Below are 72,089 nucleotides of genomic sequence, written 5' to 3'. Positions count from 1 at the left end.
CGTCTCGTCCGAGATTTAAGTCTGTCTCGACTCGTCTTGAAGAACTGTCCTGACTCGTGTCTCGACTGGAAAAGTGCCAAGGAGCTGTCCCCTTGGAACGCGACGTATTCGCACGCTCCCATCGTCATAATGAAGGAGGTGTCAGGATTCATCAGACAATGCAACGCTTTGCCATTGCGCCAGGGTCCAGTGACGATGGTCATGTGTTCATTTCAGTCGTAATTGTTGATGTCGTCTTGTTAATATTCGCACATGGATAGGCCGTCGGCTGAGAAGGCCATCGTTAGGAGTGTTCGGTGCACTGTGTGTTCAGGCACACTTGCACTTTCCCCAGCATAAAGTCTGATGTTAGTTCCACCACAGTTCGCTGCTCTTTCTGTTTTACCAGTCTGCCCAGCCTACGACGCCCAACATCTGCAATGAGGTGGGTAGCGCCCAACCCGTCGAAGTTTGGATGTCGCTTCCCCCTGGTTTCACCAATTGTCGAAGACTCACCACAGCACTCCTCGAACACCCGACAAGTCCTGCAGTTTCCGAAATTCTCGTGCCGAGTTTCCGGGCCACCCATTACAATCTGCCCTCGGTAAAACTCAGATAGTTTGCGCGCCTTCCCCATTCTACACATGGCCAGCACTTCACTAATTAACTTAACTGAGCTGAAAATTAAATGTTGATTTCATAAGTTTAACTTCAAGTTTATGCGTTCTGTACCTCTCTAAAATAATAAATGCTGGAATCGGTTTTAAGGCTGTTTCTGAGTGAATACTTTCTTCAAAATAATATTAAAAATTATAGAAAGATTTTCGAGACAGAGTCAAATCGAGAATTTTACGTGCCATCTCGACTCAGAAATTCGAGTCAAGAAATATGTTTGAAATGAAATGAAATGAAATTTTGAGTTTTACGTCCCATGGTTATGCCGGTTAGGCTAAAGGAGACGGTGATAATGAGTAATGAATGAAATGGTGGAATGAAGAAAGTGGGAGGAAACGGGAGAACCTCTAGAAAACCCACGCACACGGTGTTTGTCCACCACAAAGTTCACTTGGCGGGAGCAGGGTTTGAACCCGAGACCCCTAGCACCAGAGGTGAACGCTCTACCACTGAGCCACCGCGGCCCTTTTAAGAAATATGTTTGTAAATGAAATGAAATGAAATCTTTAAGTTGTACGTCCCACGGTTATGCCGGTTAGGCTAAAGGAGACGGTGATAATGAGAGATGAGTGAAATGGTGGAATGAAGAAAGTGGGAGGAAACGGGAGAACCCCGAGAAAACCCACGAGCACGGTATTTGTCCACCACAAAGTTCACTTGGCGGGAGCAGGGTTTGAACCCGAGACCCCTAGCACCAGAGGTGAACGCTCTACCACTGAGCCACCGCGGCCCTTTTAAGAAATATGTTTGTATCGACTCGTATCGAATTTTACAAAGTGTATCTCGAGTCGAGATCCGAGACATTTCTCGACTCATGCGCATCCCTATTTATATGAAATAGAATTCAACTAATAGTTTTGGAGCGATAAACTGTTTTAGATAATGATTTACTTTGGGGAAAAATCATTCAGAAAATAATTCCAGAAAATACATTCGGGGCAGAATAATGATATGGTCCAGTCATTTTCATCTAGCCGACTCGTGACGTAGAAGCACACACTTCCGATCAGGGAAAGACAGAGATAACAGTAAGACCAACGGACAGAAGAGGACAAGGAAGTGCAATGTATTAAACAAATGTCGGTAATGTGTGAGTAGAGTATCTGCAAAACCTCCGACTACGCCTTCGATGCTGTTGAGTGACTGCCACCCTGCTTGTATCAACTTTAGGTTTCTTGTATGCTCCTTCATTTCTTTGGGTAGTTTACTGAGACTTGGGGCAACAAACTGTGACATCACAGATCATGCAGTCGGAAGTACCTGATCTAGCCTTCTGAAAAAGGCTATTTATGGCTCTATGTGCCTTGCATATCTTTCTCATTCGAGTGACTGCTTTAGCCCATTAAATATCTCAATTTTTCAGCTTTATTATTTATGTCACATTCGGTAAGCTATATATATGTTATAACATACTGATACCAGGTTATCACAAAATAAGTATCGGTGTTCATAGAACTCTGGAGACGTAACCACTTGACAGGATGCAACCAAACTTGGTAGGAGCATATTTGGGCCCATGCAGAAGCGATTGGTGTAGAAAACAAAATTAGTTCCAATTTTCGCCACCAGAGGTAATTTTGGTGCTGTACAACGCCAAGTAAATGCAGTGTGATAAAAAAGACTAGTAATGCTAAACGATAAGAAAAACTATAATTACCTCTCCTGTGGGTCTCGTGGCATTGATTGCCAATGCTATTAATACTATGTGGTCAGTGGCGGATTTACGGGAAAGGTGGCTTTTGAGCTGAAGCGTTCCCTTAAAATTCTTGGATATCTTACAAAAATGAAGTTAAATGATTAGTCTTTCCTATGCTCATAAACTGCAAGCTCCCCACAAAATTCTAGGAAAAGCTTAGTGTCAAATCTCACTTCCAGACGCTATTGTGTTGCTGTTCAGTGTTAAGTTCGGTAGGCGCAGTATGGAAGACAAATGGTATTATTGATGTTGAATGAAAGAAAGGCGTAATTATGCCCCGTGTGCGACGCGTGGAATTGATTTGTACTCCTATTAATACCCCTGTGGTGTAGTGATGTGTTCGTGCGATGATGGTGATGTGGAATTCTGTCCGAAGGCAGGTCTTTGGCGTGAAGGTCCCTGGCAAGGAAAACACATGGGGACTAGTAACGTATGATATTATGATGATGTTCTAAGGACGGGACTTACAGGTTAACATGGGATTCGACTCATGCGTCTTTACCGGAATCGATCCCGAGACCCCTTGATCACAACGCAAAGAGTTGGGAAGAAACAAGAAGCAAACATCGGACATTAGCAAGGTCAGAACAGTTAACTTCTGGCACAATCACCACTGGTGGCGAAAATTGGAACTAATTTTGTTTTCTACACCAATCGCTTTTGCATGTTCCCAAGTATACTCCTGCCAAGTTTGGTTGCATTTTGTCAAGTGGTTACGTCTCCAGAGTTCTCTGAACAGCAATGCTTATTTTATGATAACCTGGTATTAGCTTCAAGGTTCCTGCACACTCGTAATCGTAAAAGTCCCAGGCTATTCGTGCAGGTAATCTGCAAGTAGTTTGAAGGTTACAAAACGAATGATCTTGTGTGTGAGATTCACAATCTAGGTTTGCAATGTCAGAAGAACGTCAACAAATGTTTATCATTGCAACGATATCGCTTATAAGCATGCTGCCAGAAGTCAGATTGTCATTCCGTAGTATTTCTCCTTGCTGGATTGTAAGATGCCAGAGGTATTAGGTGGCGCAAATGATGTGAGGTGGATGACTCGCAAAGTAGACGTGCTTACGGCACGCACTGTGAAGTGGTTGTACAGAATGGTTCTTCGGGCTATCTTAAATGACACGATGGCAATCACCAGTGCGACCAATGTTTGCACAAATACAAACATACGTTTGTTGGAGACAAGTCCATTGTTCCTTTTTCACGATTACTGCTGTTACCTGTTCATCACAGAGAACATCCTCGATGGTGTCGATAGAGACTGGAGTAGAGAGGCAAATAGAGGCTGCTGATATTCAGTGATGAGAGTCGCTTCTGTCCTGTACTAAATGATGGTCGTTAAGTCATCGTGTGTGCATATGTAAGAGTGAATATTCACCGTGCGTTAGTACTCACTATGTAGAAACCACACCTAGCATTCTAGTATGGGAACAATGGGCGATGAACTACATGATTTCACTCGTTTCTGTCTTAATTTAGAGCAATGTGGTTTCGTGACATCGTCAATTGAACCACTGATTGGAAAAAGGGAATAAGTACAATTTTTTGCGATTTTCACCTGAGATAGCAGATGTGTTCCTTTAAGATAGTTACATCGTTGAGTAGAAAATAGGAATGTTTGGGCAACTCTATATGACCAATGTAGAAGACAAAATCTCTCGCTGATTAGAAAAAGGGAATAACTACGTTTCTTATTTCCTTCTTCCAGTCACTATAGGATACCATCACAATTGTGAGATTGTGTGTATGTAGATAACCATTAGAGCCCTCTGCTGACTTACGATACTTCGCCTTGTCTTCGCATTGCACAATTTATAGAGAAATATTTGCCCCAATCACTTACAAATTTACGTGTTTTCAGTGATACAAGTGGTGATCATACAATACCAAAACTGCAATCATACAATGACATTAATGCTTTTCAGTCTGATCGTGTCATAACGGTTTACCACTGTACAACAATATTTGCCTGTCAGAGGACACAGTTTTTACCATGTGACCGAAATTTTGTTATAATCAAACGAAAACTGAAACGACACAATCGCATTTATTTACCAGCACAGTATAACCACATGATTACGAATGCAAGAAATACTGATACTCCTTTTCAGGTTTACGAAGTTGTCAATGAAGAAATCTTAGATTTTAAACATTGGTGGCAACCATTTACAAGAAAACTTCAGGTAGCATTGTGAACAAAACAGTGAAATTTCAAGTAAGTAAATAAATACACTGTTTATAAAGCAGAATCTCTAGGTTATGTGCAAGCTCATAAGTTTATCAATGAACTAAGAACTGATATTTTTCGATTACTCAAAAGTAATGTCACAAACGTTCCACTGCCAACGTCAAAGGCATACGATTGGCAAGTCCCGATCAATCAGAAAAAGATCAACGATTCATCACAAATCATCAAATGCATACCTGACCAATACAAAAAGTTTTATAGAATGATTTGTTCATGGAAAACCACTGACCAAGAAACTGTAGAAGACGAAGATCCAGACGGATAGAACCCTATATAAACCCATTCTACTGTAACAACGTATTTTGCTACGTATTTTGTTCAGTTGTCTATTATTGTATTACTTTTCTTGCTGTACGAATAACATGTGCTTTACAAAAAAAAAGTGACAATAAAAGTGTTAGAAGCCTAACATGCCTGATAGTTTGGGTACATATATCCAAGATTAACATACAACATTGTATTCAGCATGTATATTTTCATAGCTTTCTATCATAAACTGCACATTACATACCCTACATACAATTACAATTGCGTCCAACTCCAATTGATTGGAAAAAGGGAATATTTTTTCCATTTTTAAGCTTATCTAACCAATTGCAGTGCTGCAATACAAGATTCTTCTTCTTGTCTTAGTGTTTGTTAGTTCTTTTGCTACAAGTAATCAATTATACACTTTTTGCAACAAATACAAACAACGCCTGGGGAAGGTTTTTTAGCGTTTTTGAAAACTTAGGTCTGATGCACTTATTCCCTTTTTCCAATCAGTGATTCAATTTAGGTCTACGATAGTGTATGAACACTTTGTAGCACACAATCTTCAACAGAGTAGCACGCATTTTCATACAGTTAGGACAAGTCAGTGTGTTCTACTCACGTCTTTTAACTTGGGCTGCTATGTGTCCGAATTTAAATCCTATTGATCATGTATGTATCATGGCAGAAAGGAGTCTGCCAACCAGTCGGGTCCTTGTAATGACCATAACCCAACTTTTACAAGATTTTCAGCGAGCATCGGATACATATCTCAGGTAGATATTCGTCACCTGTTCGACCAGCTACCTAACCTGACAGTTGTTTGTGTGGTCGCTCGAGAGGGTTGAATATGCTATTACTGTGAGTCTTGTGTTTTTTTTCTGCCCATTGTATAATATGTGTTCGAAATATTCCATGGACACTATGGAACACTACCACCTACTATTGCCTTGTTCCTGCGTGTCAACTTCGAGCCAGATCTGTGAACATACGCGTATACGTTTTTATTTTCTTTCTTAAATGCATTTTCATTATTGCATAATGGTGCACAAATATTATTGAGCTGCTTTCATGTGAATAGTGCTTAAACTATCTTATTGACGTAGTAAAACATAACTGTAACTCACTTTTAAAAAATATGGTTCATTGACTAAGTTTTTTCGTTTTTTTAAAGATGCATGTGAGTAGGATCCTATATTTTACACTGAAAAATAATTTGGATACGCTCTCAACATTTTTTTTTAAATCCAGATGTCTCAATAAAACTTTCTTTATGATATCTGATGCTGAGGGGATAACCTACTTTTTTTTCTGAAGGTTGAATACTAAAGAACAATCGATTGCATAAAAAGAAGTTCAAACCAAACTTCAATGTCATTGGATACCTTACATAGAATATCGAGGACAAAGTCAAGTGTTTTGAAAAACTTGACCTTTAAAGAAATTGTAATTGAATTTAAAATACCGAAATGCATCCATTTTCAACTTTGTGTCAATGTAATTTGTTTAAATAGATGCTATCTAGATGCAGCTGCATAACATTTTGTGTAAAAAGAACACAAGATTTGGCTTTATTAAATAGGCCTTAATTATTCGCCACAAATTACTGTGTTCCATCCACTTCTATCAAATGCAGAATTTATTTACTAGCATTGTTATTTCGTGAAAACAGGAGATTTTTCAGAGACGTGGTGTGATTTGCATTTCCCGTTCAACTCCAAAAGTTTAAAAATGGCTAAATCAAGACAACAAATAACGGGAAAAAATATTTTTTACACATGGACATTGCTTACATATGAACAACAATTTAAACGCATTTCGGCTTTATTCTGCATATGTTCGTCAGTTTGGAAAAAAAAATCAAATAGGGATATGGCATTTTAATTGTTTACCTTAAAATGTGTGTAGGAGGTGTCCTTTTATGTACACTCTTGTCTAAAATTTGTGTCGCGTGTCTTTAGAAGAAAATTTCATATATATTCTTGTAAATGTGAAGAAGAGAACACACATTTCCAAAAATATGTTCGGAAAGCAATTAAGAAGTCTTCTTCCTGTTCACCTCAACCATAGGTTGGTGCGCTACATGAAAATTTTAAAACTTTTCTCTCACTTGGGAGAGCTGGTTTATACTTTGGTAAACCCTCTTCTTTGTAACTGCATCTAGATATTCTATCCTTGGTCTTCCTCTTCCTGGTTTTCCTTCTGCCTTTCCCTCTATCAGCTCAGTGATCCAATCGGAGTGTCGAATAAGATGGCCAAGCTTTCTTCTTTTTCCTATTATCTTCATAATCCGCCGTCCTTCATTAGCTTCCTTTAGTACGCCTTCGTTTCTTTTCGTTTCCGTCCATGATATGAGCAGCATTCTGCAGCAACACCACATTTCAAATGCTTCTAGCTTGGATATTTCAGATTATTTCAATGTCCACGTCTATGATCCGTACAGCTCCATGCTCCATACCAGTGTCTTAATAGATTGTTTACGAACGTCCGGCGACACATTTCTTGATGTTAGTAGTCCTCTATTCCTATTGAATGCTTGTTTAGCCTGTGCTATTCTGGAACTTAAGTCTTTTTTACTTTTTCCGCCCGGGGATATTAGACTTCCTAAATAGGGAAACGTCTTCGATTTCCTTTCCATCTAGCTATACATTTGCCCCTTCCTGTCCTGCTCTTGTGCACTTTGTCACTTTCGTTTTTTTTTTCTTTTTTATCTTCATTTTACATTTTTTTTCAGTTGGTCGTTCAAGTTTGAAAGTGCTTCCTGCATGTCCTCATCGTTCTCGTCTATTAATGCTATGTCATCAGTAAAGCTTATTGTGCTGAAAACCTGACCATTTACTTTTACGCCTTTCTCGGTTTTATCCAATAATTCTTTCATAGCCTCTTCTATATAGACGTTGAACAGAGGAGGTGAAAGTCCACATCCCTGCCTCACTCCTTTACTTATTCTTCCTATAACAGCTGTCTGGTTCCTATAAAGTTGGTATATTATTCTTCTGTCTCTGTAATCTACTCTCAGCTTCTTCAACGCTCTGAACATGATAGTCCAATCTACGTTGTCAAAAGCTTTCTCTATATCTATAAATGCTATCACAATTGGTTTGTTTATTCTGATGTGCTGTTCCATGATCAGCCGCAGACTCAGTATTGCTTCCCTTGTTCCTCTTTTCCTAAAGGACCCAAACTGGTCCTCCGATAACCGTTCTTCGATTTCCCCCTCTATTCGTTGTGCGATAATTTTGCACAGTATTTTTGATACATGGAAAAGCAAACATAACGTTCTGTGTTCCTCTCATTTCCTTGCGCCTTTCCTCTTCGGGATAGGTATCAATATGCTTTTCTCGAAGTCTCTTGGTATTTTTCCCGAGATGTACATTTCATTAATAAGACTAAATAGTTTCTTGTTCGTTGCTATTCCGAGATTCTTAATCACTTCCGTTGGTATTTGATCTATTCCTGGGGCTTTACTATGCTGCATTTTCTCCAAAGAATTGTCAAATTCGCACTGTAAAATTGATGTTCCTAATTCATTTTCATCGACGTCTTCTTCTTTCTCTATCTCTTCTTAGTTCATCCTGTCTCCTTTGTAGAGTTCTCCAATGTATACCTTCCATCTTCTTGTTATTTGCTCCTCTTATATTAGCGTTGTTCCGTCCTTGTCTATGATAATGTCTGTGCGTTTCTTTTTCTCACCGAACTGTTTTCTAACCTTTCTGTATTGCCTTTGACTACATTTTCCTCAATTTCTTTGCATAAATTGTTTATCCAGTTTTCTCTGACCTTATTTACTTCTCTGTTGATGTGATTTCTGTACTTTCTGTATTCATCTTGTTTGTTTGTTATCTTGAACTGTCTTCTTTGCTCCATCATTTCCAATATTTCTACTCTTATCCATCGTTTATATTGGGTTCTTGTTTCTCTTCCTATGTTCTCTTCGGCAGCTTTTGTAATCCCTGCTTTCATGGCTTCCCATTTCGATTCGATGTCATCACCTGCTAAAGCTACCTTAGGCGTCTCTTTGCCTGTCGTATTTGCAAATTCCCTTTTCATGTTTTAATCTCTCCTTTGCTTCATTGTGTTCCATCTTTTTTTGGAGCTATCACTCGTTCTTTCTTTAGTCGGGGTTCGCACTTCATCAAAACTAAATTTTGGTCTGAGTCAACGTCTGCTCCTGGTAACTCTTATTATTCTTCACTTGATTTATAAATGCTTGTCGGACCAGTATATAGTCTATTTGAAGTCTTTCTTTGTCTACTGGTCTTGTCCATGTGTATCTTCTTCTTAGTGGTTGTCCGAAGAGAGTGTTTGTTACAGTCAGATTATGGCTTTTGCAAAACTCAACTAGTAGGGCGTCTCTCGCATTCCTTTCTCCTAGGCCGAAATTCCAATTTACATTATCTTCTTTGCCTTCGCCGACTACTGAGTACCAGTCACCCATGATGATTAAATTAACTGGTCTTCAACTTTCATCAATACTTCTTCTATTTGCTCATAGGTTTATTCTGTTTCCTCATCTGTGTAGCTTGATGTAGGCATATATACTTGGATTATCGTCATATTTCTCGGCTCGGTTGCTATCTTCAACATTATTATCCTTTCATTGTATTTCCAACTGCCTATAACTTTCTGTATTATCTTCTCATTCAAGACAAAACCGACTCCTGCTGTACCGATTACAGTTCCTGAGTAAATCATTCTAAAGTCTCCGCTCCACATGTCTCCTCCATCAGGCCATCTAACTTCGCTGAATCAAAAGATATCTATCTCCATGCGTTCCATTTCTTTCTTTAGGTTTTCCAGTTTTTCACATTTAACAGCGATCACACATTCCAGGTTCCTATCCTGCAGATGTTTCATTTGTTGATCGAGGGGGACCTGCTGTGTTTCCCTCCACTGCCGGGGACGACTCTCTGTGTAACAGTAGTGTCGTATTCCCTAATATTACATTCTCTTATTTCTCTTTCCATGTTGTTTTCTAGGGACTGAGTAAAGTGGTGGTGTCCCAGGTCCTCCCACCTCGCAGTGAAACAGCCATAAAGGACATTCTGTTTCTGCCTGTTTTTGCACACATCTGAGCCTTGCCGATGTCAATCATCTTCAGCCTCAGTGTGGTAATAGTAGAGCTGCTGCCTACTAACATAATATATCTCTTCGTCTGACTCCTACCCCTAAAGGCCTGTCCGGCATGGGAAGCCCTCTGATAGCGAAGCTATCTCCGACATAGCTCTTTGGATAATTAGAGTACGCAAGCCCCCCCCCCACGGCAAGGTGGGGATATTGAGGGAGGGAATTAAAAAGTAAGCAAGTTATAATTAAAAAGAGAAGTCTCGGAAACTTTCATCACCAAATACTGATTCTCCTTTTCGGAAAGGTGGCAAACATACAGCGAAATTCACCAAGAGTGAGATAATTTTGTGCTTTATTATAAATACAACGCAAATCTCTCATAAAATTTGTTACTGTACATGCGACACAGTTGAAAAATAAGCTCGACCCAATTGCTATGCCCAGATGTAATTTCAGACAATTAGCCATTTTTCCGTGACGAGACTGGCAACGTCGATATCAGTTGTATATATTGAGAAAACAATTCTAGAACGTCATTGCATGTGTCCACTTGTTATAAAACATAGAATTCAAGAACGTTGTAGCATATGTCCAGTTATTATTAAGAGGAATTTATATACAAAACTTCATCGTCCTGACATTAGAGATATTCGATTTATTGGCATAAATTTGAACCTACTATCTCCCTCGATACACATTTTAATAAAACTATCATGTTAAAACTTCGGTTCGAGCTAAGTGCTATGTTCTAGAAATCATTTCAAAGTGTTAAGAAGATTCTTTCATGATGACCGGGTGGTATTTTATTCGAATGTGAAGAAAATCATTGTAGAAATGCCCCTTCCCCCTTAAAAGCAGCACGTCCCTAACTTAAAGATCTCGCGATATATTCTACTTTTCGGATAAATTTTGAACTATCTGTTTTTATGCACTTTAGTGAAAGTAACATGATAGAAGCTCTGCTAGAAGACAATGGTATTTATGTTCATCAATTAATTCCTAACGTTCCACAGTTTCCTATTATGATCAAACGCATAATGCTGATTTCAGCATAAATAAAACAATTGAATAAATTGCCTCCTTCCTTCATTAAAAGTGGAATTTCGGAAAACGCTAGGATATATGCCCATTTACTTTTAATGAAAATATGTATACCGAGTTTCATACCACTTATTTGAGGGGTTATGAGGTACTCTATTTTAAACATAAATTTGAACCTATTTCTCTACGCATCTAGTGAAAGCTAAAAACCCAGATCGAGGACAGTGTTCAAAAGTTCTTTTCATACGGCAAAGTTTTTTTTTTTTTTTTTTTGGTTATGATTATGCACACAAGGTCGATTTCATTTTTGTAATATACTAGTTGAAATGCTCGTTCTTGGCACAGGAAGATTTGATTTCTGGAAAAATTTTGAAAAGTGTATTTGAGCACGCTTCCTCCCCTTAGAACACATCTATGAATCAAAGTGAAATGAGGAAAACCCAATCGACTCAAGTCACAAATTCATTTTAAATGGTTATACCATTTTCTCACTTTGGTTGTTTTATGAACAGAAAATAAGAAATTAAAATATTGCAGAAATAGATATTTTTTTCTCTCCTCAAAATCGAAATTCTCGAAAGTGCTGGACTAGTGTTAACTTGCTCATGCACCGAGTTTGATCTGTCTAACTTCTGAGATTTATATTTTACACGTATATTTTGTTCCCTGCTCCCCTTTTAGGATACATATTTTAATGAAATCAAATGATACCAAACAGTTTCGTAACTACAACAGACTTGCAAACTATGAACCTGTTTCTCAGTGATTAGTACCTGTTCGTAGCAATGAACCAACATCTCTGCATGGCCGTCTGTTTTCAGATGCTCATGAACTTGAACAAGCTGTCTAAATATGGACGAGACGCCAAACAATTGGCTCCGGGAGGATCTTACGAAACCGGTACACCGCTAGCAAAAGTGCGTAAAGATAAAGGGAGACTGTATTGAGAAGACGGACTCATCAGTTGCTGTATAATCGGCATGAGTGTGTCTGAAAAATGGGTATAAATCATTATAGTACGTCCCTCGTATTATACAAATTGTCCTCCTCTTCCCAACATGAGACTATTCTGAAATACTCATTTTTGTCAAAACAACTTTTTCTTTTACTTTAGGATATAGATTTAAATTAAAGTAACGTGATAAGAATCCAGTTCGAGGACCGTGCTATTTATGCTCAAAACATGAATTTCAAATGGTTTAGCCGTTTCTCCGCGTATACCATATTACAGACAATATTAACTTCATATTTATAATGGAGCCGCGGTGGCTCTGTGGTACAGCATTCACCTCTAGTGCATGGGGTCCTTGGTTCGATTCCAGCTAGCACCAAGTGAACTTTGTGGTGTACAAACACCGAGTGCGTGGGTTTTCTCGTGGTTCTCCCGTTTCCTCCCACTTTCTTCATTCTATCACTTAATTCATTTCTCATCACCACCGTCTTTTTTAGCCTAACCGGCATAATCGTGGGACGTAAAATTGAAAGATTTTATTTTCATATTTTTTTTTCATATTTATAGTATACATGTACTGTAGTTATAGATATAAATTATTTCTGGTTTGCTTTAAATTGAAATTTTATTTGAATTCCTTTTGTCGATGGTATTTGACTACTTAGTGAAATGATAGAACAAATAACTTGAATATGGAATACGAAATTACAAGCTATTATTCATCACTAGCTTAATCAGCAAAATTATCCATCTTAGGGAACTAAACCAACAATTTGGACAGGTGTATAATATTGAATATATCCTTCCAGTATCTAACGTTATCGAATAAGCGTCGTTTTATATACATTTTGTGTTACTATATATGAGATATTATTATCATTGTTAATACTGTTGAAACGCACGAAAGGTAACTTCTTCTATTCGATGAGACGCTGATTTGCATGTGTGTGTGTGAATTTTCTCAACTAAACTCGTAAAGCTTATCAAACTTTGACAAAGCATTTCTAATGCTTCTGAGTCACATTTGTTTCTTGAAGTTGAAATAATGAAAAGTGCACCAACTAACAGGGATGATGGCACCTGCTCGTAGATGTAAAACCATACCACAATAACTTGATGATTGAGACGGTAAAATCATTGGAAATTATTAACTTATCTGAATATTCAATACTGTACTATATCCATATTCATTTACAACAGTTTATTTAGAATAAATAATTTCTAGCTGCTATCTTCATTTAACTGTATAACGCTTTGCAACAATATTTTATAACTTCAGTTTCACATTCAATTAGCTATCAAGTCACAGCGATTAAATTATACACAATATTATTTTATTTATTTATTTACTAAAATATTTCCGATGCAACAAAAAGGTCATTTGCACTGAAATATTAACAACAAAAGAATAAATTTTAAATAAAGTTTGTCAAAGCTTATATATAAAATGTATCCCAGCGTTACCTGGTGGTACTGTAAAATCAGCAGTCAGGATACTTGGTATCGTAATTCAAACATTATACTCCAAATTACGAAGCGTCAAGGCTAATCACTAACCTACATTCGCACGGTAAATGTTAACATATTACTTTTTATTGTTATTATTATTATTATTATTATTATTATTATTATTATTATTATTATTATTATTATTATTATTATTATTATTATTATTATTATTATTATTATTATGTGAAACATATTTTTTTTTAAGAAAAGGGTGAATTTTCTAATTGGGTTGAGAACTGCCCCTACTATACTTTTAATTGGTAACTAATAGTTTACGTTCATTGTTTCTGCCTTTTTTTTTTACTTATTACTTGTAGAGACTATTCGTAGTAAATGTTTTATTTTAGTAATATTTTATTAAAATTTAGTCATATGTTAGTCAACATTTCAAACATTTATAAGTTTCCCTTTCCAGTTATAACAATGATTAGAAACCAATTCTCCTCTTTCTGTAAAATTCTTAAAAAGTTTAACATTCTTAAATACATAATTCTGAATTGCAAATATTCAAATAAACTAGAATGAAGATAATAATATTAAGAAACATTATTAGAACAAAACATCGTTGTTTAACGAATTCACAAAATCAAGCTTTAAGAAACGGTGGGCAATGGGATTTGAACTGGGCATCGTGGAAAAAGTGAGTCACTAGCGAGCACACGCTAACTAACTACTCCATGAGGGTGAGTTAAAGTTTACCAACGCCTAATTGCTTCGCGTGTGTTGTGGTTTATTTCTATTTAGTTGTTTGTTTACGTGCAAAATGTTTAGTAAATATGATTATTAGAACTATATGCCGTACGTATCGGAACTAACATTATGAAAGATTTACCTTGTATTTCTAATAAAGGATTAAATTCTCACTCTCTTTATAAATTTCGCTGGGCGTTGGCCATGTTCAAGAAAAAAAAGGAACTGGGTTTGGCGGTGAAAGTTTCGGAAATTTGTTTTCTTAATTATATCTTGTTTATTTCTTAATTACTTTTTGGAAATACGTGTTTTCTTCTGCACATTTTCACGTAGATATATGCAATTTTCTGTCAGAAGAAATAAATAATGTTATTTCTATTTATATAATTTCTAAAGACACACGACACAAGTGTACGTACAAGTTAGGATGTATAATTTTTAACAGACCACGTAATACATTATTTCCAAGCTTAATTCTACAGAATTATTATTTGAAAAATTAACAATCATCCACCTGCTTGAAAGACTACATTCTTGTAACGATAGGAGATTTTTTTTTAATATTTTGTACTGAAAAAAAATCTCAATTGGTAAAATATGTTTCACAACTTATTTACTTTAATTTCACTTGTGAATAAAAATGCAAAGGTTTTAAAATACAGATGAGTAGGGACTTTTTTTAAAATTATACTGTACGTATAATACCCTTACAGTAAAAGAAAGACAAGCGTAGAATCAGAAAGCAGGGTATTTCTGTAGCAAGGTATACTATGAGTACTGACGTGTTAAAATGAAAAGAAACAACATTTTTAATTTCTCAAAAACATTTTCATTGCTCAATAATTTATTAAAATAAATATAACGTCAATTTACATCTTTTATATTCAACATTTGTACAAAACAAGGAAAAGGAAAAACATAGGGGAGAGTCTTTTACACGAGACTTATTTTGTATATTTTATATCCTGTTTGTGTTATACCTGGAAAAATTGTTTTCTGATTAATATATAGCTGAACACATGATATAATTGAAAGATAAAATAAAACGAATTGAACGGAAAGTCCTTTCTCTCTGTAAGACTACAATCCCCTATCACTTAAATACTGAAATATATATGTATTTTATACACAGAATGAACTGAGGTCGCTGTACATGCAGAAACTCACAGATCTAGTATACATTTCTTTTTAGTAATTGTAGCACCGAAACAAAAAGATAATGTACAAGATTGACTACTTGGTATGTAAAGTAGCAGTATTTTGTCAACTGGATAAAGCTGATCTTGGCAAAATATGGTTTTGTTTTCTTTCTTTTTTTTCAAAAGTGGGCTTGGTAAAACATATCAACACGAAGTTTAAGTTGTTCTAAATACACATATAATACTTTCAGGGTGGTAAAAATGCCTATTTAGCAATAAATTGTCACATCTACTTATACTAAATATGTTGCATCTCCAGTTTACATTAGGATATTATGTTGATAGACACATATGTCAATCTTTCTAAGAGCCAAACTTGTCTACATTAATTTAGCATACAGATGTTTCTTTAACTGTAGTGAGATAACAATAGACATTTAATTAACATGTAACAACATTCAACAACATATGTCTCTACACCAAAACATTATTGAGAATACTTCATGACCGTGTAACAATTTTGAACTACAATGGCTTACTTCTAATTATCACGTAAAAACATCGAAGATATACAGTTTTCCTTGAAAGTAAAATATGACCGACAATATTGCATATTCTGATTAATTTCTCAGCTGCCAGTATTGAGCATTCTGATGAATTTAAATTATGTTCGCACGTACAACATATACACTGTTCTGTTTTACTCAAACGAAAGGCTAATGAGAAATCTAGACAAGTTGAATAAAATTATCAAAAACAAAGACGTTCTCAGTACAAATGAAAAAATTATATAATTCTTTATTTTTCTATGGCATCAATAATTGTAATTTTAATTATTATATTCATTTAAATGTTGTATGACACTTGGAAATAGATAATATTATACTTGTGAACCAGAGATTATTTTTATATCGTCAGACAATTCCTGGAATGCAAGCTCAAACCCATTCATACACATACAACATTTATACAAACTTACACTAGTCATTGGCATATATATATATATATATATATATATATATATATATATATATATAAACACACACATAAACATACATACATAAGTTAATTGCTTTTGTATTTCGATTAGCTCACTTAAATATCCTTCGTTTAACTGAATTTGGAACAAACAAATGAATAATAGCAAAATAAACATTTGCATGGACGACTTCAATAATTGTGATAGTTGACAAACATCCCAAGTTCATCTACTTTCTCTTTTCTTTTCATTTTTTTTATTTTTGTGTAGATAAGACTTAATAAATGCAATACGTGAAATACTCCAAGTGTACAAAGACGTGTTCAGGTTACAGTTCATTTGATCTGAATATCGAAACGAGACAGAATGGATTGTTGAAGTACAAGTGTGTGTTATATTATTGGGGATGTCAGGAATGAAAAGTTTCTGTTCCACTGAGAAACTGAATTACAACTCAAATTTAAAATTTGGTATTTGGGAGTATAGGTATAGAAACTAATTATGAAATTCAATTATATTCAAAGCAGGTTCTTAGAAGCAGGAAGAAATCTCGGGATGTTTGTCCTCCAGTGTCACTGGTATTAACGTATTTCAATAACATTTTCGTAAGAATAAGTGTTAGCAAAGTTATAATAAAGTTTGCCTAAAGTTATTATGCTTAATGTTGATAATGAATTGAAAATTAAATGAATGCAATATTCTTGTTATTCATAAAAGAGAAATCTTTGTGGAAATTTATTGTCAAGCGTTTCCAGCTTCATGTTTCCTCTCGAATTTTGTGTAAGATGATATCTATTAAAAATCAAATCAATTACATTCATAAATATTACGTGATCACACTGATTAGCATTTGCATGCTCTAAACCTGGAGATAAATAGGTAATTTTCAAATATGCTAACTTAATAACTGCTATTTCTATTAAAACGCATTCTTGTTTCATGGGCAAAGTATCGTTTAATGGAATCAATCAAATAACAATAAATTTTCAAAGTGTACGTTACTTTCCTGCATTCGTTTGTGTGTATCGAATCGCTTCCTGTTCAGACTTCATTTACTAAACGTTTCATTAGTTGACTTAAAATTACTCATTAGAAACACACAGACAAATTCCTACGAAAATGTTATTTTGATCAAAAATGTTTTTTAAATGTTCACGAATACAGCATCGTTCATATGACATTTTTGTTCGGTAAGCAGTGATCTTTTGCTACAAGTTTAGAATATCTAATTCAAATCGTATTTGCACGATGCATTTTCAGATTAGATTTAGTTATTAGAGAAGTTATTTGCAATTATTCGAGCATTTATTTTGTCATGAATGAAATATGTGATTATGCTTTAGCAACGAACACTTACAAATTAAATCAATAGAAAAAATATGTGAACAAAATGTTTAATTGGTATGTACTTAAATTTACGCACTCGAATGAAACATTTACTCTGGTTCGTATATATTTAAATCAGTACTGTTCTTAATTTTCCATGTTTGTATCACCAGTTGTTCAGAGATTGGAAACAGTTTCAGTTAACGAAAGTCATGGTTGGCTCTATATTTTGTTTACTAAAGCTTTACAACATATCACAGTTACAAAAAATAAAAGTATTGAGCATTTGTGGCAATTAATAATTATTGGATTGCAGGCAGTCTATCCAGAGACTACCTGGACCCGTCTACTCTCGGAACTATGACTTACTGAAGAGGCAATAATAATAATAACAATAATTACAATAAATTAAAAAAAGCATGTGCTTATACACGTATTGATCCTGGTGGTTTCTTCAATGCGACTTGAAATAATCGCTGAAACCCGTAATTCCAATGGTTCTTATTCTTCTCCCCAAAACGTAAGGAACTGTTATAGCAATCATTGAAACGGCTTTATCAGATTCTTTGGTAGAGATCTATATTTGCACCCTGTATACATTAAGAAAATCACATTGTGATGGAGTGTTTGCCTTTGTTAAGCCATTCAAGCCTGGCTGTTGTTGACAAACTTGAATAAATATACAGCAAAACATGCTGTAGCGGTCTGCAATCCAGAGCCGCTTCGGAAACATCGACAGACAGTCATACGACCACAATCACCATGTAATTTTGGTGAGATCGAACACTGTGATCAGTTGATTGTCGGACAACTCAATCCACATGAGTGGAGCAGCACAAAATCGATGGTCAAACCAAGAACGCATCGATATTAGTTAAGAACCCACCAATTCAAAGTGGTTTGTCTAGGAACAAGCACAGGACTCTACCAGTACATCTGACCAGTTGCTTACTTTTAAAGAAGGCTTTCCATTACTGTTATCAGCATAATGAAGAATCTGTATACTTGCAAGTTTGCTGGGCGCACAACATGGTTTAGGAACACGTTTTCTGTTATGCTTAGACATGTAACCTTGCAAAAGTGCATGTGATGATGCTACATTATAAACAAGCGGACACCGACCTTTACAATATCCTACATCTATTGTTTTCGGTGCTACAATAAAGTCAAAACCTTGAAGTTCATCAAATGCCACTACTAAAGAATGTTTTGCACAGCAGTGCTTTTCACTACTTTTACAGTCTAGTCTCCTTTTGGTTGCGTTTGATCGATCCATTACCTCACGCAGTGAAAGTTCATCTGACGTGGAACGTTTGGATCTGGACGGCGAACGTACACTAGTCAAGATATTCAAAACTGGTCTTAATGTACTGTTGAAGTTGACACTATTTCCAGTTACCAGCTGGAAATTATATGACGCACACTCATCACACTCAATTTCTAGTCCTAAGTTGGTGTCGGGATGACGCACCCATGACTCAACAGCTCTCGTGACGTCAAATTCAGTCCATCTCGACGCATCGAGTTCAATTTCTTTATGGTCCACTAGCAGTCTCTCGATCACTTTGTCTTTGGATGTGGGATTTATTAACTGGTATACTCTCACAAATGCACTTTGAACTCTCTGAACTAAGGAATTGTGGAACGTTTCAGGCTCTGGATGAAACATATAGATTTTCAGCGTGGCATAATTTATATCAGCTACTTGGTTCTGTGATGCTTCTGGTATTTCGATGGGAAAGTAAACCCAAGCACTGTCTTCGGATGCACTTCTGCGTGGTCTTTGTTTCTTATCTCCTGTAAGACATAAGAAATAACGAAGTTAGAATAAATAAAACATAGTGTGTAATCCAGCAGAGTAAGTTCTACTATGTATATATGCAAATTATTTCTATAGTAACCAGAAAGTCGTGACGAGACATTGATATATATTTTTCTTATTATGTTAATTACATCTATACTTATATATTAAATAATGTGTGTGTGCGTGTTTGTGGACAGACTTTCGCATACAAAAGAGGTCAGCCACAGACACTGAATATTTCAGGTAGTGTTACATAAAAAGTGTAATAATAATATTAATAATAATAATAATAATAATAATAATAATAATAATAATAATAATAATAATAATAATAATAATAATAATGACATCCTTAGATAGAAAGAAAAACTACTCTCAACATTGAGAGGAGAAGCCTTTCTTACTAACAGAAATAATTCTACATATATTGTTATTACATATTGATCAACACACGAACAGAAATGTGAATGTAGCGTGTTTGAATGAAACGCACTCTCCACATTATACTCTTAAAAATTTCGGGAGTTTACATGAGAAATGAACAACAAAATTAAGCATTAAATTTCTGTTCTTAATAGTAAATATTACTTTAACATTGATAATATAGCAGCAGTATTTTTATAGCTAGGTGTGTATAATTCAGAAATTGTAATACTGTATATCAAATTCTCCTTACATAATATAAGCGGGCTTCAGTGGTACGTTAATCTAACTAAGCCGAAATATGCAAAATAATATTAGTGACACATAACTGTGAGTATAGTTTTTATTTGCTGTATTAACAGCTCTGTATGCAACGTACAATATGCAAATTTCAATAAACATTACAATATTTTATGATCTGATTATCTAGACCGCCTTCTAGAGACACACAGTTAGATACATTCATCATCATCTTATGTATTCTGCCATTATTAGCAGGCCATTTGCTTCAAACTGAAAGGATTCCATGCACTACGGTTCTCAGCTAACTTCTTCGTCTTGGCGCAGGAATTTTCTGGTCCATGAACTGCAGCTCTTTTCACCCCGCCACTGTTTTCCTTCTACCGTGCCTCTTAGCATGTTCTGCATGATACAGTTCCTTCTCAGCAAATATCACAATACGTTTTTCTTTCTCATATTAATCACATCTCAAAATGTTATTCTCTCCATCATTATTTTTAACATTTCGTTCATTTCCGATTCAACCTAGCATATTCTCTCTACTCTCCTCCACACCCATATCTCAAAAGCCTGCAGTCCTTTTCATCCCTTTTTGCGTAATGTCCATGTTACTGCCCGATAGAGTGCAATACTTCACACAGCACCTATAATTCTGTTCCTAACTTTATTTTATTCAAGAACCCACAAAATAGACTTTTCTTCCGCCTATATACAATAAATATGTAATCTTTCAGTTTAACGTCCCATGATTATGCCTGTTTAGCTAAGGGAGACGGATAAGGCAAGTGAATGATTACGGAATAATTGGTGGGATGATAATGTGGGGGAATGGGAGTGCCCCGAGGAAACCCACGGACACGATGTTGTCCACCACAGGCTTACTTGGCCGGGGATCGAACCAGAGAGCTCATGCAACAGATGTAAGCGCTCTACCACTGCATCACCGTGTCCCTTGCAATAAATATACATGTTTGGTCGTTAAAAAAAGGAAGTAAGCGTTACATATTTATACATTGTGAAATTTTCTTTTAAAAGAACATAATATTCTTACATCATATGGTATATTCAATAAGAAGAAGAAGAACTCGTGAGAACGTCTCTTGGGAAATATCAATGCATTATCATTATTCTAATTTTGAAGTCAAAGATCATATTTTGGAAATGTTTCTCAGAGTTGCTTCACTCATGTGACAATATTAATCATTTTAGAAACGTTGAAATCTTCAAGCTCTGAAAACTCTTTGAAGGTCGTTAAAATGTTCCCCTTCTCATTCTTTGGTGACCCCTGCCAGAGCACTGGACTTTTAGTCGGAGACGCCTGACGTCAAACATCTAATTTTCAGGGCAGTGTTATCAGTGATGTGACATCTACGGGTCACCTCTATCTTGTCGAGTTTCCATACGATCATAACACACCACTCTCAGAATATTGTTTGCTCAATACATTGAATATATGTACACAATGTTAACTATAAATGGTGAAGACTTATTCTCTTTTACTTTTGTTTTTAACGGTAATTAGTTAAAAATGTTATATGCATTTCATTTGAACTAAAGTTGGAATAGTCACTTGAAAATTTAGTAAAGTAACAGTCTTATAATTTTCATATTTCAAAGGTAGTTTTATTGTTGCTTACGTTATATATAAGAATATCTTGCTCTTAAACTTGAATTAGACTTTGTGACATTTATTTCCGTGTGCTTATCAGTCATTTATATCCGAACACACTAACGGATAATCTACGTAATACTAAATTAGAAAAAGAAGACACTATTCAGCACATTCTTTTCATTTGTTATCACCGTAAAAAATCACATGTTATTTATAACATACTGTATAGGTATTATTATTCCTTAAGGGACAAAACGTAACAGCTTAGCATCAGTTAATTAAGTCAAAAGTTTAAAAAAACGAGAGAAGTGATTATCGGAGCTGGAAGATTCGATTTTGTGCAAAATACCCGTTGTCACCATCTTTTAAAGTCCCTTGAATAAAATGAAGTTGGCTCGAAGTACTGCTACTGGAAGAATTTTAAATGGTATGATCGCCTAGATTTGACGAGTACAAATCCACAGTTACCTACTTCTAACCAGAGTATTTACTTTTTTCAGCATTTTTCTGTCTGCAGAGCGCGCAAAGGCTCAAAAAAGTTAAATCTTTAAGTTTTAGGTCCCATGGTTATGCCGGCTAGGCTAAAGCAGACGGTGATGATGAAAAATGAATGAAATGGTGAAATGAATAAAGTGGAGGAAACGGAAGGATCCCGAGAAAACCCACGCACACGGTGTTTGTCCGCCAGAAATTCATTTGACTCGAGCTGAGATCAAACCGAGGACCCCAACACAAAGACTCAGTTGCAGAGCTCTCATCGCTGGTGCGAAGTGTCCTTCGTTAGATAGCATTCCATGGAAATCGATGTCGGACAACGTTGAGTGACTTTTCTTGGAGTTTTCCTGTTTATTCTTATTCTGCTATTTCTTTCCATTATCACCAGTCTTCTTTAGCCTGTAAGGCATCACAATCGTAAAGTTAAGGATTTCAGTTTGCTTTCATTTCTCGATATGAGCTCATTTCATCAAACAAAGGTATTATTTGCATTGAGCCCTCACAAATACTAAGTAGTTTCCAAAAGTTCATTGGAAAAGTTTTCAATGTTTGCTTGGTAGTTATTAACAACGAATGTAATAAGCATTTGTCGAAATCATGTTCTTCTGTAATTTCTATATAAATATTCTGACAGTGAGACTCTCCTTATTTTACTTTCAAAACTAAATTTCCGACAAGAAACAAATATTTCTAGATCATTCGAGACATACATAAATTACAAAAGTCGATGTATAGATTGAGAGGACACGTAGAAGGAAAACTCACGCGAGTCTTATATGTGAAAAGAACACAAAATATTCCAATACTTGAGGAACAAAGACTTTAAGAAGAGTAATACGTGAAGATTTGAGCCAAGCAATAATTAACACATATCTGTGAAAACAACAAAGCCAACCTACGCAAAAGCTCGTCATCTTTGCAAAATCTCATGCTCTCAACAAGCGCCAAAATTAATTTTAGACTGGGGTCAGGAATGCCCTAAGGAATTCACACGTGTTTGTCGTCGATCATTATTTCATTCATCATAAAGGCCGACAACAAGGAGCCAGAAAGATGGGATGTTGTGGTAGAAAGAATAAATAGGCCTCCATGGAGTCTTAACTGTTTCTCCCTCTCAGGGATCCTTCCAATTCTTTCAGCTTCCTTTTGATTTCTTACCAAATTTAATTTGAGAAGATCAAATGGTTCAAGTTACGACTTTTACAATTTTCATGACATTACCGTAGCATGATCAAGGTGACAAATGGTGGAAATTCATACTAAAAAGAGCAACTGTCGACATTCAGGAAAATTTAAAATAATTGAACATAAATTTTAGGGTAAAATAAATAGCTACCTTTTTCAGATTTATATATCGTTAAAAAAAACATGAATAACATAACAAAATCTTTTGTGTTGTAACTCATTAAGTTTTTCTATTATTAACATTATCAGAATTTGATCAATTCGCCCAAACTGTAACTCGAGAGTTAGCGCCGCTAAGTATCATTTGTTATAATGGGATCAAATAAATTATAAAGCCTATGGAATTATCTATGATTATGCATCCATAATCATATCTTGGATACAAGCTATCCTGAAATTTAGATTAAGAAACTCAGATTAAATTTGTTCTTAACAACCCAAACAAAATTTAAAGTACATGTTTGCACTAGCATTAGTGATATTACTTTAAAAACACACTTTTGAGTGTTACATATTTACTTTTAAAAGTTATTTGACTGTTACATATGGTATGACTTCGCATTTATAAGTTTACTAGTTGCGTAATTTATTGTATAATGTCTATAGAAGCTCAAGCGTATAATAACAATAATAAAAAAGAAAGGGGGATGATTATTAATAGTTCACCTACACTGGAACGTAGCAATCCAATTGCATGAGTCAAAACTTTCCGGAAAGAAAATTGCTATCTGTAATCTATGAAATATTTCTCAACAGAAGATATGTATGTACCCACATTGTTGTTACATGAAAACAACAAAAGGTAACAAATTTGTATTGCAGGATCAACTTTACTATCCGTTACCACGGCCTTAGAATCAACCTTGAGAAACAACCAGACAAGGAGTTTAACTTGCCGTTGCTCGCATTATATGAAGAACGTCACGAAGCTACACGCACTAATGCACACCATCCGGATCTAGAAACCACAGATGAAGCTTCAATTGCTCCTAAAACAAAAGCCGTGGATTTAAAAGTTTGGAAAACCCATTGATTAAATGTGTTTCTGTCCGTGAGGAAGGCGAAAATAGTGCAGTCAGGCAACTGCCCTCCCAAGACCGCTTCCTTCTTCAGGAACAAGTAGACACCCAAGGATCATTCGGGTGGGTGGGTTGGTTGCTTTACTTGATTATGTTAGCTTAAGAAACAATTAAAACGTTACAGCACGTAATTTCCAGCTTGTTGTCTGTACAATCAATAAATTAATTGGTGGACTGAATGTAGCTTCATGAAGGTGGGTGAGACCTTTAAATACATACATTGGTAGACAACATGGTCATTTTCCAAACACTTACGTTGCGCCTTGTTTAAGACGATTTACATTATTAAAGTTGAACATCTGAACATTCTTGTTATGCCAAATGATTATTTCCCGCCTCACACTGATTTATTTATTTTTATGCTATCATTAGATGCGGGAAAGAATGAAGAGAGTTTCAGATTGGCTGTACTTAAAATATGATTTTTTTTAAAAAAGGGAGGGATAATGCCGTAAAGTAACGCCCTTCTTAAAATTTATTTTATTTTTTCTTTCTTTTTAGATGTTTCAAATATAGTTATCTGAGAAATTAGTAACCTGATTTGAGTAAATTTCACAATACTAGTCAAAGGATACTTGTGTCCTCTTAATTATAAATAAAAAACTACATAACACAAAGAAAGTAACAAGTAATGTAGCCAATAATATATATGCATTTGTTTATTTATTATTTTGTAATATAAATAGATTAACTAAATGAAATGAAATTTTGAGTTTTACGTCCCACGGTTATGCCGGTAGATTAACTAAGGTACGAAAAATAGGTTAAGCACATAGAAGACAATAGAGTTACTATACTTCCGTGTTCTTTAAATTGTTGTTCCAACGTACCTAAAGTAATGAAGCATTATGCGATGAACATTTCGTCAGCATGAACTTTAGCGTTTACAATGTCGATAATTTCAGAAATCTTCTTATCAATTTTATAATTCCTTTTTTATTTTATTTTTTTAAACTGGATGACGCTGCTCCAATAGACAATTTAGCAAAGAGGTGGTAAGAAGGAAACTAACATGTTATAACTTGCCTTCGCCAACTAAAAACCAAACAATGAGTTTTTTGCCTGTCATTTGTTTAATTTGCAGGACAGATAGGACGTTTCAGAGTTTGCAGAAATTTGTGCAGTACTTTAACAGTTTCTTGGGTATTCCAAAACGACAACAACATTTGGAAATATCTATTTCTGAGGATTAGATCATTGGCTTAAGTAGCTTTCAACTTTGACGCTTAATTGCTAGTTATTATTTATGTACTCGACACGTGATGTCACAGTCGGTTTCGTTGAGCAGATTTCCACTTGTCAAGTTTTGTCAGTTGAAGCTAGTATCGCAGCCCACGCCTTGTAGAACAATGTGAGTAAATGACGATAGCTAACTCACAGAATTTACAATCAGCTTCAGCTTACAGCTCATACGTAGGTGGTCTCAGAAGGCATATATAAGAATCAAAGATTTCTATTCAGATATGTGATCATCACCAGAAACAGCAGGCACAATATTTGACACGGCGTATAAGAGAACTCCCAGTTCAAGGTAAACGAAGCTCAACAAAGTTGCATAAGACACAAATAAATGTTTTCGAGATAACAAATCTACAGCCAAATCATTTATTATATTTCTGTTTACTTGTTTCATTTCACGTGTTCCGAAAAAAAAAATGTTTATTGCATTTTGGATCCGGGTATTCAATTTTCGGTTATATGTCTCTTCGAACTTATGTGTACAATGTTGTTAATACATGCTGTAAATGTATTCACTCTTATTGTGTATTTAGGTCTACTAATAGATCTACTTTTCTCTTCCTACGCTTCACATTAACACTTCAACCAAGCAATGTTAGTACTAAGCACACAAGCCTAGAACGGTATTCAAAACCAGGATCCTTTGAATAATCTTAATGTTTTTCCTACTTGAAAGATTTGCTTATATTGGATATCCTTGAGAATTGTCAATACATTTTACTTGATGAACATATTATTAATCTATTTAATTGAGGAAAGAGTATAATTACTGGTTGATGAACTTGAAAGATTCGCAGTCAAACTCTTTGTAGTCTTTATATTCGTAGTTTTTAAAGTAGGCACATAAAAGAAATAAAATGTTTTCGTTCTCAGTATTATCAAAACGTAGTAAAGCTAGAAAATTTTAGATTTAGAATAGCTACGAACAGTGGGAAACAATGAATGTGGTATTGCATCTAGTGTTCAACGTACGAAATAAAAAAAAATGTTTCCAGCAAAAGTATCAAAGTCTTATTAGTGTTTGATAAACTAGATATAGATAAAAAGAAATACAGAAGAGGAAGATTTAATCTATTAATTACTCCAATGATAATAGTTTCTAATTATTCATCATAACAAATACATAGTCAAACTTCAGAGAACGGAGATTTTTGTTTAAAGAAAAAGACAATAGGAACTACGTGTGTTCTTTTGAGCTAGTCTTATCTTATTTCAGTACAAACTACATCATTTTGAAAGTTTCCTATCGTAAAATTGTTATAAATCCTTGTCTGCGTATATTGTGTGCATCTAAATATTTTACACGTTTCCATTATTATTATTTTATGTAAACTACCTTTTAGAGCAGAAAAAAGTGAATCAAAAATATAATTTTTATTTGAAATTCCACCACCACTCTTCGCATGAATCCTTCGAAGTTAAATATTGGTTCTCCAGCTACGCAGCAGAAACGCCAAGCACTAACTTTGAGGTGAGTCAGTGCCTATTTTAAAGCCTTCTGAAACCTCAAAGAGCTAATCACTCGTAAATTTTCAACATTTATACCTTTTTGAATTTATTTTAGAAGCAAAGAAAGAAATAATAAAGGAAAATCATTCCAAACTACCGCGTGAAATGCAAGTATTAGTCTTCATTTAAATAAAAATATCTGGTTTCTGTTTCATCTAGAGTACGTATGTGACCTTCAGGATTTTCAAAGTGTACAAACGTTTTCATTATATTTATTGCTTTGATTTGCCCTACTTGAGATTCAATCTTATTATACAAGATTGTCACTCGAATTAAAGTAAAAGTTAGTATTGATCCTCAAAAGTGCATATATATATATGATTATAAAACGTAAACAATGTAAACATTTGTCTATGTGTGTTTCAAAATGCGATAGTAGTTCACAGAACAAGCAAAACTGAGTTTCACACATGTTTCAGGATTTTGTCAAAGTTATGCGTTTCACCACGAGTATTTGGTGTAGTGAAATATTCGTATTTATTTTAAAACAGGTTATTAAGTTAGGGTCTTTGAAACCAAAACATACACAATCCATTGCGGCTTGCACGATATCTGTCATGGCTATAGAACTTACAATCAAAGAAACACACACACACACACAAACACAAAGAAAATACTACTCTTGAATTGCCTGTAGAGTCCCATGTTTGCAGAAGTGTTGTGTACAAAGAAATATTTACATTTTTGTATACTTCAAGCAATATGTTACATTAACATCTGTTACACTATACTCAGTTAAGGACAAAAATTTAGGGGCGAAAAATGTACAGTTATTTGCAACTTATTGGGGAATTGTCGTTTACCGAAGAAACTAGGCAGAAGAATATTTTGACGTCTTGGGTATAGTTTACTATACATAAAAGATCGCGGAATTAGACATTTCAGGTAAAAATTGCTGTTTGTAGATTAATATGGCGTGATGAGTTTTCTTTTTCAAATTTTACTCACACAATTACACACAGGTTAAGGAAGATGGTGATAATGAGATGGTTGATAATGGTGCAATTAAGAAAGTGGGAGTAACACCATACACATGGTGTTTGTCCACTACAAAACCCGCTTGGCGAGATCTAGGATCAAACTAGGAATCCCAAACACCAGAGGTGAGCGCTCTACCAGTGAGTCCTCGCGGCCGTGAGAGATATTATGATAATCGTGAATAAAGTCATGGCATACGAGTATACTGTTGAACAATTTCTTAAAGATTTGACTTACTTTAATTTTATAGTGGGGTTTCTTTTATGTCTGATGAGTGGCACATCCACCAAAGGAATGGAGAAAAAAATAGTATAGGTCTAGATCCAGGTGTTTTTTTTTTTTTTTTTTTTTGATTAAGAATAATACAATATTTGCAACGTATACATTTATATAAGTTGAATATTTTTATTCTTTCAAACTTCTAGAGGTATTTCCCCATTAAATAATCCTGCCGAATTAGACATAGCATTATTCATTCAATTTAGGTACAAAAGAAGTAGGCTATTTTCTATTCTTATAATCTTGCCCTGACAAAAATCGAAGTTCTTTCTCTCCTATAAATTGCGTTGAGGCAATCTGAATTTCACGCTAAGTATGCCGTCAATAGAATAATAATTATCAATAACACACAATGGTAACGTTGCGTGAAAATGAAACGAGAGATAGCCATGCCGCTGGGAAGAAAATAATAATAAAAAGAAACTCTAGATCCGGGAAAATCAGGATATTAACATCTTGTGAATCGAGAAACATGCTTAAGGAAGATAGCAACTCAAGGTCGTTCCACCTGTACTACCGTCCACTTTTAGAGGCCGGATTATGCAAGTCCGTGTAAATTGAAATCAGGAAACTATTCACAAATATGTCACCATGAAAGTGGGCTAAGGATCGCAGGACAGGAGTTAGCACGTTGGCCTCAGGAACAGATGGTGCAGCGTTCCATTTCCGGTACTGACTCTTCTGGTTTCTTCACAGAGTTTCTCACCCGAGATGTTATGGTTCCTTAGATATGTAATGCACCTAATTCAGCTTGAGACTAAAGCCGAATTTTTTGTGCTTCAAGAACCAAGAAAATATAATGAAATATTGTAGAGTTGCTTAAATGTGTAGTACCAAGTTAAATTCATGGTGAAGATTACTTATTTTATATACCCCTGTTCTTAGGTATATATTTTCACAAGTTTTAATCTCAGCCTCACCCACTCCCGTGAACAGTACGAGACTGAGAGGTCCGGTTGAAAACTGTGAAGTAATGTGATTTTGATTTAATTTGATTTTCAGTTTAGCGTCCGTTTCAGCAGCGAGGTTATACGAGACGTGAATCAACAGCTTAACATTGGATCCGAACAGCATGAGGTCCCGCGACAATCGGACCCGGCTGTCCAATGGCGTGCATACTAACCGCTCAGCCACGAGGGAGCTCATTGAAGTAGAGTGAACTTAGGGTCGTATAAAGTTTTAGATTAACTGAGTTTCAGGAGTCAATTGATCGCATGAGATTGAGGTTGTGTGAGAATCGGATTAAGTCTCTCTATTCGCAGAAATTAAATAAATAATTGATTAGTTTGTTGTAATAAGGGCGTAAGCGAGTTTACGCCCTTTTTGCATCAAACGCATTTGTGGCTTTTGCCATGCTTGTTTAGCCTCCTGGTAACATTTCAATTCAATATCGGAATAAAATGCTGTATATCACATTGTTTTATGTAAGAAAAAACATTACTAAAATTTTCAACATCGTTTTTCTCCAATTGCATGTTTCAGATTTACGCCCTTATTGCATCAAACTCCTCAATTGACGGGAAGGATCACTTTGCTAAAGGGAATTCAAGGGAAATTTGCAACTATTTATCCTTTACTCTGTGAGTGGTAAATCCTCTTGCCTTATGTGTGGACAATGGCGGATTCTCAAGTAACAAATGAAAGTGATTAAATGTACTCACTCAATCGATTAATTGCTCTACTCTTTTAACAACAACATTGAGTTTTTCTTTTTCATTGTTACACTGTTTTGGTTTAAAGGCCGGCCTATTCTAAACATGGGTGCACCTTCCTCAGTAAACAACATTCACAAATGGTACTCAGAATGAAGTCATCGAACTGGCATTCACCTGGTACGTTTGAATATTTTTTTTTCAAAAGAAAAAAAAAAGATGTCATATGTCCTACTCTGGAAATCTCCGTTTAGATATGATTGAAATGCGTTATTAGTAGTCTAATATTAGCGTTAATCTTAATACGGTTCTTATTATGTAATAAGTCATAAACGACTAGAGAGTATACAAACAAACTGAAATATAAAAATGTTGGTAAGTGAAAATTCTCCCCTTTTCCGCTCGGATGAGCTGACTTTGAAGTAAATAGACATGGATGAGAGAACAAAGGCACCAGAAAAGAATTAATTGAGTGTGTTTCTTCTGCTGTTGTTATATACCCACTACTCTTTGTCAATGTTGTGAACGAGACGTTTAGCTGTGGTTGCTTCATACAATTAATGTTGAAGATCCGGCTCAACAAAAATTATTTTTTTAATGCTGTACCCGTGAAGTCTTTTACTACTATTGTTATTATGATTGTTATTATTTGAGTAGGGAAAAGGTCATGAATTCTCAGTAAGAATTTCTGATGTTTGCATCAACAAGGAAATACGATTAGGCTTTTTTCACGGCCAAAGCCACGAATATGTTGCTGGCGAGAAAGTTTATTATTATTATTATTATTATTTTAGGAGAAAATTGCAGCAATAATCTCTCTATGTTTCAGATCTCCCTCTTTCTCGTTCTAATCTTCGTACACCTCGTAGCATATAGCGTAAACTCAGGCAATCGTGACCTAACGCGGTCATTAATATTGTTCCTTCTAGGCAGATAAGAACCTCTTGATTACACAATGTTTCCAGTTTACACAAGAATCAAGTTTCTGAGTTTAAGGCATTCATCAGATACTTTAATTTATATTATCATGAAATTTTTCAATTATGTACTATTAGATAGGGACGAAGATTTTGTTTACATATTAAATGTCTGCTTAGTGTATTATAATAGTGGTTTTTACTTTCCTTAATTCCTTTATCGAAATAATAATAAAAAACTTCAAACATGAAGACCAACGTTCTCATTAACGAATTTTAGAAAACAAACCTCCATCTTTAATTATGAAGGGGATAACGATGTGTTTACTACAGTTATAAACGCAAACTGCTTCATAATCCTAAAGTTAACTTACAGCATGGAGGGACGATACCTCGTTTCGGATTATTTATGTATTAATGGCGTCTGATTTTCAAGTTAGTAAATCCTATATTAAAATATGTTCCGTCAAAAGTAATTACCTATCTAGCACCGTGATAAATTAGAGAAAAAGAGACAAAAAGTAGATATGTGAAGTAACTTAAATAGAAGAAACATAAAAAAAATGTGTTGCACTAACAGCTATTTGTGCACTTCCAGTCTTCAGAAGAGCTTGATCAAAAATATCTGTCCCATGCACAAAAGGTGATTAACATTTCGTAATAAGATTATCATAACTAACTAACTAACTAACTCTATGGCCTATGGAACCCGGAGGTTCAGTGCCGCGTTCACAAAAGCTCTCCACTGACTTCTATCCTTAGCTAATTGGATCCAGTTTCTACTTTGTATTCCTATCTCTGCGAGATCCATCTTAATATTATCCTCCCATCTGCGCCTAGGTCTTCCTAATGGTCGTTTTCCTATGGGTCTACCAGTCAAGACTTTGAAAGCGTTTCTACTTTCTTCCATTCTAGCTACATGACCTGCCCACCTAAGCCTCCTAGACTTGACGACCCTAACAATGTTGGGTAAACTGTATAAACTATGTAGTTCCTCGTTATGAAGCTTCCGCCATTCCCCATTCTCGTTCCTCTTGGGTCCGAATAAGATTATCATACTTCAAAGTAACTGCTATGTTTACTATATATAGGTTTACTATATCTTCCACAAGTTGGAAAAAGTGAATTGTATGATAAAAGTGTTCGGTCAGAGAAAGTTGAATGCTATTGTTTAATTTCTGTTACTATACAGTATTGAAAATTTACTGTAAAAGAAACAACATAAATTTTACATAATACAATAATAATAATAATAATAATAATAATAATAATAATAATAATAATAATAATAATAATAATAATAGAACAACATCTGATGCCCGTTCGCGTGTTGAATATATGTACACAGTGGCTGTGTTGGCTAGTGAGGTGCGTTTAAGTTGAGTTGAGTTGAGTTGATTTTGAGTTTAACGTCCCTTTCAACAGCGAGGCTATATGAGACTAGACCTACTGATTAACGTGGAATCAAAACCACATGAGCTTTCTTCGGGAATCGAACCCGGGTCTCCTAGGGCACGTTTACGTAACTCAATACTGTACAAATTAATATCTTAGAATTGTTGTATTTGCTATTACTACTATTATTAGAAAGTAGTACTTTGAAAAATAAACGTTCGTCTTCCTTTTCGTATCATTAAAAACGCTTAACTTAATAGACTAATTAATTGGGGAATTAACAGAGACGTCAGTGGAAAGGCTATTTGACCCATTAACAAAAATCTTTAATTCACAATAATTATATCTACATCATATTGAAGAGTTTAAATGCCCTCAACTGCTAACTAGGCAAGTGACAAGAGCTATTTTTTTTTAATACGCTTTGTTTTAACTTGTGTTTCTTTATTTCATCTATCAAACAATTGTTGTTTTATAATCCTCACCCCTGGTTGGTTCGGAGTTTAATGAACCTTTCCACCAAAAATGATATATGAGCCGTAAGCCTGCAGTTTACAGTGGTATATACATACACACATCAACTGAAAATCGAATTCGAGTCTTCAGCGTCGAAAGTGTGTATACTGACCATATACCCAACTCATGCATAGTCTTCTATCAAAAACAAGTGTGTATTATTTGCTCTTTTTAGGAATTTGTTAAAAGTATGGCTATCAATACTTATATTCTACATGGAAAATATGGGAAGATATTTTTAGCAAGAACATGTTTCAATAAGGAATTTCAACTTTTTCTAACATTTGGGAAAAAATGAAATGAGGCTAATATTTTGAAGTTACAATATCTACGATTATCAAAATCTAGCAACAAAAATCTAGTAACAAATTATTCGGTACAAAAATGCGTTATTCTTTAAATCACTGCACCTATTGTAGAAACATTAGATTCATAGCTTAGAGCTCTTATAAATTCATCATTATATATATATATATATATATATATATATGTGTGTGTGTGTGTGTGTGTGTGTGTTATCTGGAAAGTGTTTTCATATTCGCTCTAAAAATCGATATATATACAACATTTTGTCAATTACACGCAACACAGTAGATTGACTCAATTTAGTGTCAGTTCAGTAAAATATGCATTTTTCTAGAGTTCAATAGCAACTGTGGGGCAGCCCCATAGTTAACTAAGCGTAGTGTTAGACTGGGATTTCTTGCCATGCGATTTTACGGTGGCCGCCTCGCTGATAAAAAGTCGGGAAAACCCATGCAACGCTCACAACAGAGTGAAAACACAAGGAAGCGAAAATCAAAAGAATAGAATGAAAGAAAGAAAGATTGAAATAAACACACACACAAAAAATGAGAGAGAAGCATCCGGCACCGAATGATTCTTCAAAGGTCGGGTAGCTGACGTCATGCCATGGTCCATACCTCAACCACCTCCACAGATGATCCATTTGCAAATAAATACCTTCATCCCGGCAACCACCTACATGCAAACTTTCGTTAATTATTTAAGCACGAATATTATATTATGGAGAAATTAGGTGATGCTCTTGGCGTATCACAAGCTGATCGTTATCCAATTTTATTTATTTATTTTTTTAGTAATACACACCTACATAGAGACAATATGGATATATTTCAGATATAAACACCGCTACTTTAAGATACATAGCAGACAGGAAGAGCAGTTTATAGCAGATTATATATGGAGGAATACATAACCAATGATTGGGTCTATTATTATTATTATTATTATTATTATTATTATTATTATTATTATTATTATTATTATTATTATTATTAAATATAATACTAATAATATTTGTGTTTTATAACTGTTAAACAGAATAAATGGGACATGTTAAATCATTTTATTTAGCAAAATCTCAACTATGTTTAGTATAATTCACGACTCATAAATTATCGACGCAATCATAAATATTCAATTAAAAATAATCATAAAACGTATTTGTTTCATGTGTTCGTGCTTGAAGAAGTACAAACCGTGGTCTGAAAGTTCTTAAACCAAATGTGTTGCTATTGGTCATAACAATATCGGTGTACTGTTTCAACCGCTATCCTTTTTTACTGCTCTTAAGGGATCTGTATGGAGAGGGTTATCATTCATTGATAAAATAACACGTGTCTCTTATTCGTAAATATTTTTCAATGCTATTTCAACTTTTAAAAATTGTCACATTCAGACTCCTGAACGCAGAAAAATGAAAATATTTAAAATATTGGCCGACGTTGTATTAACAAATACCGATTCGATTCTAGAAGTTATTTACAACCTTTGGAGCTATTAGAATTACTAAAGTTAACATCATTTTATTGACTTCAAGAACTCGTTATTCATAATTTCATGCTTGATTTGTAGGATTTAGCAATTATAATTTGATCCTAATTAAAGACAGTGAACAAGATATTTATTAATGTTTATAAGGATCTAGAAACGAACGGTTATGATATACGTTGTATATAATAGATAAATGCAATTGTATGTGGCTCTACAATCGTGTTATCAATCTTGAAATTGTTAATACATCAAACAAAGAGCACTCTCCACTGGAAGTTTTGTGATTTGAAACCAAAAAAGAATTTGTTTCTTACTTCAGAGCAGTGAAAATGAAGTAGAATACAGTATGGTCTCCTATTATGCATTTGTTCAAAAGAAAATATACCAGTCTCTATAAGAAACACAAATATTGAGTAACAGTAGGCTGGGTAGTTTGACTAGCAACTGTATTATCCGTGTTTAGTTAGTAGAATGCCATTTATGAATGTAGGTAAATGTGTTTACTTTCGAGTTAGTAATTGTTAGCAAGACACAAAATTTGGAGAGCGAACTTTCTGCCGACACATAATGTTCGTCTTTCGAGAATGAAAACATCTTTAGGACTATCGAGTTATTGAACGTGACTTTCGAGTTTCGTTTATCACTTTCTAGCCCTACTTGTTGTTTTAGTTTTCCTTTCTCTTCTCTATTATCATGTGCGTTGCTCGTATGTGTAAAAAAAAATATGCTACTAAAAATTTCTTCAATAGAAAGACATGTTCTGGATTTACTACGACATATAATATTTTACACTAATTAACATGTCTGCATGGAAGGTTAGAGGAATATGGAAGGCAACAGGCGGTAAGGCAGTGAAGAAGTTAACTAATATGGCCGGAATTCTTTCGAAAACGAATGCTGCACTGTGTTACTGTGGACCACAAACCATATATTTAGCACCACTGATACTGTATAGATTATAATTTAGGTAATACTATGCTTACATGTACTGCGAATACACTGCAAACAACACACAGGTCATGATAAGCAGAAAGTACTTGTCTCATATTCCAGAGGTGCTCAGTTTGATTCTAATTATGAATAATTACTCTAGTATTTTATTCACAATTCAATCACACAAAGAGCAGGATGGTGTCTTGATTCAGGTCAAATTCTTCTTGAACCCTCGCGACAAGAAAAGTGAAATGAATATAAACTAGAATTTCTCATAAAAACAATACATTGTGACGCTAATTAGTGAACTTATATTCTGAAAATATTTTTCTATAATATCAGATGAACTATCGCTCGCTTATTATATTCCAGACTGCTGGATAAAGACGTTGTTGAGATAAGAAAACAAAAAAAAAAAAAAAAAAAAAAAACATTGCTTCGCATAGAACGCGCAATGCTAATTATTTGGTTCTTCCAAATTCTCAGGTTACTCATGTAGTATAACGTGAACTCCAGTTGTGAGTTGAATAACGAAGGACAAAAATCCATAGTACTCTATTATTCGAGTGAATACACAATGGTAAAATGATGTTAAGGTTCTAAAATTTGGTGACGATTTAAGGCCATAATTCAGAGTTACAATTTAAGCATTCTACTGGAAGTTCATTTTATTAGATTAGTTATGCACACGTGTATATGTGTAACATTCGGAAAACTTCACTGCTACAGTAAATGACAGCAACACGAAGTTTCCTAAGCAACTGACAAGATTATCTGAAGGAAAAATGGCGAACCCTGCTGTATCTTCAAATGAAAAGTAACTAACTATATATTCATGTACGATATATGAAAAACGGATTGCAGTAAATCGAAAAAAAAAAACAGAGCAGCATCGTCTTGAAAGCAATATCGACTTATTACATTTGCGTTTGTGTTACCCACCTGAATGTGTGAAACTGTAAAACCTTTGGGCCACAACTTCAGATTCTCGCTGCTCCTCCATCATGGCCTTCCTCTGATTTTGCTCCACACTTTGGAGATACACTTGGTACATTCTGTTGTATTCCTCCTCACTCACTTTTATCTGCGAAACAAGAAACACATGGCTTAATTACCTTGAGTAAGTACTAGAACACTGATGTGCTGCATGTCGGATCACATGGACAAGGCAAAGTTCTTAAATTTAGCACCGAAACTATCTTTTCACAATTTGTCTTCAGAGTCGAAACATCTAACTAATTTATAGCAAAAAGTAATCGTTTCATTGACTTTATGACCTGTTGTTAACCAAAGAAGATGGCTGTAATTTTAGATATATTTTTCCATTCGGCTTGCATATTCCCTTTCCAAATCACCACATTCTGGGTTCTAAAGCGACTCAGCGCTTACTTTCTATATGTGAATCTTAGTTTAATCCCCTTCCGTTAGATCTGCTTTGTAGATAAAGTCTCCGCGAATTTTGTCGGACAATCCCTTTCCCCTCATTTTGTTATTCCGGAAATTATTTTATAGATCATTTACATATATGAATAATGTCATCTCTTTTAGCCTTCTGGGCAAGATCTTGGAAAACTAAAGTAAGACTATATCATCTTCAGCAACTTGAATTTCTAATATATGTTCTCCAAATACAACAACAACAACAACAACAAAAACAGCAAGATAAAAAGTTTCCCCAATATTTATAGAAATTAATATAATAATTTCCTTTGTATAATAATAATAATAATAATAATAATAATAATAATAATAATAATAATAATAATAATAATAATAATAATAATGTAGAAAGAATAATGTGAACAATTTACAGTGACTTTTTTGAGCTAAAATTACTTAAACAATTGTACTGATAACTTTATGGATTTAAATATAAGAGTTAAATGTTTGGTTTTTTTGTTCTAAAGAAAGTGAAAATTATTTCAGAAACGTTTGTTATTTAACATATTACATTTTACTATTTAGAGAAAGCAGTCAAGTGTATTATATTATTTTGACAGATAAATTATCTATTGCAAAGACAGCTACTTTTTAAAACCACTATGTTTGTCATGAATGAAACAGCTTTTCACAACAAATTAGAAGACAAATGTACTCTTAAAATGAATATGCTTGTCTCCATACTCTTTGGAAATCACAGAATAGATAGAAACTATGTATTAGTTGGGAGCATTTAACAAAACTGTTTTTATAGTAATTGAAGTCATGATCTAGGTAGTTTGTTTTCGTCAAGAAAATACAAAATTTTAACAAGAAGTTGAAGAATATGATAACTGATTACGAAATAAAAGAAACATGGGATTTAAAGTGATTCTCTTTTAGATCCTTCCTAGGGATTTCCTTTATAAAATTCATGATAGTTTGTATATGTTTATGTTCCTTTTTACGAAAATGAGTGAATGGTATTTTCAAAGAAAATGTAGAAACAAGTTCTAATCAAACTTCCTTGTTCATTAAGCATAATGCTCTACTTTTTATGGATATTTTATAGAACATGCGGACGAGCAAATGCTACCCTGTAAGTTACTACTTTATTTAAATTTGTACTTCCAAAGCGCAAGCAAACTTACCAGCATGGCTTAGAAGCTGACCATAGTTCAGCAGCTACCATAACTTCTGTCTGTATATTGTAACCAATGCTGTCCTTAAGAATGAGTCAACAGTTTTTAAGATGCTAGTCACGAACTCTCAAATTCTACCCCTTTACATCAGTGGCTGAACAAAGGTAGTCTCTGGTTAACAACAATAATAATGAGAAGAATGAGTGGAAAACGTGATACAAGTGGAAGCCTCATGAATATTCTCTTTTTCTCTTGTAGAGATTCTTCTCCTAGTATATAGCGTTTTACGCTACGAATATTTTGAAAAGTTTGAGAAAGTTATTTATGTCACGTTGTAGCCAAAATATGTCGCGTTGGAGTATGTGGCAAATCAACATGACATGTAAATAAATATCTAGTCTTTATGTAATGCTCTTTGATTGTGAAAAACTGGACCAAATATGAATATATTATAGATAAAATGGTAAGACGTTTGAAGACATAAACATGTAAAAAAATATTTATAGTTATTAATCTGTGAAAATTTTAATCTGAATTGCAAACCTAAGTATTTAATATTTGACATGCTGTTGGTGATATTAAGTTTGAGGAAATGGCGGAAGATCACGCACAACGAGAGACAGACAGCTTCTATGATATATAATGTAGTTATGTTTTACTAGAAACCTAGAGCATACTTTGTAAGCAAAATGGAGATTTTGTTTCTTGTGAACCATAAAGCATATGTATTCGTTCAGCAGGTTTTAAGAACATTTATTGAACATTATACAAAATTTTGAATTCATAGAAAGAACTACTGGAAAGGGAATCGAACACAAATCGGTGTATACAGTATTACATACACAGTTATGCAGATAAATTTTAAATTTAATCTTCCACTGTTCAACAATTTTGAAAAGAAATGTAAGAAAGGAGGTGAAGAGTTGTCACTCTCAAATAAGTTTGTGATCTGAGATAACATCATTTTGTTTCCCAGAACCCTGACAGAAAATAAATAAATAAAGATAATTTTAAAAGGTTTCGTACGGATTTTTTTCTTGTCTATTTTGTAAATTATTGCTTCTTTATTAGTGTGGATTATCATAGCAGAACTACAACTAAGAACGTTGTCTATAGTATAATGTTTTATTGAGAGTGGCAATGTACTTGACAAATCTGCAAGCATTTTCCTCTTGCTAAATACGGCTAACAACAACAAACTTAACACTTAACCACCCGTTTGTTTATCACATTTAGCATCATTTACACCACATAAAGTATATTTCATACTAATAGATACCGGAACGAAAAACAATACAAGTCTTGCAAACCCTTCACCTACGAAGAGTTTACATCAAGTATTCTGTTTCACATAATAAAGATTTTAACACTCAACTTCCAAAGTAACTGGAGCTCGTATGACAGACATCCAAATTCACAGACATTTTATAGCTTGAATCCAACGCAACTTGCAAATTCCACAAGTTTTATTTTGAAAAATTGTACGTAACTTCATCTTCTTTATTTTCAAGACTTGATGGTTACATTATAAATCGTGCCCAGATAATCAAATAAATCCTTTACGAGATCAATCATCCAGAACATGAGTAAATATACACAGAACGAAAATTGCTTCAAAGTGAGATTTGATGTATCAATTTTCACCAAAAGGCTCATCGTTACATAGTTTGAATCTTACCTAAGATAATGCATTACTAAGTCACAAACGTGCTATGTGTATAGAACATGAAAGAAGTAAAATAGAAAGTGTTCATGGCATGTTTCCAATAAACACATTTGTGTAACTCTTTTGGATTAGAAAGAAATAGAGAACAAACTGGTAAATAAAGTATTCTGATGTTCGTAAGTAGAAGGATTCTTTCTTGTATAGCATATTGTGTATATTTGAGTGCCAGAACTTCGACCAGTTATCGTTAGCCTTCAGAGTATATTCGAGTATCTAGAAGCTTAATAGAACAACACATCCCAAATTATTAAGATGAAAGTATCCAACTTAGCACTTTTTATAGAAAAAGTCTGTATGCAAAATAAATTTGTATTAGAAGATTTATATAATATGAGAAGTTATGTGAAATTTTCGGGTATTTATTTACAAAAACCGAATACTTTTATAATTTGAGTTCATCTGATAATTAAAATAAAAAGTTCCATGCATAGAAATATCATGCAAATTAACTGAACAGTATAAATTCCACCAGCAACTGAATGAGATTGTGCCTACAAGTTGTTATTCACAGTTAGTGGACTATCCTATACTATTGTCTACTTCTATCCGTAACATTTCTAGAACAGACTATTTTAAGTTACACTGGTATATTATTGTGCATAAAAGTGTAAACATTATGCAAATGCCCTCATTTGATTCACTAGTTGAGTTTCTTGGGTTTATATAATTTTACGGAAACTGAAAGTGACACTGTGTACTACTTTTAGTTCTAAAGCAGTAACTTCCGGAAAGCTTAATATTACAGAAGCTGAAAGACATGTGTTAACTGTTTTCACTTGTCTTATACGTTTATTCGATATAAATAAACACTGATAATTGTAACTAGTATATATAGACAGCCTCTTATCTAGCTAGAAAATATACGAATCCTGTAAAGGCAGAAACATACTCATCACATTTCATCGTAATCTCTTTTATCTTTACAGGATGATAAATGACATAAAAATTTACATACCATGACTGTATTAAAGAAACGGGATTGAAGCGAGAAGCTCGGGATATACTCACGGAACTATTCTCACATTTATATGGAAATGTGCAACGGCAATAGACAGTTCATCACGCTTACACGCATCCTTCACGCCTAATTGCTGAAGACATAGAAAGTCTTTTGGTATTAATACCAAATGAACTTCTTTTCAAAAAAACACGTGTGGTGTTTTTAAATTATACAAGTTGTGCTATTGGCAGCAGGAATTTTGAAGAAGAAAAGAAATGTATTGCCCAAATAAATTGTTCGGTGGGTGGAAGAACAGTATAAGTCTAAAATCGCAGTTCATGAATATTTCAATAAGAAAATTGTTATGCTGTCGTACACATAAACTTCATTTTTAACTCACCTAATAAGTTGAAAACTGTTGTACAAAACCTTAGAAATGCGAACGTGAACTAGAGGCAAATAAGCATTTAGGAAGAAAGAAAAAAAATGTATTTTGTGGGTCATTGAATAAAGAGTTAACATAAAAAACAAGAAATGTTTCGTATAGAGTTTTGTACCTTATAGGAGAAACATGGACGCTACCTACAAACTACGAAAAGAGACTGGAAGCTTTTGAAGTGGTGATGAAGAAAACAATAGTGTTCATGAAAAGGATCAAATTCAAAACTAATTAGAAAGTTCTATGAATGTAGCGAGGAAAAGAGGAATGTTAGATGCAGTTAAAACGAGAACAGGTCACTGGTTGGGATATTGTATGAGAATGAGCTATATCCTGAAGGATGTGATTAGAAGACACTATGGAATGAAAGAGAATGAGGCGTGAAGAGACACCAATTGATTAACGGTATTAAAACATGGAACAAAATCGATAGTATGTGGGAATGAAACGAAGGGTTTGACATGACGTTGTCGTGTGGCAAGGGGTGTTGCTAAACAAATGCACTACAGTGCGAGCAGGTGACAGATATATCTCGTTCTTCGGCAACACCACAAGCCTGTCATTTGTTAAGAGTATTTAAAGAGAACTCGGAGCGTCACATTCAAACGGCATGAACGCTGTCCTTAACAACAAAACATACAATTGATACATCAAAATGAAGTTAGTTGGAGATCGTGATGCATTAAGGCATCTCGGCTTGTGGCAGTGACTTGTTAGTAATAGCAAAATACCTATGAGATGATCAGAAATTCTCAATCTGTTCAGGAACACACACTTTTTGTTTCCTTCTCTTTCATTTATTGTGTGTGCATTTGTCAATTTAACGTTTGATAGTCTACACGTATTGAGCACGTAATAATTGTTCTACTACTCGAGGAAAATATTTCTCAATGCAGCTATGCGTGTGATCTACAAGTCTGAACCACATGATTGATGAAGTAGCTTCCAGTTACAATCTAGCGCGGAAGGATACATTTTTATATTTTTTTTTTACAACGCAGACTATTGTAAGTGCAAATATAGTACAATAAAAATGTTGAAATCTGTTATTTACTTAAACTAAATAATTTACTTATATTTGTGTTGCTACACCCTTATTAGTGAGCACACATTCTTTTCATGATAAAGATGCAATATTTCATGTGTTTGACTTACTTCAGTAATCGAAAAAATCACTATTTGTAGATGCTATTGCTTCGAATTACTTTTGCAATAAGTTTAAATTTTGCCCTATTGAGACGAAACAAAAAGTTTTTGTACGAAAAGGGTTTGAATTCCATTCTCCGTTGATAATGATTTTTATTTGGACAAGAGGTTGAAAGTAGCAGAACCGTGTGACTGAATACCTGTTGCATCTTTGGATTCTGCGATCGATCATTCACCAGAACCTCTTTCATACCTCAGTCTCGTTTTTCCACTGTTGACTATTTGAACGTGACACGCGTGTACACACAACTTAGACCTAAACTATGAGCATATCTACAAACAAAATTAATGAATCATTAAGACTATGACTACACAAAACATTTGATCTGTTGTTGAGTCCGCAGAGATTCTAGATTATGTACATTTTAAAAATAATTTTGCATAAAAATAATAAAAATTACTATTACTGTTTTAGAGACCTACATTAATTACCATATTTTTAACATGGAAATTCGGAAGAAAACATGATTCTTGAGAAAGCTACCAAATCTGACCACCTCGAAAGTAAAGAGTGCGTTATAATAAATAAATACATACATACATACATAACTAAAATAATCTATTAGTGGATGCTTAACGGAGGAAAATACGTTACAGATACCAAAATGCTCTAATTCAAGGGAAATTCTAAAGAAGAGGTTCTCACGCACTTCAATGTGTCATAAGGTTTTCACATACCAGTAACTTAAAAATGTCATTATTTGATTCATTCAAATCGTATAGACCTGTTCAGAATAAAAATGACAGACTTATCGTGCACTACTAAAGTAATTTATTCAAATTTTCTAATTATAGAACCAAATTTAATGGATCTCTTCTTAAACCATCTTCAGACATTTTTTTATAGTGTACATTGTTGTTTTGTCAGATTGGTTGCAAATTACTCTCCCGAGTGTACTCCAGTTGTTAAATGAACAAGAATAGCGTATTCATTCAACGTAGAAGGTATTTGAAGAATTAATACACACAGTTTCCTTTTCAAGATATGCTAATATATATAAGAATATCTAATTATGTGACTTATAAAACAATTTACTAGTTACATCCGTGAGTGAGATGTTGCTTGCCAAGAAGGTGCCAGGTGAGAATGAAATTTACCGATGGGAGTTATAAGTAATAAGTGGTTGCTAATTTGCCAGTTAGTTAGTGTAAGAATGAAGCTTTAACTCTCACAAGAAAAAATAGAACACCTATGTGGAAGACGTAATTAATTTGCTCCATTTTAAATTTTATTTGCGTTTTACTGGTTTAGAACTTGTAACATTTTTACTGTCATTAGAGTTTAATCAGGATAAAAACTTAAAACTCAAGATTGTAATTATAGTGCTTACTATGTGTCCAATTGTTCAAGACTTGTGTGTTAGAGACCAAAACTGATTGTTTATATTTATTTCTACAGGATGGCAAATGTATGTGAAGTATGAAGCCAAACGATCGTCAGCAAGCAAAACGCTGTATAATATATGACACAATCAAATCCACAGCTATATTAAAATTATTTTCGTCAGTGAGTTCAACAATTAGAGTGCAGTGTTAACAGTTTCTCATTTAAATCACAGTCTCTTTACAAATTGTTGTACTGTAGTAAAATAAACTATGAATTCCTAAAAGAGCAGTGATCACATATCCTAATGAAAATATATAATCTTATTTTACTCTAATATAAAGGCACTTTTGGAAAAACTTTCAGAGAAAGAAATCTTGGCACGAAGTTCAATATTTTTCCTATTTCTTTCTCCTGAGCACTAGTTATCTCTACAGAGTACAAAGTACATCAAACGAAGTTAACACAAAGATATGCAACATATGTAAAATAAATTTAACTTTTCTCTTTGCTTTACTGCACTTATGTAAATGAAGATTTTTTTCTTTAAAAATGTAGTAAATTATGACAAAAGAAAAAATGTAAGCTCATCACTCAATCAAACGGTGTGTTTTAATTTAAATACTGTATATCAAACCAAACTATTAACAGAAGATGGAATTGTCCCTTGTCACGCTCGAAACTCTGCCAAGTATATTATTACAGTTTTGTGTTTAATCTGTAAATATTTTAGTGCATAATGTGTTGATTATATTATTATTATTATTATTATTATTATTATTACTATTATTTATCTTTTTCGAAGACCTTAAAGATACTGTGGTCTCTTCATTTGTGCCTTCGGATAAAAAAGAAATAATCTGAAAGAAATATCAATAACTACTTCTAAATTTCGAACAGTCTTGTGGAATAGTCGAAACAATGACAACTCTAAAAAATACATCAATAATAATAATAATAATAATAATAATAATAATAATAATAATAATAATAATAATAATAATAATAATAATAATAATAATAGCTGGCAGTGCTTATGAGTTATTTTCAGGAGATAAGTGTCAATTTTAAACATGGAACTGAACATTTTATTTGTTCGTTTTTGATTATAATAAACACTTTTTTATTTTTGCAAAATGCTACAACACATATATATTCACACGCTATTAGATAACAATGAATCTATTATATAGACAAATTGTCTCCAACTGAATGCTCTGTGATATCACAATTCGCTTCTTGTCTTCTCTAATTGAGGGGAATGAGTTTGCAAGTGACTGGATATTGATAAGAGATAGTGATAACAGGAAACGAGAACGCCAATACTTCGTCGATGAGGGTTGCAGGTATATCCTGACCAGCGAACGAGTGCGGGCGGCCGGTTTTGGAACTAAAATACAAACAACAGTGTTTCTAACCGGATTACTTGTAATTAATCTATCACAGTTGTTTTTGCCCTATTCATAATAAACCACTTCACGCATATGTTCAAGTTAAGACAAACACAATTTCAAAAGTTATGTAAGTTATTTTCAGAACATTTTAAGGGACTGCAAAAAAAAAGTACATACACCCTCCATATTAATTTGGCAATAACTTGCGAATAAACTAACCTCAGTGTTGTACAAAGAAACACTAAGAACTTTGTAGCATTAGAGTGTAAGGAATTCCTAATTCATCTGTTAACGAAACCTCGAAGTTCATCTTTGTGAATCAAAGTTATACTTTGGCAACTGCGCTTTCATTGTTTAAAGCAAGTTTTATTGTGTAGTTTTGAGATAAGGCGTTTTCGAAATTGCTACCAATTTGGACCATGTGATCGATTGATTGACAGTACTTTCAGTAAGAAATTTACATTGAGATCATTTTCGGATGTGCTGCAAAAGACTGGTGACAGAGAATCTGATAATCTAACCGCCTCCGAAGGAGATTTGGATCCGCCCCTAATTAAGATGGTAGATACAGATAACTTTTTCTGACATCTAACCTGTCATTATTTAGCATGGTTTGGTAATTTAAAAATCCAGTATTTCTACCATATTTTGAAAAAAATATTTAAAATAAATAAACCCAATGTTACATTGGGGGCGGTAGGGGAGCGATTAAAATTTAAAGTGGGGAGCCTGACAATTGATTTCTTATAACTCCAGTGAAATTCAGAAAAAAACGAATTTCATATTAAAAAAGAAATACATTTTCATGGTAACTCTTACATTCATTATGTTATTATAAAGTTAATGGTACTTTTGAAATTGATTAGAGTGAATAGATATGTATTTAAGTAACAAAACCACTAGCATAAGCTTTTCAAAATATCAAGTTAGAAGAACGAAGTTTGTCTTCCATTGCCATCTCATTGCTTAAAGACACCGGCGATGAAACAATTGGCCGGAAATCATGCGGCCGCTTCTTACATCAAATCATGAAGAAGAAGATGAGTGCCAATGTTAGGTACGTAAGTTCAGTTCTTTTTTTTTTTTTTTTTTTTTAAGGATCCCCTCTTGGAACTATACGTAGCACGTTTTAGTACTTACACTTGAAATAAAAACACAGCTGTTTAAAGACGATTGATTGTCTTCGTCTTTGAATTTCATATGTGCACACAGGATTATTTAAACAAGACCGTACATCTGATATATTTGAACTATATGCAACTTATGCTCACGGGCTAAACTCAGTCTTCTGAAGTCAATCGACAAATGATTATGTATTACGAACACAAAGACAACACTAGGCTCCCAAGTTTCAAAATTATATTATGTATGAAAACAGATAGTAGAATTAATTCTTTGTCACAAGAGACCTAGGGTCTGAAAGAAATTCAGAGGAAGTTCAAAGGGAATTTCTATACTCATAAATAAAAGTTGTGAATTTATTGTGTATTGAACAAATGATATTTATGTTTACATTACCCATACGCTGGTGTTTTATCGATACTTTTATTTCACATTTACCAAAAGGCTGGATTACGATAATAATCCTAAAAGAAAGATGCATTGTAATCAGGTTTTTACAAGGCAATCCCGAAAGACAAGCTATCCAATCCCGTACCCTTTAAAAAATTAATGAAAATTTCTTCTTCACTTCCTTTCCACCCAAAGGGTTCACATTCATCGATAAAATGAAATGAAATTTCTTTAGTTTAACGTCCCATGATTATGCTCTTTATGCTAGAGGAGACAGATGATTAATGAAAGTGAAAGATTGTAAAATTAATTGTTGGGCTCTCACAGAACCACGTACAACAAAGACACATGCGCTAGCCAATAGACCAACGAAGAGAACTTCACAGTTCTCGAGTGGAAACGTATCGGAATTCTTTCTTGGCTACAACTTAAGAAAATAATTTAGTTGTCAATCGATAGACCTACATTAAAACAAATACAAGCATCGCGAGCCTTAACTTGATTTAAACTTACAGTTACAAGATATTGCGCAAGTATCTAAGCTACCAACCCATAATTAATCTTTTAGTCATTAACATCTTATTACTGAGTTTTACAGGTTTCTACTGTTTTATAATGAAATCAAATAAAACGTAATCATTTTTAATATATAATCTGCTTAATACACGGTAGAAATTCATTTGTGTGCTATCTTGTTCTTAAATTGTTAATTTCCATGCATATGCCATTATCCACAATACATCTGCATTACTGCAGGAATAACAATTACTGCATTCAATAACAACTATACAATTTATGGAGTTCTTTATTAAGCGAAACGGATTAGGCTAATTATAACATGTAAACTGCAACTTTTGAAAATCGTTGGATACACTGCAGAGTGACGCTCTCCATTCCCCTGTCCCACCGCGCTTACCCAAAAACTGATGTAAACACAACACTAGCGCCCTCCACGAAAAACCGCACTAATATCCTGGTCAGGTAATATCATACTAACCGTAAATTCATAACTGCGCGTCCACCACCAGCACTTGCTGTTCCACCTCATTCCTTCCCCTGCTTTCATCATTGTGTTTCTTTCTGCTTTTTCTCAGTGGCAGAGAGCCCACCTCTGATGTGTGGGGTCTCTGCTACGATCTCAGTTCGAGCCAAGTAGATTTTGTGGTGGACAATACCGTATGCGTGGTTTTTCTAGGGGATCTCTCGTTTCCTCCCACTTTCTTCATTCCACCATTCCATTCACTTCTCATCATCACCGTCTGCTTTAGCCTAGAGGGCATGATCGTGGGAAGTAAAACAAAAATATTTCATTTCATTTTATTTCTGCCTTCTTCAGATTGACAAAATTTACTCCTACGTCACGCATTGGCCACGTGTAAGTGACTGATATAGACACAGTCCTTCCTTCTTTCCTTCAAATTTTGGAAAATTTTACACTTAATTCAAAGAAACTTTATTTTAACAAGAACTGAAGAAATGAATTAAGAATAGTGTATTTATTATCATTGTCTTATAGAGAATATGAATATATACGTTCTAATGCAAAACTTTGCAAAAGATGTTCATTGATTTATTGTTATAAAGGAAAAAGATCTTAAAGGAAACTATCCTTTTCCAGTTCTCCCCAAATAATGCCTATCAACTATATAAATCGGGTATTCTAAAAAGTTTTCAGCCTTTGAAGGTCAAAATTGAGAATGCAGTTATTGTTATGTGAATATAAAATTATGAAACAGCATATGCGTCATTTTCTTCAATAACCTTCTGACATTTTTCGGCAACAGTTGCTATAGAACTTAGTGTGGTTTCTGGTTACAAATTGTGATACGTATTTTTGAGAAGTCTCTTTGAAAACTAACTTAGCATCATTCAGGTAGTCCTGAAGACCGAAACAAATGATAAGTCTAACAGTACCGTGTCTTGGCGTCAGTGTGTACTTTGCCACAGACTATGAATATTCGCTTTGCTTCGACCACAAACTTTCTTCACGCATTGTTGTCGTAGATTATCTATCCATTTTTTCGTCATTTGTAATGAACCGCTTCAGAAATGAATTGAGTTTTTTACGTTTTATTATAGATTCGTAGTTTGGAAATTTGATCAAGTATTTTTTTTTCTTTCTTTTTAAATCAGATCATGTGGCACCAAAACATCGAGCATATTTTTGCAGTCAGCTTTTTTCCAAATGGTACTCCAATGGTTTCAAAATGGTTCAGTGATTGATGTTTAGGTCCTTGGCTGCTTACATAATTGCCTGCATACCGACCTTCCTCGACTTTTGCCAGAATATCATCCACTTTTTCTGCGATTGGTCGTTCACTGCGAAGAGCAACTTGGACATCGAAATTTTTAGAACGAAAGCTACTGAATCGTATTTTAGCTGTTACTTTTGATATTGTCTACAAACAGCATATTTTCTTTTTTCTTTTTTTTTTCACGAGGCTTCGCAGCATTTGAAACTTTATCAAAATAAAATTGTAAAATATAGCGCAGTTTTGCGGAAAGTTTACTCAACACCACTGCACAACACCTTAAGTTTGATTATAAGAATTCCAACATTTTTCAAATCTACTAGTTTCAACTATTAGCTGCTAAATAACGTTAAGCTTTATTCACTGCGACCCTGAAATTTGGAACACTAAAGCTATCTCGTGCACGATAGGCTCAATTTCTTTTCGGGGTCGACCGATTTAAACCTGATGGTAAAACAAAAAAAATACTGTTCACAATGATCAGTAGAAATCTGGACAAAATTTCCTCTAACATTTCATATAACAGTAGTATATACACTAAATATCTCAGTCTAGCACGTCGTCTACATTTTTATCTCGATTTACATGTAAGTCAACATTATTTTGTAAACTGATTTGACTTTTGTCTTAAAATGTTTAATAAATTTTCTATATGATATTGTCTTTAGTTTTATTTACAGTTATTTATCAACATATTGTTGACAAATAGTTAATGAAAATTAATCAAATAATCACGACACTGAATAAACACAGAAATATTACATTTATTCAGTAAGCAAAATTATATGCATAAATATAGTATACATTATTGTTTTGAGCATTTATACTGTTTTACTTGTAAAGTTGTAGTTACTTGATACATAGGCGTAGTAGTCATTCTTTTCTTTTTTCTTTTCGTTTTTTTCTTTCTTTCTTTCTTTTTTTGGGGGGGGGGGATTGTGTATCTGCTAAGTTTATATTCGCCTATTTAAACATTTTCATCTTGTATAATCAGCATAATTCTTAAACATTTTCCGACATTCAATTCTGTTGAAATTCTTCCAAGGAAATATTTATAACAATCTATTTCTTTCTGTCTCCAAACAGTATTAACTAAGTTGTCGGCTGTTAATATTGTATCAATAAATATGTCCACTGTAACTAACAAAGAAGAAGGAAAATATTTTTTTGTGTGCAACATAATTCCTTCTTTTCCGGAAGTGTTCTCTCCTATTGCCAATCGAATCTTTCTGTTTCTTTTAAGTGTTAACAATAAAATTGCTTACAAGTGTGTAAATGAATGCATATATATTATATTATGCATTTTATACAACCATATGTTAAGTTAAATCATTCGGGTATATCTTTGATTGAATTGCTTTCATATTGTGTTTCTTTCGTTATCTGTTGTAGCAAAGATGGCAAAAAGAAAATTGAGAAGAAACTGATATTCTATTTTTCTGAAATAGCAATATTTTGCAATTCTTAGTCACTGATCTAGATAACTTGGAACATACCCAATTTTTCGAGGGAAGATCGGTGAAGAATTACAAATATTCAATATACATATTGAAGTAAATAACGCTGACCTCCCAATCTTTTTATGGTCAAGCGTTTCAAGAGAAATGTTAATCTTACTTATTAGTATTTGTCTGGACTAACATTTTCTTCCAGACAGTAGTCAATAAAATTATTATTAGATTTTAAGATTCTCTCCGTCTCTCTGTCTCTCCTCTTTTCACATTCATACATACACACATATACCCATAAACAGAAGAGGAACATATTAAAACACGTACACAGATGAAGGGTTCATCGGAAGGAAATATATTTCTCTTAGTTTAAAACAAGCGCGTTTAGATACAAGTTAACTTAAATGTTAACAACAAAATGACTTTAAAAGTTAAGAAAACGTAAATGTGGTCAAATATTTCCTCTAACCTTAAAATAAATTCCAGATTAATCACATCTAGACACATGGCATGCATTAAAAACTACTAATTTTAGGATACAGAGTAACCAAAAAATGGAAAGAAAAAATATTTTTTTCAGTATGATAACTCTATTCTATAACTGTTATATTTCCAACTGGGTTAATAAAGTACAGTTGCACTCAATATATTCAAATATGTTGCGTGAAAATAAATGAAAATTATTGACCCTGATAAAAATAACATTCAGAATTATACGTGGTAAACGTATTTGCAAAAATACACTGTATAACAGATGACCCTGGAGAAACAAAGCAATTGAGGAAGTAAGTTCAACTGTTCATATATATATATATATATATATATATATATATATATATATATATATATATATATAAGATTTATCATAACATTTGAAACAACCAACGATAAATCAATCACTTGATATATTTCTAAGAACTATTTATGTAACCATAAGGTCATTACAGTTCAGTACCCTGTACTTTTCCAAGAAAAGTAATATGTATTCAATGTTGTTATTTAAAATTTCTTTTAAAAAAGTATTTAGGTACTAAGAAATTCAATTAATTTCCACGTGATATTAAATAAATTAAGTTTTGCTGCTGTGTTCTATTAGTGATTTCAACGCAATTTTGACTTTTAAATGATTAAGAAGTGTAAGTTTAATAATTTTGCTGAAAAAAAATCAATACTTGTAGAAGTCTTTAAAGCTCAAAACTAAAATCATCTCTTTTTTTTTATTTTAGTGATAACGTAAAGACAATACTAAAGGATATCAAAAATCTAAAATAAAAGCCAGGTAGTATCTACAAAAGACTATAAAACAAAGTAATTAATGTTTCCAAACCATTTTCTTATAAACCAAAAATTGTATGACGTCATAAGTCTTGGGCACTAGACTATATACATCATAGATAAAGCCTTGAAAACGATTATTTGTTCAAATAATAGCGCTTTGTAGATACATCCTGGCTTACTTTCTACATTCGTGATATTCTTCGTTGATTTTACGTTATTCACTTTTTCCTTTCAGGGGTTGAGCTTAGAGAAGAACTTAAATGATCTGAATATTTCACAAATGTCGCAACTTAATGTGAAATTCACGTTAGAGTTTAAAATATTTGCTCTTAAAAGAAATCTAAATCAATGATAGTACTACTGTACTGACGCAATGGCTCATTAAATATTATTACAACATATTACTCAATAATTGTATTTATTGGGAAACGCCAAGTATCTCTTTTAGTGACTTTGGATTACGCGAATGAGGTTAGATATGTACATCGCTGTTAAGAGCCATTCTACTAGTGTCATAAGTAGAACAGTAGGCCAACATAATCATTTTACTTTATATATATATATATATATATATATATATATATATATATATATATATATATATATATCGGTATTATTGTTATTTTTAATTCTTCCTAGTAATGTGAAAGATTTTAATGCTCATTAATGTTCTAGGTGATTCAAAACCACCCACCCTGTCATTTATACCTAGAATTTGAAAGGAATTAGTAAAAATATAAAAATGTTAATAATTAATTAACGTTTTCGAAACTGCTTTTATAAGATAACGAGGTTTAACATTTCTCTCTGAGAAAATGAAGATTCTCGAGAAACTCGTGTTCAGAGGAAAGAGGAGGATAAATAATATCTCCTTCTTCGTAAGGAAATAGTCTGGAATTCATAAACTATAGAGACCAATCTAAACAACTCTTTATACGTATTTGATATAAACGAAAAATGATATAATTTAGACAGTTTTAAAGAAGTGGCAATAGCTACTTTTCTAAGCTGTGCAGTATATCCTGCTTCTTGCTTGAAAAAAAAAAAAAAAAAGAAAGAATACAGAATGTAAAATAATACTCTTTCATCTTATTTAACGGTTCATTTAGATTTTCAGGGGCGTACGGTGGCTAACTAGCCCTCCCCGCTGGTCTAATGATTAATGCGTGAACCTTTAGTGTACGTGGTCCTACTGAAAGAAACATTGGAGTTTTAAATGTCCCCGATGTTCCTGTGTTTGTGTTCGTGTTCTTAAAGGTTAATGGTAAAAATAAAATGAAGTAAAAACAGTGATAATTAGGGAAATTAAGTTACTGAAGAACGTTCGGTAAATAAGTTAACTATAAAAGAGTGATAGAGCGCTTATCTTATCTTTGGTATGTAAGGTTCCTGATTCGATCTCCGGCCTAATAAGTTTGTGATGAACAACGTTGTGTCCGTAGGGTTTCCCGGGTATTCTCCTTTCTTCCATTATGCTCATTAAATCAATTATTTCATTATCATTCACTTGCCTCAATCATCTGTCTCCCTTAGCATAATCGTGGGACGATAAACTGAAATATCGTTTCTTCATTTTCAGTCAGGTTATTTTTTTTCTTTCCTTCTTTCTTTTTTCTAACAAATACTTCTTTCACTTTATAGACGGGTTCTTAATAGGCTATAACAATTAATGGGTGGTAAAAGTACTCACAAATGTTTCGGCTAAATTTAATTTTATACTTATCATGAATGAGAGAAATTTGATACAACGCAAGATATGAGAAGCGATAAGTGTAAGAATTAGAGAGCAGTAGGAAAAAAAAAGGAAAGACATGCATTTTGTCATGCTGCAGCCGTTTCTTTAAAAGATGATTTAGTTCACAGTTAAGAAAAGTAATCGAAGATAAATGCGTATCGGATTTTCTTCCTCCCAGCGCAACTATGTAATAACTTTTAATTAGCTGAACAATTAATACAATGCCTTTAGTAAGGTTCCATATGATTTAAAGGTTACAAATTTCCGCCTATGGTGCGGAAGACTTGGATTCGTTTCCGAATATGGAAGGATATATGGTTTGAATTTCTCGCTAAACTGTAGGTAAGCTTGTGGCATAAGTTTCAGATTGAATTGATACAAAGCTAAAAGAGTCCAACGAATATTCAATCAAACCACTTTTTTTTTTTAGTTTAAAGTCGCACGAGTATGCATAAAGCCTAATGGAGACGATAATAATGAGACGAATGATAAATGTGGTAAAAAAGGAAACTGAGAGGAAATAGCAGAACATCGAGAACGCTCACGAATGTGGTGTTTGTCCACCATAAAGCTTATCAAACAGACAAATATAATCAAGATTCATTTTTTTTAATATGACTTTGCCCTAAGCAATATAATTTCTCTATTGCATTGCTGATCAGTTGTCTGTCTGTCATTTTTTTAAAACTTTTTTTTTTTCGGTTACATGTTTCTTAGAAAATATTCAAACCATGAATCACCGGTATTAGTGTATTCAGGAAGACAAGTGTGTCTTGCTACAAATAGTTTTTAGAGGTTGTTGCCTACTTAAGAAAATATACTGTTAATGTTATGTAATAAAAAAATGTTGTACCAAATATGGATAAAACTATACTTCAAAGTGATTTAAAAAAAAGAAAGGGAAAAAAAGAAAAAAATCGATTTTGGTTGTACAGCCGACGGCAAAATTAACTATTCAGTAGGTAAATTTCTTCTTTTTTGCACGGATTTTATTTATTTAGTTACTGTTATTTCCCTCTATTTTAATAATAATACTGATATTAGGAAAGAATTTAACAAGGAAATTGGCTCTTACATTTGTGAATTGCTGTACACTCATAAATGAAAAACAAGACACGTGTGTCTAGTAGTAAGATCATTCCAGTTTTTGTTTCTAATGAAGTTACAACGATAAACATGAACAGATAGTGATTTAAATCCAAGTTGTCATCAATTTCGAAAGCAATACGGTATTTAAGACTGTAATTAGCTATACCTAGAGTAGGCATACGTATGAAAGATAAAAGAAAAATTAGTAGTGAAAGATTTTATCTTGCATTTGGTTGTTTGACTTGAAAAGACCTAGGGAGCTCATGTGGTTCGGATTGCAAGTTAATCCGTACTTAGTCTCATATAGTCTTGCTGCTGAACTGGACGTTAAACTCAAAATCAACTCAACTTGGAAAGACTTAAGTCAAAAAAGAAATGAATGTACGCCCAAACTAGAGCTTACGAAAGAATTATGAGTCTCAGTGGCGTACACAGAAGTTCGTCAAGGGTGAGTTCAACCTCTCAAGTTCATATATTTTCAGGTAATTGTATACATATCTCCATACGACCAATGCTTACTTCTGCACAATATCTTATTCAAGGAGAGATAGATCATATCCTCTTTACGTACGCCACTGAGGAGTTTAGTTATATTCTATAACTTATTTTTGCCGTCTTCATGTTAGAATTAGAAACTTTTTTTTTCATAAGTTGCAAAATAGTTTAAACGACCATAATCACGAGAAGAATGAAGATATATCTGTAATTAAACAAATATTTTTGATTTCTTATGCTTTCATCCATAAAGAAAAAAAAATACTACTCTGAATAGGGTATCCGTACATGATACTGCTTGTTTTAATCGATAATTCCACTCCTTCATCCACGATAAATATACACTAACTACATAGCTTAGGACTGACAGACAACAAATCGCTTTCTGACCACAATGAAACAATAATGAAGTTAATATATAAGCTTCTGTCTTTCAGATGTTCTGGGATTAGATGCTTTCGCTGACCAAACATGGAAGTTCTACAACTTTATTAGACAGAACAGGTTTGTAGAAACCACAAAGAATTCCAAAGAATAAAAATACGATATTTGTTTCTGTCTTTTGACAATTATTAACTAGCAACGATATATCTTTAATAGAACCAAGTGAAGACTAGGCTATTAGCTGCTCAGTTTTTTCTTTCTTTTCAATGTACATATTTCATTTATAAAAGATTTGATAAATATTCATGGTGCACTCAATCAAGTGGTAGCGAATTTCAATTCAAACTGTGCCCTATTATCTTCAGTGAAATGTTACACTATAACATTTTCTTTCCAAGGAAACATGTCAGTACATGCGGCATCGTTAAATTTATATAAAGATAAGAAAATATGTTTTAGATTACCGAAATATATCATATATTGCCATTTAAAAAAAAAAAAACAAACGTGCTATCGTTTGTTAAAGAAGAACGAAAAAAAAGTTTGCGTTCTCACTTTTCAGTGTTGTCCACGCGCATCAGCTGTTTTATTTCAAGAATTTTAGTCAGTTTTAACTTTTGGATATTTCGTTGTGGCGAACCGAGACATTTTCGACAGCTAATTAATTGACTCTTGAATGATAACATCAAGAATGCAATAGAGAAAAAAAACATTAATTTACTTCTATACCTATTTCTACTCTGCCTATGTCTATGACTATTTGCTATGCCTATTTTCTGCTATAATATCGAAAGTAATTTAAAAATGAAAAACATGTTGAAGATTTATGACAAAATAATATTATCATTAGTTTCGTGCATTTCTTTTTCAATTAGTTATATGTATATGAAGACTTTAAGTAATGATAATATTTAAAAAAAAGTGTTAGCATCTTACTTATTGTATTGAATATCCGTCTGAAAGTGTAAATCCTTCACATATTCATTACTTCAAATATTTAATCAAGCTTTTTTTTTTTTTGTCTCATTGATATTATGTACTTACTATGGAACCGTAGGTGACTCGACTAAACTAGAAATATGATAAATTGAAAACATTGAAAACTCTATTTAAAAATGTAAATATCCTACAATAAGAAATAATTCAGAGTTTATGTTATCATAGACTGTTATATTTGAAACATTTCTGAAGCCAAAGTTACGAAGACATCACGGTTATTCTACCGTAAGTGTTTGATTTCACATACTATTTTAACTAGATACTTCGAGGGGCGGCTTTAGGATTTTAATTTTGGGCAGGCACTCTCTCTCGTTTATGGATACATACACACGTTTGATTGATTAATGACAGTAGGAAATTGCTTTTACAGTAGTTGTTAGTGCTATTTGCTAAATAATAATCTACCATTAATATAAATAGTGGAAAATATATATTTACTATTTATTGTGTCTTTTATATATATATATATATATTTTTTTTTAATTTTTGAGTAGGCCATGCTTACCCGGACTATCCGCTAAAGCCGCCACTGGATACTTCAAAGTTGTGTAAACAACACATAGTACTATTTATATTAAAACCTAATCAAATATTGCGAATAATAACATTTTTAATTGATTCTAATTGCGTTAGAAAATATAACAGTTTATTTCTTAAGAATAATTACTGAAAGCGCCTAACACACGCGGAGCTGAGAGGTAGCTGAAGATTCCTCCAAGCAAATGCATTACTGCTACATATTTATAACTTCGGAATATACCGAATCTCCTATTTTAAAAACGTTTAAGAAGATATTTTTGAATAAACAATTGAGCAACAGTTTATTCTTGAACGCACGTTGTGTATATATAGAAAAAAAAAACGCGCGTAGTCCGTCGACAATCGGCAAACTTTTCTCAAAGCTGAGGCGCTCCATCCTATTGGGGCAACTCCTGCGCACACGTGGTTCACCAGGCTATTGAATCACAGCACAGCAAGTTCCCAGAAGTTCGCAGACCGCATACCGGAGTGACAGGGTATTACTTTATCCCAAGCACACCGCTCAAACACGCGCGCCTACCACAAAATATAACACTAGAAATGACAAGATTTATGTCTCGAGGGACGTCAGTGGATATCGAAAAAGAAATATTTTGTGGCATGCAGGTTGATGTGAAAAAAATATGTATCACACTCCATGCTTTCAAATCTGATGGTTTAAAACAATTGAGAAATAAAAGCAAAGTAAAAAAAGGGGGAAACAGCTGACATGTTCAGTGGATTGTAAAACTGTTGGACTTCCCAGCGGAGGTAAACAAGCCAGGTAACTAGAGCGGGCAGTCCCGTCATTAGTACGTAACCAGTTTTTACTACTCTTGCATACTAATTACCTGCCACTCTTTTGATTTCAATATCAATCCAACCATAAATTTGCACTATGTTTGGCTCAAAATCATTTCCACTGTATTAAATAGCATTCTCTTTGCATTCTCTTTGCTTTTTCAATTTAGTAATACATTTGGAAGATACACAAAATCCTTTTTCTTCACAAGTATAAATTTCGGATTTCGATACATAATAGATTTTGATATTATAAATCTATCAGAATAATTACTCCTTTTACTTGAACAACTTAGTAGTATTGGGAAAAAGGATTAGTGACTTTGAAACCCTGGCAAATATCAGAAGATTATGTCTATCGGTATCTAGTCAATGCTCTCAGTGTTACTAAAAAGTAATTTGCAAAAAAGTTCACTTTTTTAAAAAAAAAAATCTGTTAAGAACAATAATAAATGCTGTAAAGCGGTGTGAAATTAGGTCTATTAACTTATTTATTTATTAATAAGCCCTCCTCGCTGGCCTAGTGACTAGCGCGTGTGCCTATGATATGCGTGGCCCCGGGTTTGACGCCCGGTGGAAGAGCACAATGAATTAATTTCACAATTATTCACTTTCATTGATCATTCGTCTCCATTAGCCTAAAGGTCATAAACGCCAGGCATTCAATTAAGATATAATTTCGTATTATTTTCGAAATTTTGGATATAGTTGCAACGTTACTTTGCACTGTAAACGCTGACAATTAGCACTGGAAAATTAGAAATAAACAGGTTTGGAAGGAATACAGCTGTTTATATATTAAAAGTATCATCCCAACATTTTCTTGGTAGGAGTGAGACAAACTCTTAGACATATCCAGTTAGCGCGTTCACATCCGTAGCTATCCGATTGTGAAAGGGTATCGGTAACCAATCACTCACGCTCTCTCGACAAGGAGAAATATTTATCGAAATTGCATCTGCAATTGCTTTTTAAAGTACATTTAAAAGCAAAACTATTAGATTTTCGAATAATTATTTAAAAAAAATAAATAAATAGTAATTCTAAATAAACTGTTAGTTTCCAAACTATTCTAATGCATATTAGCACTATCATATTTAAAAAAGAAAATCACACAAGAAGAAAAAGAAAAAGAAAACATTTAACACTATCCTATATATTATGAATAAAAGAAACTTACCTTGGACACGTCCGGTATCTTTGTCAATCCTAATCCTTGCAGAATACTTTGCTTTAATCGCTCTAATTCAATTTCTTTGTAATAATTGTCTATTTCTTCTTCGTCTTGAACTTCCTGACGAGGAGTTACGGTGAACGCATCCGCTTGTCTAGGTTTCACTACAAGTGTCAACACTATGACCATAATTGACACCTGAACAAGATGATGCTTGCCCATATCCGCAAAGTCAGAGAAGAAGATACACATCCGTAAGTTTGTGCACGGGAAGAGAAATTCGTACAGTTTGGCGATAAAATTGCACAAATTGACAATAAATGTTAAAAAAATTTCTTTTAAAACTTACACCACAGTCGTCAACAAACAATATATTTGTATTCCTTTTTAATATAAACAAACTTGATGTGTCAATTCAAGCATCTGTAGTAACACTAAGATATTCCGAGACCCCCTTACTTCGAGGATCTCTAACAGAATGTATAATATGAAGTCGGTTCATTGTGGACTAGAAAATATGTACACGTAACGGACTGAAGAAAATAAGCACGATCTCCGAAAGCACACCGGGTTGTGATCCAGCCGGAGTTTGTCGTCGAGCCACTTCACTCAAGCATAAGGTATAAACCATGTGGCTGTGAGTGCTAAGAATACTTATATAACAGCAAGAACTCGCTGATTGGCTGTGCTCCCTCCTCGAGAGGGCGTGGCCTTTACACTACTTCCGGCAACAGGGAAGCAAATGTTGTGAGTGTTGTCTGCTGAAAAACTTTTTTACTTTCTTGGAAATACACCTAATTAAGGTGAGCAATGCGCGAGCGCGAGCCATTGATTGCCAGCTAGAGAAAGAGAAAAGATGAAACTGAAATGTAACCGACTTGTGCGCACGTGGACACGCGGTTAGTTCGCGCTCTTTTACTGGGTCAAGTATGGACTATTCCATAAGCTTCGAAACACGAACATTCCATGCACGGAAAGTTTGAATCTGAACTAAAGTTTCTAACGAAACATAAGAAATATTAAATTATGTAAGAAAATCCTGATACCTTGAAGCAGCGGGAAAGAAAAACCTTACAAGAGTTACATGAGGGTTTACGGTTTCGTCGAATTTCAAAGACTCCCAGAATCACAGGTAAGAAAGCGCGCAACTTTTTTCTTCTTTCTCTCGAACAAGCGCCGATTCTTCTCATGGCCAGGATATTCCGATAGTGGGGAGTAGAAACACCTTGGCCCAGAATTTATTAAGCACTTCCTTTGAAAGGGAGACTGCATTGCATAAAGATCTCGTAGCAAATTTTGGAAAGCGCTGTCCTCCCACAACAAATTGCATTATATATATATATATATATATATATATATATATATATATATATATATATATATATATATATATATATATATATATATATATATATATATATATATATATATACTCTCATGAAAAAGCTGCCTTCGATCCGGAGAAAAGGCTTTGAAATTGTTTTTCCTTCACTTTTTGCGGTGGTGTTTGACAATTGTACGTGGTTGCTGAGTAATTGCACTACGTTACCGTTGATTCCCTCTCTTAAGGATTCGGAGCTCGATATCAGACAAGAATAATTTGTCTTACGCCTACGAGATACCAACAGAATTTTACTTAGTTTCAGGATCAATTTTATTCAGTAGAACTGGAATTTCAGTGCTACTCATCTTCTTCAGCTAGGTCAACTCTTAACATATTAACACTATTTTGATACCGTAGTAAAATTTCGCTTGTATGATATTTGAAAGAAAATTTTACTAAATGTTTGAATTAATATATTGAAATTGTTCTTGCAGACAGTTAATTGTATACATTTACGTTTCTACCCTTTTCTGGATTTTTGTTTTGTGTAGGGAAAAAATGAAAAGAAAACTTAGAAGATATATTTGCGTTTTTCTCGTATTACTAATGAGAACAACTGATGTCGGAGTCAACAAATACACCATAAAACTAATTGTTGCGTCATATGATTATTCGACAAGTTACTAAACATTGAACATTTGCAGACTACTTTGCAAACCGAACGCTATTTTGGATTAAGCTTCTAAAAGCTGTAAACACTCGTTTGCAAACGTTTAAACGGTTGCCTAATAGGGATGGGTACGAGTTGAGTCAGAGGTAATTTTCTCTTGTCGAGTTCCCAGGCGAGTCACTGTGTTTGAGGTCGAGTTTCGAGTCCAGACGAGTTTGATAAATGGCTCGCACGTTCAGCTCGTTTTGAAATCATAGCTTGATTAGACTGGAAAGCGAAAGGCATGAGAAGTGTAAGCAGCACTATGGAATACTTTAGTTTTGCTCACGAGAGGAGACACTGCTCGCATCTCGTCTTGTCTCGATAACAAGACTACAATAGATTTTTATAACGAGCACGGCCGGCCTAAGACGTGTGCAAAGTGTGCTTGAGAGGGGCGCCGAAATGGGGAAAAGTATAAAAAGTTATATGGTAAAAAATTAAATTTTGTATGTTATTGTGAAAGTAAATTATCCATTTGAATATGTTAATAACTTTTGTTCAATAAATAAAAATGTTTCTTGAAAGCATTGGAGGGTTTTCTATATCCATTTTCATTGTAAGGGGCGCAAAAATTACTTCCTTCACACACAGCATTTTGTTTTTAGACCAGTCCTAATAAGGAGACAGCTTCAAATGTCGTAAGCACCAATATAAGTATATACTATTGTTCTTATTATCAAGGCTGAGATCTGCACGGTCGATTTTTTTTATCCCAAGCAGAAGCATATACCGGGTAGTGATGTCAACGTGCTCAGCTCGGTTCTTCTGAGCGAACAGCTCGAGCCAGCTCGGTTGAGACGAGCCCTTGACTCGGCTCAATTGAGCCGATGGCTCAAACCGGTTTGGTTGGGATGAGTAGCCAACTTGGTTCTACTCGGCTCAGGTGAGCTATCGGCTGGAGTCAACTCGGTTGAAGCGAGTCCATCGGTTTGATCTGTCTAGGTTACAATGATCCAGCGCCTCGGTTCGGTTCAACTGAGACGAGGGCTCAAACTTTCTCGGCTGGGTGAGCTGTTACCTCTGATTATTTCACGGATCGGATCGATAATGAATGAGCTGTGAGCCGAACCGCTCAAGACATTGACAACCCTAAACCCGGGCAGAGCAGTTTTAAACATGTTTGGCCGGCGCTCTATAACTTTTAATAATTTTTGCCTCGAATCCGGATACTTGCTCCTCCAGAATTCAAACCTAGAACCTCGTGAACAATGTCCTTGCTTCCTAGACTTCAAGACTACCGATGTCGGCAGTCAACTATTCTTTTTAGTATTCAGATACAAAGCGCCTATCTTTAATGCTTATACACGGTGTTGTTTTAATAATAATAATAATAATAATAATAATAATAATAATAATAATAATAATAATAATAATAATAATAATAATAATAATAATAATAATAATAATAAGTATCATTCATAATAATTATGTTGTCTATGTAGGATACTTGAAGAGAATACTTGAAACTACACACAGAATTTGGCTCGTTTCGGCTCGACTCCACTCGACTCGAAACTATACCCAAATTCGGGTCGAGTTAAAGGAAATTTTCCGAGCCGAGTTCTCGAGTAGAGCTCAGAGATGTCTGCTTGGAGTCGAGTCGAGTTTCAAAGAAAACTCACTCGAACTCGCTCGTGCCCATCCCTATTACCTGATATTAATGAACGCTTGAAGACCTGCATTCAAGTAAGTGTATTGCAAAAATTCTACTAATAATTAAGTGTTATATAAAATAAACGTTTCGGCTATAGAACCCAATTTAGTTATGATTAAAAGTTTAATAGGGGAAATTAGAAGCTACTCCCAATTTTATGAAAGACCAAACGTGCGTAGGCGAACCAGGAGCGCTATCGATTTTCAACTGGGAGTTTTCGCGGTCAATCATCCTGACGGAATTATTTATTTTCAAAGCATAAGAAGATGCTGGCATGATACTTTTAAACAAAGGATCTGGCCCATTTCGTTCCAAAATTTCTTCCCACATTCATTGTGATGTTTCTTTTCCAAAGCAAAGTTATGCCATACATGTGTCTGGAATTATATTCACACCTATAGGAACACATGTTCATTATAATGTAAAGGTACACATCCGGTCATTTTTAGCGTGTATGTATTTTATATATATATATATATATATATATATATATATATATATATATATATATATATATATATTACCTATTTTACTATTTAAAAACATCGTAAAGCAATGAAAAAGATTAAAAAACATTTAAATTAACAAACAAAGATTATTAGACATGACCGATAAATATATTATAATTTTGAAACTTTTACAAAAGCAGAAGGTTGTTGATACTGAAAATTACTAAACATTGATATATTATATACTGGTGTAAGGTAAAGTTCACAAATTCTCTCAATTTCTTTGACCACTCACACACGTTCTTCAGCACAGTCTGTACATCCTCCTCTTTGACATTACCCACATATTCCTTGGTTGCACTTGGCGCATTTGTGCTATCTTGATGCATTTTCTATCACTTCCTAGTGGGCACTTCTCACATGTTTTCCTTTTTTGGAATCGATCATCAGACGCACATTCAACCTGGGGAGGAGCATTGTTTTGTGATATTCTGCGTGGTGATAGGAGCGGACGAGACAGGAAGGTATTATGAACGACGAGCGCTAAAATCAACCAGTGTTGCCAATATCAGAACGTAAAAATGCCCATCGGTCAAATTGACCGATGTGTACTTATAAATGTTAAGAGAAAAACGAACAAACCAACACAATGTTGTAGGAAATGAAAACTTTCCGTTTAACGTCTCACGATTGTACCCTATATGCTAAGGGAGATTATGATTAAGGCAAGTGAATGGTGATGTCAGACTTGGTGAAATGTGAAAGTGGGAGGAAACAGGAGTACATCGAGAAAAGCCATGAACACGATGTTGTCCACCAAGTCTAACATCATTATTCACTTGTTTGGCTGGGGATCGAACCACGGACCCCACGCATCAGAGATAAGAGCTGTACCACTGAGCTACTATGCCCCTCGAAGTTACATAGAAAATACCAATGTTTGAAACATCTAAAAGTGAAATGCTCATTGTTGTATTAAAACATCATCCTTCATTTGATTTTTATTATTTTTTATTATCCAAGATCGATCTCTAATAGCTATTTATTATTATTATTATTATTATTATTATTATTATTATTAATAATAATAATAATAATAATAATAATAATAATAATAATAATAATAATAATAATAATAATAATAATAATATTACCAATAAGTTTAGAACTGATTTAGAATTTTGTACATAACTTAAAATCATCACATCATAATATTTCACACTCTTATACAACAGATCAAGTACTACTACAATGCCAAGCTTGATCCCTGTCGGATGAATTCGGTGGAACTCGAACAAAATCAAGTATGAAAAAGATAAGTGTGCGACCAGAGAGTAGGGTTTCCTACAAGGTAGGAGGTGAGGCTGTTTCCTCTTGGAAAGGTGTCGTGAAAGCGATGTCCTGGATGATTGGATTGGAGTTAAGTGTCTCTTTCAGCGCCGAGGCTATTTGAGACGCAGGTCTCCAGCTTAACATGAATTCGAGCCACATGAGCTCTTACCAGCAATCAAACCCTGGTCTCCCAAGCCAAAGTAGTGTACGAGTCACTAGGGAGCTTCTTACGAGTCATGAGTTAATAATGCCTCGTCTCGGAAATGTGTTGTGAAAATGATTTTTCGTCTCTGAAAGTCTAGGTTATATCTATTCTAAAAGCTTTGTCTCTTTTAATATCTTACCACAGAAATTCTGTCTCACTCGCGAGGAACCCTACCTGTAAGCACTCATAAGAGCGAGGTATTAGCGAGGTATTCAATGACAGTAAATGTCTAAATTACTGGTGCAGTAATGAAGTCGAAAATAGTGAGATTTTCACTTAAAAAAGGAAAGAAGAAATAACCCATTTGTTGTTCCTTCACCATAAAGACAATACTGGCATCTGGTTGGTTGGTTATTTGTTTGCTGAAGTTTATCGCCTCTCTTCACTAGCATCTCTCTTCATACGTGGATCTACAGTTTTGGTGGAACCCTTATCATAGTATTTTGTTGAATGGTCTACCAGCGGGAATAGAACCCAGGACCTCGTGCATGAAAATCACACACTCTAATAAAAGCAGTGAGGGTTTTAAATTTGTATACATTTCCAAAGCTTAGGAATTCAGAAAGAGGCACCATGGTTCTGATACTCGATTTCGTCACTGTGACTTGACAAATAGGGAGAACAATATTGATGGTAACCCGTTATACAAACAACAAAATCAAGAGTATGTAAGAGAGTCTATCCTGGTGACTTTTCTTTCAATATTGAAAAACATTTCAACCTTTAAATTTTGAACATTAATTTGAGTAACAGTTGATACAATACAAATTATTAATACAAGGGCTATTTAAAACAAATCATTTAAGTCAAGAGGAGAGAACCATACGGAAAGGGATAAGCAAAAGCTGTTCGCACATCCCAAACGTCGATGGACAGACTCTCCACTAACTCGTTGGAAAAATATTTTTGTTTAACGTCCCACTATTATGTCCTTTGTGCTCAGGGAGACAATGATTAAAGTATGTGAATGATGATGGAATAGTTGGTGGAATGAGGAAATGGGAATGAGGAGTATCGTCTATTGTGAACTGCACATAGGTTATACTGTGCACGAGGTCAAAATGTGAGTCTTTGGACAAACTGATGTGTTAAATAACGATACTTGCTGACTATAGACAATAGTTCACGATCCAGATATTACGACCACAGAAATCATTCAGAAATTCATTAAGTTACTCCGATGTCATAGTATTATGCGAGGTAAACTTCTAGAACGTTAAAACAATCATTACAAAGTAAATAAATAAATAATTATATATATGGATGGATGGATGTGTGTATGTATGTATATGTGTTCCAGCATAACTCTGCAACGCCTATAGCAATGTAATCAATTTTGGAACATGTATTCTTACGGTCTGGATAAAAAATTGTTGGGTAAGAACCCCCTAGCACACCTAGAGGCGGAGAAGGAGATATAAAAATGATCGAAAATGATCGATATTATTGCCAAATCCAAATTTTTCGGGGTCCGTGAGCTGATTGGTGACCTTACCAATACCATATAGGTTGAAGTTCAGCCTCCCAGTGAGGGTGAAAATCTCTAGCACACCTATAGGAAGTAGGAGGAGTGACATAAAATTATCAAAAACAGCCGATATTAGCGTCAAGTCCATAGTTTTGGAGGTCGCTGACAATGATACTTCCTATGTCGCTTAATTTCAAATTCACTCCCCATAATAATCCTAGAGAAACTGGCATGTAAAGATAATTGAAAATGTAAAGATAATTGAAATCGATATTAGGGTTGAATCCATTTTGGAGAGTCCGTAAGTTGCGTAGTGAAAATTTTGATGCTATTTAACTCCAAGGTCAACTCCCAGTTGGCGAAAGACCCCTTTCACTCCTAGGGGGTGGATCAGATATAGGGTCGCATAGATACATAATAACACTTATGATGCTGCTTAAGTCCGATTTAAGAACCATTAGCACCTAGGAGGATAAAACGATGACATGTAAAAATATCAAAAACGACATAAGTGTCGAATCATTACTTTTCGTCGTCGCTAAGTTAGTTGGGGGCAATGCTGATGTTGTTTAACTTCAAATTCAGTCCCCAGTGAGGACAAGACCCCTTAGTACTCCTAGAAGGGAGTAGGAGGGGCAAATCTGAAAATGATAAAAATTGATCGACATTAGTGTTGAATCCAGAGTTTTCAAGATCTTAGATAAAGAGTGACACTCTAGATGCCATTTAAGTACAAGGTTAGCCTCCATTATACACAGGGTGGGTGAGATCGCGACACTTAAACATAATTGAAAATGACCGATATTAGTGTTGAATCCAAAGTTTCCACGGTCTCTGAATTGATTGGTGGCAGTTCCGATTACCTTTAACTTGAAGTTCCGCCTCCAGTAAGGAAGGTTAAAAACCCTAGCACACTTCGGAAGAGTAGAAGAGAGTAAATGGTCCTAAATGAAAGATCTTAGTGTAGAGGTCGCTGAGATGAATAACGTTTAAATCCATACGATACCGTTTAAAATCAAGTTCAGCCCACATTAGCAACTCTGGGGAGAATAGTTACTAAAAAAAATCATCAAAAACGACCATTGGTATCGAATCCATAGTTTTTGGGGCCCTACGTTGAGTAGCGACACTCTGTATATAATTTTAGTGTAACTTTAGCCCCCATTAGTACAACTAGGGTGGTGGAAAGAGTCTAACGTTTAAAAATAATCGGAAACGACCGATATTAGTGTCGAATTCATAGTTCTCAATGTCGCTGAGATTAATAATCTGACTCCCGATAGTGTTAAGATCCAAGTTCAGCTCGCATCAGCGTGAGGGGTGAAAAGGTGCAAAAAAATAAAATGTCTCAAATGATTAAAATTAGTGTGAAATCTATAGTTTCGGTTCATCAAGGTTACAAACCCGATGACATTAAACCCAAGTTTAGGCATAAACGGGCATATCAGCTGGACTGGGAATTTACAGGGGAAATTGTATTGAAATATGTGTATGAATGTATATTCCAGGGTAACTCCGGAACTTCTGGACCAATTTTAGTTAAACTTGGTAGATGTATTAATTACTTTCAATCTGGATAAAATACTGCGGAAGTGAGACACATTAAGGGGTGGGAGTTGTAAAGAATTGCGTATAAAATTAATGCAAAACGACAGATATTAGTTTGCAATCCGTAGTTTACGGGGACGATGAAATTAATAGTAACGACCCCAATGCCTCTTATATCAGGCTCATCGCCATCTCCAAGAGGAGAGAGTGGGTTAAAAGTAAAACGTCAAAAGTGACTAAGATTTATGTTCAAATTAATAGTTTTCTGGCTGCGAGAAACGTCTGACCCGTTTGAAATGACTTTTGGAAGATATTTTGTATCCACATCAAGCTGGCTTTTTAAATAATATAAATTTGATTACAGGCATATTCTATGAGTGCTTCAATATTTAGCCAAAAGTAGACTACCTGCTGGACACTTATCATTACTTTCATTGAAATAAATATTCTAAGGGAGAAGGGAATTCAAATATTTCCCATAATCCTATTCTCCTCGTGCGAAGAATGAGCATTTCAGCTTCTTTTTTTCTTTTTTCTCATCTCAACCATAGGTTGGTGGGCAACAGGGAAATTTTAAAACTTTTCTCTCCCTTGGGACAGCTGAACTACGAAATAAATGAAATTATCTGCAGACATTTTTTTTTTTAATTCAGTTCTCGCTTAGATGACTTATCATTTTACAATGCATACTGTACAAACCACTCTTGCAGTGTGTCTATTTACACATTAAAGTTTAGCTTTTAATTCATAAATATCCCGTAAACCATAAAAGGAAAAAGTTATTTATACAACAGTCACATACAATATGTGTATTCTCGATACACGTATTCCATAAATACCGCACAATTGTCTTTAAAATTTAATTGCTGCCCTTTCTGTTACACTAATGGGCATGTTAGCTCGACTACCTACATAGATTTAACATTGTCAACTCTTGGTAACATTTTTGCGTGAGCTGTGACGCCATCGCTTCAGTGTCGCATGATCGTTGAAGTGAAAATTCGTTGTTTGGGAGTAATCTCATCAAATGAAGGACTAATTGCTTGTTGTTATGATTTATACTCAATCCGAGAAGTTGTACTATATATACTATTTTCATTGATAAAAACTTGTAACATTAACTAATAGGACTTATATATAATTAAGAGTTTAATGTCAGACTCCAATTTCAATACTAGTGTAGTAACCTGATCATACGTTAAGCACACTTTTCTGTTAGGGTGTAAAAACTGAACCATTTCACATGAAATTGTGTCTAATTTATTTATATTTAGTGTTGTCCAACAGTATTTTTACAGAATGTCAAAACAGTATAAACCATTTGTATTCATGTTCCCTAGTGGAAGTGCTAACGAATCTAGTTACATTTTCATTACGCAAAGAAATATAAATGAATAGTTTGTTAAAATAGGCCATTCTTTCTACAACCTTCCGAGACGTTGTACTCCCAACCAATGATGACGTTAAGAGGAAGAAAAGGGGTCAAGTGCCCCCTGAACTTCCTCCAGACATGCTGAGTTGTAATGCTGGTAAACTATAAGGGTAACCAAGATAATTCTGTCCCTTTTTCAACCACCAAGTTTCGAACATTGATATGTCACCTAAGACGTACCTGGAAGATCAAAACTAGTTCCCATCAGCATTGACGACCTTCTGCCAATGTTGTGGAAGGCCATGAATTCCATCGCGGTAGAACTTTGTTAGCTGTGAGGCTAAGAAGGTAACAAGTGGATTTTGCACCTCTACTAGGGATTTGAACTGGCATCCTCTAAAGTGATTATCCAAGGAGTGGAACAGGTGATAATTGGACGGCACAATGTCCAAGATGTGTGACGAATGCAATAGTGTTTCCTATCCAAGGCGTAGAATGATGTCCTGGATCATCTTAGCCACATGGGAGTTAGCGTTGTCCTATAACAGGAGAACCCCTTTGCGATTCAGAAGAGCTGGCTCCAAAGTTTTGAGTTTTTCTTGAACACGGCTCAACTGCTAACAGTAGACAGTTGCATTGATGTTCTGCTCTAACAAGCCGGTAACAGATCCCGATGCACGATCTCGCGAGCAGTCCAACAAACACACAGGAGGAACTTCTTCTAGTGTAGTGCTGGTTTCGGTAGGTTGATACCGGTTCATGGGATGCTAACCAATGATGATGGCGCCGTGGAGCTTCGTACAAAACCCACGTCTCATCACACGTCAACACCCTGTCCAGAAGTGGCTCCTTCTTCAGACGAGATAGCAAAGAAACACAGGTGTCTGCTCGCGTTGCCTTCTGACCAAGAATCAAATCAATTGGGATCCATAGATCCGACTTGTAGTGCTTCCCAAGTTGATGCAGGTGCTGCCGAATGGTTTCTCCACTCACACTGAATTGTAGTCCCAGTTCCTTACATGTCTGGTCACTGTTTGCTCAATTGCTGCTTGAATATCTTCATTTTGTACATGTGTTGGTCTTCTAGCACGTGGTGCATCTTCGAGTGTTTCGTCACAGTTCTTAAACTTGTTACACTACCGCTGCACTGTCTGCGTAGTCACGACACTCTCACCAAAGGTCTGGCATATCTTCCGCTCCGCTGCAGCGGTGTTTGACCCCAGTTTAAACTCGTACAATATACACGCCCTTATGACGCTCTATAGAGGTCCCATGTTCACTCTGTCCTTACGCAAGTTCATGGTGTAACTGAACTGTCACAACCAGGTAACATATTGGTTATATCCACTACAACAACTGACCTTCGTCTTATCTCCATTCGCATTCAACTCACGGTGTGAGGGCCAATGGAACAGAGACCTCCACAAAAAGCGATAGAACTTTCTTTGTTACCTTTTATGATAATTATAAATGAATCATCGGGTTTCAAAGAATTATCATTAAAAAAATGTACAACACATTTACTACCGAATGATACATGAGAATGTACATAAATTGTTCAAGTTTCAGGCATATTGTTGAAAACATTTGGTGTGGGTTCCTTTTATCTCGCGACATACATGTATGTGGTAGTTTAGTTCGCCCCACACGCACTCTAGTATGTTACTATGAACGCTCATAAATGGAGCTATAATGCGATACTGGTTTTCAGCCTAAGATGTTAGTAGTGGAGGCACATAGGCAAACACTGCGTCTTTCATATGCTCCAAAAGGATAGAATCACAAGCAACAAGATCGGGAGTTCCTCGTTCAGGTAGCACATAATTGTATGTCGTATGACACAAATACACTACATCGATTATTTGTAACAGTATGTCTCAATCTTGGACAGTTTTTGCATATTTTCGTAAACACTCGCCATTTTATGTGTTATAAATACATATTTTAATACAACTCTTTAAAACCCGATGAATCATTTATAATCACTCTGTATTATTTTTTTAGTATTTTAAAAAGAAATAGCTACCCGGGAATAGGAAAAAAAAATAGGGATAGCTATAATGCGATAGAAATAGGGAAAAAATATTTACTCCCTCGCTTGCTCTCAAGAAATGGATATTATTGTCGTCACTGTATCCAACGATGTTAAAATTGCGATCACATGCATCTAAACAGACTACTATAGCCATGAAGCTACGGAACAGCCCTAATTTTGCAGAAGAGTATTGTGTGCATGTACATAAATACACGGACCTTGCATTTTATTTCTTGATAGGCCATCCTCGAAAATATTTGATTATTTTTTCGAGAACTGTGAAGGGTAAATCCCCAAGTTTATCCAGTAAAACCATGATAGATCTAAAAAGCCATAAATGCTTATATTTATTTTTGAATACAAATATATTCCTTTCAATTCATTAATTAATGAAGCCTTTTTTCCTGATCCAGTAGCTAACGCAAATACTTTTAATGCCCGATGCCCTGGGATTGATTTCCGGTGAGAGAGCTCCAGTCATAGCCCCACTGCTAACAAAGCACGTAAGTGACAAATAAATCAAATAATAAATGAAGGTAAAATAGTTTATTTGATGTCCGAGTTGTGTGTACTGCAGGTTAAATAAAATGAACGACAGTTGCAAACAAATTATCTAATAACTAGTGGAATGTTACAGTAGTGGGTGGAAACCGGAGAACACTACAATAACTCACGTACACGGTTTCTACGAATCTAAAATGTCACTGGATCGATTCTGTGTAGAACAAGATTCTGCTGACAAGTAAATTAGTATGAGAACGAAAAAGAGAGAAAGAAAGAAGGAATGAAGAAAAAGAAAGAAAGAGCTAAATAAAGAAACAAAAATTCAATTTATTGACTATATTCCACCTATTCTATATTCTCAGTTTCCTCTTAACTTCCTATGTTCTAAAATATCAAAATCTGTTTTTTATTGTATTAGAAAAAAAGAGACAAAAACAAAATGCCATGCATAGTACATTACAAAGTTATTTGATTTGAATCTAAAAGAGCCGCAAGTGGCCCACACACCAATATTGTGGAACTAAAGAAAGATGTTAACATTCATGTTACACGAAGTGCTTGGGTGTTGAATAATGTCCTGGTGAAATGCCCAATTACA

At 34.3% G+C, this 72,089-nt stretch overlaps 1 protein-coding gene across 1 annotated transcript; it reads right to left on the bottom strand.

The window, feature by feature from the left end:
• Positions 1–14,918: 14,918 nt before the first annotated feature.
• On the bottom strand, positions 14,919–59,595 carry mav (TGF-beta domain-containing family member maverick). Its single transcript, XM_081762314.1, has 3 exons — positions 58,895–59,595; positions 36,552–36,693; positions 14,919–19,353 (listed from the first exon to the last, which is right to left on the bottom strand). Exons 1-3 carry the CDS (start codon positions 59,138–59,140, stop codon positions 18,461–18,463), a joined length of 1,281 nt encoding a protein of 426 aa, XP_081618440.1. The 5' UTR covers positions 59,141–59,595; the 3' UTR covers positions 14,919–18,460.
• Between the last annotated feature and the right edge of the window lie 12,494 nt (positions 59,596–72,089).

Source organism: Thermobia domestica, chromosome 6, assembly GCF_964235325.1.
Source record: "Thermobia domestica chromosome 6, izTheDome1.hap1.1, whole genome shotgun sequence".
Taxonomy (NCBI): domain Eukaryota; kingdom Metazoa; phylum Arthropoda; class Insecta; order Zygentoma; family Lepismatidae; genus Thermobia; species Thermobia domestica.
This window is presented reverse-complemented; position numbering and strand designations above follow the sequence as displayed.

Bases quoted from the DNA above. Each gene is read 5' to 3' on its own strand.
- mav (XM_081762314.1), bottom strand. From the start codon at position 59,140: ATGTGTATCTTCTTCTCTGACTTTGCGGATATGGGCAAGCATCATCTT. The intron at 36,694-58,894 runs GTAAGTTTCTTT...CTTGTTTCGCAG, and splicing joins AGATACCGGACGTGTCCAAG to ATAAAAGTGAGTGAGGAGGA. The intron at 19,354-36,551 runs GTGGGTAACACA...TATGTCTTACAG, and splicing joins TTACAGTTTCACACATTCAG to GAGATAAGAAACAAAGACCA.